Below are 72,089 nucleotides of genomic sequence, written 5' to 3'. Positions count from 1 at the left end.
AAAAAAAAAGAAAGAAAGGAAAGAAAATTAAGGAGATTTTCTCTATTAAAAAATTTCTTTGCTGTTAGAGAAAGATTTATCACACTGAATCTTTTAATCTAGAAAATCATTCAGACTAAGATTATTTCTGATGCAGTATTCTTTGCTGCATTCAACAACATTTTTAATTCTTTTAGCTTTTAACTCACTCAATGGGTATAAATATTATTTGGATTAAAACCTGCTGTCTAAAATTCCTTCAAAAATAATTTTTTAACCATTGAAACTAGGAGGAAATTTTGAAGTCCAGACTGCCTCTCTTATTATATGAATAAGGGAACCTACTATGCTAAAATTTGACTTGCCCGCATTTTTGATAATCCAAGACTTGAAACTGAACCTTTTTTCTATTTAACTCTGTCATCAGTTATCTTCACAGGGGTCTTTGTGGACTTTGAATGTAAGGTTGACTAGATAGAATGTTTCCATCTGCTCCTCTCACCATCCTAGGCTGCAAATCTCTAGGATCTTTCCTTGCTCATTTGGGACCACAAAGATCATCTGATTCAACTGGTCCTTTTGCAGATGGGGAAGCAAGCACTCATGTTATTTACCCAAGGTCACTGCTCCTGGCAGAACTAAAGCTGGGTCCTGATTCTATAGTACCAGTTCCTCCAGCCATAGTTTGTGGGGGCTTGACCACTTAGACCAGCGTGTTATTTCAGTACAAGACAAATACCCACTAAGATGTCCAGTTTATTCCATTAGTGAGTCATTAAGATACCCGGTTGTCACTTTTACATCAGAACTTATACACAGGTTTTGCTTTAATCATACATGCATAACAATTGTTAAGACCTCCTTTCTTCCTATATATATTAACCTACAGGCAATTTTTTGTTTTCTTAATTGTTATTATTTTTTTCCATATTCTTTAGTTTGGGATTGACTGTCACCCAAATAAATGCTTTTAAAAATAGACTTTGCTGAATGGTACTTTGCTTCATCAATTAAAAAGAAAAAAAAAAAAGTTGAGAAGATCCATTTACCCTACATTAATACCTTCTAAGACACACAATTGAATAACAGATTATCATTATTTTATAATCCAAATTTTCTGGTGAAAAGCCCTCTGGATTATGAGTACAGTTAACTAAAGCAGAGCTAAGAGTTTATGTACTGGTAAACATGTGTTTTCTCCTTAAGTATAAACCTTGTGATGATTGATAAAAATACAATGCACTCACTAAAACTGGGCTTCCTTCTAGAGTATTTTTATTTCTATATCAAATCCTATAACCAACCCTTGTGGCATGACATTAATAAATGGATAACAATTATTGCCATAATTATAATCTCAACAAATTTTAACAGATATCTTCTCAATAAATATTTTAGACACTCTGCTATGAGGTAGTATATCTGAGCTCCCTAGGTTGAAATGACTTTCTGGACACTGAATTAAAGCTAGAGCTTGTGTTACATTGTATGGATTGAACTAGATCTGTGTCTCCAGAGAGCCGGCTGGGTGACTGCCCCTGGGCTCTGCAGTCAAGAGTGGCATGAAGGAATGCCTGTTCTCAGCTCTGGGTTTGGATGTGTTCCAACTCTTTGCTCTGTCCTTGCCCCTTACCCACACTTAGAATATGGAAGCCACCTTAGAGACCGTCTGAGGTGACATGCTGAATCCCCCCAAACCAGTACAGTCCTTTCGAGGCCTGGATTGTCCAACTGACAAGAGCAAGCCATCCTAATAGTTCTCACAAGCAGAGCAAGAGGCAGCTGAGTGTGCTTCCTAGGTTCAGACCATCTCCACAAAGAAGACCTGGAAATTTCCCCAGATGCCAGACGAAGAGTCCAAAGTTTCAGAAATGTGAAAATTGCCACAAGCCACAGGCCAGCTACTATCTAACCCTGTATCCTTACCAATACCTGCATACCATTCAGACTGACACCTCCCCGCAGGTGTCTGTGTCAGAAGAATGCCACATTAACTCATTTTCTATCCCTGCAGATCTAATTAGTCAGGAGAGTTAGAGCTTTGTAGTGTTTCAAACTCCTTGCTTCAAAGGAACTGAACAATCTTATTAGGGCTCTTTTTCATGTTGCAACCAAGCTTCCTGGCTGCCTTTTCTGTCCTTTCTAAGACATGGGATGCAGTGCAGCCTAGGAGCCAATGAATGTGAAATGGGCCCCAGGCTGCCCACTGTGACCACAACTTCCCACCCACCATGCCTCCAGAAGACTAGAAACTTCATGGCTTTGCTCTATTGTATAGGGCTGCAGAGGGGTACTGAATGGTCACCTGACACATGATGCCTTCCACCCACCACAAGGAATGGAAACAGCTCTCTCTCATTTCCACACCTGAATTTTCCAAATTCCCATTTTTTTATAATATTCATATGCTTTGTTTCCACATAATATTGATGGCAACACAAAAATCACTCAAATTTGAGTGCATTTTCCCTATATGAAGTCTCCATCATGACTTCCACACAATTTAGGATAAAGTATTACCTTTTAACTACTTTTACACATTTCCCAGAATTTCTAATTTCTTCAGAGTGGAGAAGAAAAACTGGCAATGGTATTTGGACACATTCCTGAACTTATGCTATCCATGTGGCAGTGTAGCCTTTGTGAGGCATGAGAACCTGGCTTCCTTTTGAAGAAATCTCCTAGCTTCCCACCTTGGAACTGACAGTACATTTCAAGAGTCTCAAACTATCCATGATGTGATCAGAAATTTACAAAACTGTTAAGACAACATTAATGTTCATTAATTTAAAACTAATTAAGCTTTTATAACAGCTGCTTCAGAAGGAGAAACATATGTCACAAAATCAAAGAACAATACAATGTCAGAACGAGAGACTAGATGAAAAATATGGCTTTTAATAAATATTTTGTCTGTGGCAGATTTGAAATGTGAATAGAAGGCAAACTTCAATTTTAAAATTATTATATTGTATTTTTAAATTGGTGCTGCTGAAAACACTTTGGTAGGTAGTTGCCTTAGAAATTCAATAGCTACTTCAGTGGCTATTTCTAATTTTTTTGTTTAAATTAGACATCACTATTATTTTTTAAGCTCACACAAACATGCATATGCAAAGAAATCCTGAAGTTGAAAAGTAAGTATTTTACAGCTTTCCTATTCACTGTACAAAAGATTAATAATAGGAGGCCTTAAAGAACTAGTTCTTCTAATATATAATAAAACAAAGTTCAATTTGTAAAAATTTAAATTCAGAACACTTTCAGGATCACAACTATTTCCTGGAGCAAGGGATACCAGTATCTATCTCAGACTCAGTGAATAAGTATATGATGGTTAATATTTAATTCATTTTCAGAATTATATTAAAATTGACCTTAAAATTAATCCTAGCCTTCTATTAACACCTGTTCACAAGAGTTGGCTATAAAATTTGTTGTTAGAAATAAAAACACAAAATGAATTTGAAAATGGAGTTCAGCATATCTCATTTGACTTTTTCATGCTAATAATGGTTATTGAATAACTAATATGCTCAAGTGATCCTCTAGGTACTATTTTAAAAAGCTTTGAAGGTTTGTTCAATGCATTACAGCTGCGTGATAGCTTCCCTGATATCTTTGACACTGAATATCTAACACAGAACTACATTCGCACACAATGTTTTCCAATGAGTACAATGCTTTTTTCAGAATTAACGTGCTTAAAATAAAAATTAGCAACAACTAAGCTGCACAGCAAGATTGTACACATAATTGGGGCTCCCAGATTCAGTTCTGTATGACTAAGCATTTTAAAGTGTGTTTATTGCTCACTCACTCAGATTTCTCCATGAAAATGTCACGGTTAAAAGACCATTCACAAATTGAGCAACTCGTGTGCAAACACTGCTCACAAGTACAGTCTCCAAAGTGTCTGGTGTGTCCAACAATCAACCATCAACAATTGAATTTTAATTAACTCTTAAATGGTCATCATCATCAAATGAAGTTTCATTTCTTCATAATAAAGATTTTTGTCTCTCTCTCTCTTTTTTTACAAGTATTAGTATGTACACATAAAGTAAGTTTGCAGGGAGAGAGAATATGTTAGCAACAAAACAATCACATGAGATCAATCTGTCCCTCGACAAATACTTTCTGAGCACCTACTATGAATGTGGCATCATAGAGCAGAGCTTTCCTAACTGGTGTGCCAAGACACACTTCCAGGCCACCAGAGGTTCCAGGGGCTGAGGTATTCATCCCCTCATTTCTCGAGGTAGCAAAGTAGACCCCAGGGCTGGAATTCCACCTGTATATCTCTCTCTCCTAGTATGTCCCCAGGAACTTCCAAAGTTGGGGAAATAAAAAAAAATAAACATTTGAAAAGTGAAATAAAAATTTATGCATAAATAACATCAACAGACATGAATATACTTTCTATCATGATAAAGGATATATCTGTTAAATTAGTGGTATAGAGAAATATTCTTTGAGAAGGGGAAAAGAAAAAGGTACTGGTTGGCTATTTGGCTTGGGATAGTTTCATGGAATAAGTGGAAATCTAGCAGAATTACTGAGAGTATGCAAAGAGGAGAAGAATAATTTGCTACATGCAATAAAATGCTCGAGGACAGGAAGAAATGTTCAGAGGAGCAGTAAACATCAATGTTTGGAATATGATTTCATATCAGGGAGCACCCAAAGGTACAGCCTGGGGAGGTTATGGAACACCTAAAGGCTGGGCTCCGGAGAGCACATCATGTCCCCTTCATTCAGCTTTCACACACTCAACAGAGGTTCTTGGGGGTCCTACTATGTATTAGACACTATTCTACATGTTGGAAAAACACCAGTAAAAAAAAAAAAAAACACTGGGGGGGGGCTGGGTTGTGGCTCCACAGTAGAGCGCTTGCCTAGCACATGTGAGACGCTGGGTTCGATCCTTACCAATATATACAAATAAAGTTATTGTGTTTGACTACAACAACAACAATAAATAAATAAAGAAAGAAAGAAACCAGAAACCTCTGCCCCCCAGGAGTTTACAATTAATGGGGGATGGAGGAGACAGACAATAAGCAAGATAAATAAGTAAAACGTTAGTCTATTGGAGGATAAGGGCAGTAGAGAAAAACCAAGCAAATAAAAGGAGAGCTGGAAGGCCAAGGTGGAAATGGGGACTTGCATTTTAAATAAAGTGGTCAGAGGAGGTCTCACTCATCAGGTGACATTTGACTGAAGAATGGTACGGTGGTGCCCTTTGCTGGCAATTTGAATTTCAGTCCTTGAATTGTCAGAGAGAGATGGAAACGGGGCTGGAGGTCACAGGCTCCTAACCATGGGGTGTGTGGAGATCTCCACTGGGGGTAGTGAGGAGCCAGTGCAGATTTTTGACCAAAATAGAAACATGTTCTTAAAAGGTGGTTTAGAAAGATTAAGCTGGTAGGAATTTATCAAATGGAAGGGAGAAGAGGCCAACTGAAAGATTTTTGAAGCAGTTCAGGTATGAGCTGAACGTTTTAGTTAAAAAAAAAAAAAGAAAGAAGATACATAGGGCAGATAAACTTTGAAGGAAGAATCCAGAGAATTTGAAGATTCATTGAATATATAGCATAAGATGGAAAAACAAACTAGAGATGGCTGATTTTCAAATTCAGATGCTAAAAGGTAAAAATAAGGGGCTGTGGCTATAGCTCAGTGGTAGAGCACTTGTCTAGCCTGCGTGAGGCACTGGGTTTGACCCTTAGCACCACATAAAAATAAATAAATGAAAGTATTGTGTCCATCTACAACTAAAAAACAATAAAAACAATTATAATGAAAATTAGCAAAATCAGAAGAATATCTGGTGTGTTATTTTTCCTTAAGCTGGGAGGCTTAAGAAACAGAATAAAGAACTGCTTTTTTCTTTTCTTTAATTGGGGGCATGAATGATGGATTGTATGGCTTCTTAACAGGTGGAGGGAAACTAAGGGATCAGTCAGGGTCCATGGTGTCTACATAGCACCCCCCAAGTTCCCAAGGGTTTTTCTTGGAATTTAGAGGGATGCTGCTGGGCTGAAGTGAGACCCTCTGGGCTTGTTAGAGCTGCTCTGCTTCCACCTCTTCACACATTCAACTTCCAGTTAAGACTCCCTTCACCCTTGGGATAATGCATTGTTGATAAATGACCAACACTGCAACTCACAAGTTTCCCAGGCAGCCCAAGAGAGCCTTTAAATTTTCAGTGTCTAATCCCTAGATTATTCTTCCTTATATTTGGTCTTTGTCTTATGTTGAAAGTTGTTCTCTGTTTGTTTTTTGGGTTTTTTGTTTTTGTTTTTGTTTGTTTGTTTAATACTACAAAATGAGCCTCATCCATTTTTCCACAAAACACTTATCATGTTTCCCACATAGTGGAACCAAGAGTAGACCAAACTGTCTTTTGAAATGGTGACAATGACTCAAAGCTTACAACTGGGCCTTGAACTTTTCCCGGTATCTCCAGTACCCCTAAAGAGAGGAAGAACGAGAGCAAGGTCCCCTTGTATTAGAGTCATTAGAAACATAGAGCAGCCATCCCTGAATAGAAACTAGAGACATATCCAAATACAGACATGTGTTGTGAAAGGAAATAAAGTTATAGCAGACATTACAACCCCCTGCAGTGTACAAGCCAGCATACTTGGTACTACAAATCAAATCAGGCAACCATGCTTGGTTTCTTGAAACAGTTACATGCTTTGAGTTCTGAGACTATTTCAACTTGAGAGTTCAGAAAACATCTGTTAACACAGTTCAAAGTATTTACAGGAGACCAAAGTTTGATCTGAAATGCCCCTTGTTACATGTTCTGTCCTCAGAGTTTAAGAGGTGAACTTTCACCAAGCAGGTAGCACCAAGACAACAGATTTGGATTTTGTCCTAAATCTTGTTTGCTGGCTTTACTTCTCAACTTGCAGTCATTACAATGGTTCACTTTCAAGAGGTCAAGATGATTCCCCCATTCTAAGAAAAAGATGTTATAAAACAAATATAAAACAAGATAGATGGTGTATGTCTTTAAGAATTTTAAATCACTTTGGTTACTAGGCAGGTGTGGTGACACATGTCTGTAATCCCAGCAATTCAGGACACTGAGGCAGAGGAGCACACCTTCAAAAGCAGCCTCAGCAACTTAGTGAGCTCTTATCCCAAAACAATAAAAGGACTGGGGATGTGGCTCTGTGGTTAAGCACCTCTGGGTTCAATCCCTGGCACCAAAAAATAAATAGAATTTTATTTTTTACCAAAGTTATTTTAACTTTGGTAAAAATCTGCTTTTCAAATTGTTTGAGAATATAATTCCTTGCAATTTACTCTGCCTCCAAAACCTTACTTTTAGCATATAAACCTTGAGATACACACACACACACACACCCCTACATCCTTCTCACAAAAGAATAGTACACAAATTAGGTATGCAGTTGTGTTGAATGAATGTACAATGAGAATTTTTCAGTAGTTATGGAGGCACATATTTCCGAATTGCAATTAATAAAATACAGAGCATATTCCCTCATCTAGTAATATTTCTTATGTATGGAAGTTTAATCCATTCTCATCTGAAGAAGGAAGCGGGTAACTTCTGCTTCAAATTCTGTTCCGTGCAGGCCAATATTTATGTTCTAAGTATAGCAACCATGGGGAAGGAGGGCATGTTGACCACATCCAGCACAATGCTAGGCACTATGTATGTTTTTCACTTGATTCTCAAAATAATTCTCTAGATTTGCTGTTGTTGATGCGAATCAAACAGATATAAAACACAGCAAAACATAAAACTCTGGAAAGTTAGGTCATTTGACCAAGACCATACAATTATTAGGTGACCAAAGCAAAATTGAAACACACACTTCTCTAACTTGGAAATCCATGCTCTTTTACCTCAACTGGCTGCTCCTGCAATCAAAAAGAGATGGGCAATAAATGACCCTTTCATAGTCCCTCACTCTGTAAGGGGCTATGTACACTGTACGATGCATAAAAACCAACTGGTCCTCACCAGTTGAGTATATTTTTAATGTAGAAACTGTAAGTAGTGAATAAAATTTCATAAAAGATGAACATACTTGATATGTGCATTGTAGTAGCATATGAAAAAGTACACCGATTCAGGAAGTACCCTGCCAGATTGGCTTCAACCACAGAGACTGCTCAGATGCCAGCAAAACTGCTGGTTCCTTTCTCTGTTAGTGGTGCCAGCAACCTTACTTCCCCTTTCTTAATGGAAATATTAAAAAACACTAATGCCTACTGAGTCCACTTGTATAATGCCCTGACACCTGAACACCCTTTTCCAGCCCTACTTCTACAAGTCAAGGTTAAGCCTACGTTAAGTTCTGCTTGGAGCTACTGCAGGAGATTTCCTAAGCTTCCCACTCCCAGCTCACACCTCACCTAGACATTTACTGGATACTCTTACCAAAGTATTTTTCAGGTGATGTCGCTCTGTGATTTAATTTTGACCATATTATTTCTATGGTCTACTAACTGATGAGCAAGGACCTTAGCTGAGACATCTTAAGAGTGTTCCTGGCAGGAAGTGCTAAGTCAACCATCACAGAGAGACAGCATTTGAGCCAAGGAGGTAGGATTTTCACAATTAAAGATATGAATTTAGATTGTAAATGCAACACACAAAAAGGAAATGGGAAAATACAATTGAAAAGTAGGGAACAGAAAAGAAGGCTATTTGGCTTAAAAGTGGAGGTCCTATGGAGATAGACAGAAGATATGGAGGAAGAACTGGTTTGTTAATGCAGTCAATAATTTATTTTATATTTTGAGAGTCCTACACACACACACACACACACACACACACACACACACACACACCAGGTAAATATGCAAAGACTTTCAAGGCTATTATGAAAATATGTCATGTGCATGTATAGCAACAGGCTAAGACATATGTGTTCCATAAAAGTGACATCTTATAGGACTTCAGAGAAGAGAGAGTGATATCTTTCAAGGTACCCTTTTACTGAAATACAGATATAACTACCATTTAAGATGATAAATGATCAGTATTTAAAAATAGTCCAGAGTATTTTGACAATTCAGAGAAAGAATTCTCTTCTCCTGGGGTGATAAAACATCTTTGTGGAAAAGATAATTTTAGAACAGGGCTTTAAAAACAAGAATATAATTTCCACAGGTGTAGAGTAGAGAAGGACTTTTTTAGGCAAAGAAAAAGATACAATCCAAGTCACAGAAGAGGAAAGCATAGAGCATATTTGAGAAAGATCAAATAGTTTGACTGAAACAGATGGCCCATGAAGAGTAGTAAGGACATAACATGACAAAACTATAAAAATCAAAGTCAACGCCTACCAAAGGTTTGAGTGTCAGTCCTTTCACAGACAATTCTAGTTTCTGAACAGCTATGAATGTTAGAAATGTGATGGTGTTTACAGTTTGCTAGGAAGACACACAGTTTAACAGGTACAGACAATAAATTGGGATAAGTAATACTGAAATGGAAATGAAAGGTAATTTGCAACCCAGAACAGGGCCAGGAAAAGCTCCCTAGGAGATGGAATTCCAAATGAGACCCATGGGATTATTGAGAGTTAGCCAGGCAAAGGAAACAGGGGTGGTTCCCACCAAGAGACCAGCATGTGCAAAGATCTGAAGCCAGAGGGCAAGATTTGTTCCAGGGACTGAAAAAATGTCAAGCTGAGCTGGAACTTAGACTGAAAGAAAAGTGCCAAGAGAATAAAAGAAAGAGGTAGGGAGCAGGCCTTGAAATGCTTCATAAACCACGTTCAAGCATTTGTATTTTTAAGGAATAAAGTTCCAGGAATCACTAGGAAGCCACTGAGGAGTTTAAAGTAGTGACCTAATGGTGTTCCTGTTTTAAAGAACCATTCTGGCTGCCCCAGGTAGGAGTTTAAAAGTGGGATGAGACCTAAAAGAGACAGAACAGTAAGCAACAAGGCACAGTTCTAGGTCCCAGGAGTAGTAACTAGGAAGAAGGTAGAAAGACTCTGGAGAGAGCTGAAAAGTGTCATGGTGGGATTGCGGCCTGGTCTGGGCTTAGGCATAGATATAACTGAAGTCATGGGAGGTATCATCCAGAGAATATGTGAATCTGTTGAACAGAAAGAAGTTCTGAGACTTGAACACAGAGGAAGAGCAACATTAGATCGAAGGACAGAGGATATGGTTTTTTAAAAAAATGACTTCATAAAAGAGAACTGGAAAGAAAGCCATAGAAGTGAGTGGTATCAGAAGTCAAAGAAAGAGAAGAGTTCAATGGAGAGTGGCCACAATATTGTCAAATGCTACTCAGAGAATGAACTACCCATTAGAATTAGCAACAGGAAGTTCCTCCGCATCTTGGCAAGACCAGTGGAGACAGAGGGCAGACTGCCTGGAAGAGTAAGGGGTAGGGTATAGGTGCTGCTCTTCCAGGGAAGATGGTGATGGAGGAAAGAAGAGAAAGAGCCTCCTATTGCAAGAGAAAATGGGGTCTCAGGAGAGTGTATATTTGTTATGTCTAAGGCAGGAGAGACTTGATGGTATTTAAATGCAAATAAGGAGGAATCACTAGTGAGGTAAAGACTGAAAATGCAGTCAACAAGTAGGGTATTAAAATAATAAAAACAGTAGGATCCATGGCATAATTAGTCTTCAATAGAAGGTACAAGGTACACATATTTTATTGGGAATACATGCAAGTAAATTTCTAAGTTACATCGCAGGATAATTAATAAGAGCTCTATTGGGTTCTGTTTTCCTCAAGTTGGAGAAGCAAATCACTGGTGGAGGAAATGGTCAACAATTTTAGAAGAATAAAGAAAGGGAGGACTACCTAGAGCGACATCCCTAGAGCAGCTCAGTAGGACTGCTGTATAGTTGGAGGGCTCACTGAAGCTGGAGGCCATAACCTTAGCATGGCCAGATATATACAAGTTGAAATTTTTTTCACCCACCCCCAGCAGCTTCTATTTAAAGACAGAGTTGGGTTTAACAAAGAGTTGTAGATTTAGCATAATATGAAAAATAAAAAAAGAGTAACTAAAGTGGGTACTAAACAAAAATTATTTTAATGTGGTGTCTCAAATGGTATATGAAGTACAGAGGCCATATCAGTGTAAATGACACTATCTGCTATTTTAAAATGTGTCGTCCTGTCCTTCAGCAAATATCAGTGGCTTAATCTAGTATATTATTTTTTCATCTACATAAACATAAAGACAGAGGGTCAGCTTCCACTTAGTGATTCAGAACCTGGTTCTTTTATCTAGTGGCTCTGTTATGCCCTAGGATTTTTTGGTCCTCTGTTGGATTTTTTTGCATTCAACTATCAGATAAGGTAGGGGGATTATAGAAGAAAACATAGAGGATTGCAGTGTTTTTAATGAACCAGACCTAAAACTAACACACATCCCTTCCACTCACAGGCTATTGGCTTCTCATGCGGCCCTATCAAAACAGTTTTGATAAGCATCTGCCAAGACATAAAGACCTGTTAGGAAGATTTGTGACAGTCTACACATAAAGAAACAGGTTAATTAAGACAATAACAATAGAAATAGAAACAAAAGCACATTCGCAGAAAACAGAATTGGTGATTGCTTGGATGAAAGATGATAAACAGGTTCTGTTTAAAGCACAGCATTAAATAGACTCATCATATCAAAATTCAAGGTGTGAGCCCTGCTCTGTCTTGCCCATTTAAATTCAAGACACTTCCCAAACATGAGCCATTTCCTTTTACATGGCTCAATTCTTTTTCATAACACATTACCTTCTACTACATCATTTCGTTACTTATTATTGTCTTTCTCCTTCCACCATAATATAAGCAAATTGTGTGTGGTGGTGGGGGTGTCACTGTTTTGTTCTTTACTCTTTGCTTAATGCTTAAAACAGTGTCTCAGTGTCTGATCTATGAAGATGTTTATTGTTGTTGTTATTATTATTACTATATTATTTTGATACTGGGGCTTTAATCTAGGGGCATTTACCACTGAGCTCATCCCCAGCCCTTTATTATTTTTTTTATTTTGTGACAAGGTTTCACTAAGTTGCTTAGGCTGCTCTCAAACTTGCAATTCTCCTGCCTCAGCCTCCCCAAAGTCCCAGAAATTACAGGTAAATGTCACCACACCCTGAAAAGGTCATTAATTACTATTTTTGAATTATCAAATTTCATGATTGATTAACAAGGTCCATCATGATGAGGTCAAGTTCAAGTTCAAGTTCAAGAGGAACACATATGTGTATTTATTAATGCTGGTTTGGCTATAGCAAACAAAGACTAAAACATGATGGCAGAGACTCAGGGTAGGATATCCAAAGGAACACAGACTCAGAAAACATTTTGTATGTGGAGTGAAAATGAAATATCATTAGAAATATCATTTTAGAATGAAAGTAAATATCATTTTTGAATGAAAGTAAAATATCCAGGTGAATATACCAAGCAGGATGTTGAAATGTGAAACCAGGGTCTAGGCAAAACATTGAGTATTACAGTCTCAGGACAAGAAGACAATAAGAGTCTTGGTTCTCAGCACATATCAATGATAAGTATGTGAAATAAAGGATAAGCTTATTAGCTTGATTTAATTATATATATATATATATATGTCATAATGTCACACTATGTACCTTATAATTTTTCATTTGCCAGTTATATATTAATAAACCTAGAAGAAAAACTAATGACAATCTCAGATAATAAGATGGAAGGCTACTCCATGAGCAGTGAAATATTGAGAAATGAACTTGGATGAGCAAAGACTGGTTCAAGGAGAAGTCATCTAGTGGCCTCCTATCATGCAAAATAACAGTATCACAACTCAATTCCATAGAAATTTCCTCATAAGGAAAAATCTCTGCTGCATCCTTTAGTTAGTATTAGTGTATTGCCAGAAAGTGTATCACATATACAATAGGAACCCAAAATTGGGTTTCTCACAGTTCTGCTAAAAATGTTCCCAAATAAGCCCTCTTGTGGTGGTTCTATGTAGTGTCAGTACATCCCAGGCTTCTGAACCGAGCAAATATAACAAAGATAACAAATTATCTTTTTACTATACTGTGTACAGTTGCAGAATAGACACTGTCTTTGGGGAAACAGAGAAAAAAATATATCTCTTCATAATCTATCTTTTCTTAATATCTGCCCTGTCCCCAATAGCTAAAATATGTGGCTAATATTAACACTGGCAAAATCAACTAACAAGTACAACCCAAACTATTTTATAATTCAAATTTTCAGTAAATAACCATGTAAATTATTCTAATTGCCATGCTAAATATTTGCATTTTAAAATTTTATCTAAATTTTAAATTTGGCTACTACTAAATATAAAAGTAAATAAGTAGATGCTGGTGTGATGGTGCATGTCTGAATTCCAGCGACTCAGAAGGCTGAGGCAAGAGGATCACAAGTTCAAAGACAGCCACTTAGCAAGGCTCTGAGAAATAGCCACTTTGCAAGGCCCTAAGAAACTCAATGAGATCCTGTCTCAAAATAAAAAATTAATAAATAAAAAGGGCTTGGGATGTAACTCAGTAGTTAATAGCCCTGGGTTTAATCCCTGGTACCAAAAAAGAAAAAAGTCAACAAGTAAAAGTGATATACCATATCTACATATAAAAATACTTAGAAATATGGAACATAATGTCCAAGCTCCATACCAATTACTAGTTAGATATTTCTCAATAAAGCAATTGTTAATATTCCAGTTATGAATTCAATTCATAGAGTAATAGACTAATATTGACCTAACACTTTCTAATGCCTAACACACCAAAAGGTTATTTAGCTAGCTACCCCAAGATAATCTTGATCAAAATTGATTTTACAATCCAGCGTGCAGCACACGAGCGTACACACATACACAAATACATTCTTATATTTTGGATGTCATATTTTTCAAATTTTTTCTTTAGAAAGCATTGATGATGGAAATTATAATAAAATATCCCTTAGATGGTCCCATATTTTTCTATGCCCCTTAAAATAATGAGATATATTGTATATTTTTGAATTTTGAAAAAAAAGTTAAGATCAACTTATGAGTAGTTTGGGGAGCATTTATATAAAACTTAAATATTCACAGATGCCCTAAAATTGATAGAGTATGAATTTAAGAAGTATCTGAAGCTCCAGAGAGAATTTTAGCAAATTCCAAACATTTTAACAAATATTTTAAAAAAAACTGAGCAGTTTCTCCGTGTGTAGTCAAAACATAAATGGTGATTTCCCTTAATTATTCTTTAAAGTACACTACAATAAAATGAGCATGAATAAATCAATATAACTATCTACAATGATTACTCAGAATATAAAATACAAAACAAGGTAAAATAAAGGCAGCCTCCACGTTACGAAAACTTCACTTCCAGAAGTTCATTTACAAGTCATTTATTCTAAACACAGAATATCTTTCCATAGGGGGAACAGGGAATAGGTAATGGTTCTACTTAGGTTAGCCCTCAAAACATCTTCTTTAACCATAAAGCTGTTTAAAAGCTTTTAATAAAATTTTTCAAAATGTTTGTGTACAAGGGGAAAAGACAATAATATGAAAGAGCATAGATTTTTATATATTTTTAAAATACTGATATCCTGGAAAATAGATTTAGTGTCACCATCAAAATCATGGAGTTTAAAGGTCAGGATTCAAATTTAGCATTCATCATCCGTGTTTGCCCAGGCAAGTACTGAATGTCTCTGTTTCATTTTCGTTATCTATCAAATGGAATAATATTGAAAAAAATTGAAATCACTTAACACAGTTCCTTATACACAGAAGTCTCAAAATAATGTTATAATGATTTTTCTGTTAAATTTAACTTGAGAATGAAAGACAGATGCTGCAAGAGTATAAAATAAACTAAAACCTAACATTATCCTTTCAAGGTAATTCTGAAAATCTTTCTTGAGAGATGTGCAGAAATGAAAATACAGGCATTAGTCATCTTATTATGTAGCAATTTTGTACAATCTTGTAAAGTTATGATATAAAGTTTTAAAATTAAGATATTTCAATTTTAGACGTGTAAATGTATTCTAAAAATGTATAAATTGTATTCCTTACTGTACTTAAAAGCACATTTTTAAATATGCGCCTTGTCTACAGGGTCAAAATTGTTCTTCTGATTGTGTACTGGAACATGTTTTATCTTAAATATCTCCAGAGCTTTAAGAATTCAAAGAATTTGCCACAACATTGTAAAATGATCACATCCAAAAGCTAGTTGAGGGCTGGGATGTAGCTCAGTGGTAAAGCACTTGCCTAGTATGTGCAAGGCCCTGGGTTAGATCTCCAGTACTGCAAAAGAAAAAGAAAAACAAACAAACCAAAAAAAATGCCAGTTAAAAATTAGTGAGGCAAGTCTGTCTATAGAAATTCTAAAAAATTAGCACTAAAATTATAGACTAAAAAGACTATTTTCTGTCAAAAGACTACTAACTAAAGTTTTATTTTTTAAGGTTTATCTACTAAAAACGTTATTTTTTCAAATTAAAATAGAAAAAGAGATAGAGCCAGTCCTTGGTACAATGGACCTTTAATGTTGACTAAAGTAATGACAAGAAACAGTGAGGCTTCACTGAGAGAGTTCCTTCTTTTCCTTTCTTCAGAGAAAATATTTAATTTCTGCGGGTCATTTTGTACCTCGCTGCTGTCTTTTGTAAAGCCAGATGGTGGCACTGTGGTACCGTTTGTTGCGATTTTAGCTTTAAGTTCTATTTTTTATAAGAGAGCGTTTTGTGAAAAGCCTCTTAGGCCCTCTTTTGAAAAATAAATCACTTTAAGTGTATTTTATTCTTCTCTCTAGTAATAGGTAAGCCCATCATTTAAGTCCTTCAGGTAGTTTTAATGCTTACTTCTTTATAAGAAATGTACCTAAAACTTGTAAATACAGGCGATTTACAGAGTGTTAACAGATCTAGTAGGTAGTGGCATTTTGTGGTATTGTTGTTTTCTTAGTCAGTGACAATAAAAATGAAAAGAAACAAATATATTTTGTCCATATTATTTTTATATACCTTGAATTTATAAATAAGATCTTATAATACCTCCAAACCCCTGCCCACTGCCAGAATCTTTAGGGAAAAAAATACTGTTGTCAGCAAGAATGAACTCAATTTTAATTCCACTTCTTTCTCTAACCTTTCCAGTGTTTTGTATGAGAATGCTTTTTCCTTCTGAAAGGGATGTTACAGGGTTAGTTTGGTGACACACACATTTCTGCTTCTGACAGTCCCCATACCTTGCCTTCTCTTATGTACTCTGTTCATATTATTAAACCACTTTCTTCTTAAAATTCTAGATTTAATCTGACTTATATCTCAAAAGCAAAAAAAAAAAAAGCGAGTCGATTGATTATTAATTGGGCCATTTTCTTCCCCATATACATTGCTTTCAATATTCTCCTTTTATCTTTAGCCAACCCAGGACAAAGCTCATGCTGCACAACCCTGCCCTGTGTTAAATTCTGAATAAAATGAATGCAAGGACAACACAAATGAATGCAGCTATTGGAACACCATATCCAAGTAAACATTGCCAATTTTGAACATAAGTAACATCAGGGGTCATGTGCGGGACTCAGGCTCTACACCACAGGGTATTTTATGACCCAGGGTACAGCCTCAGTCCCACCCAGTTTCTCTGGATGGCAGACAGAGGAGAGGAAGGACAGTTTCATGATCATTTATAGGCTCCTCAGCAGAGGAACCAACTGTCTCTCTGTCCATATCTGCTGCTCCAGGTAAGCCCTTCAAAACACAGGACATTGGGTTCCATAGACAGCCCACTTCTGGGTCAATTGTGAAGTCATATGCAGTTTAACCACAGCCCTCTGTAACTACTCTTCTAACCTTTTTTTCCAACGGAAAACTTGGTTCTTTTCTAAAGAAATCCTTGTGCTGGTTCTCACTATGCCAAACAAAGCAGTATTTTAATCACAAGTTTATTTCATGATTTAAAATTTATGAGATTTATTTATTAAGAGGCAACAAATGAGAAAAGTGAATGAGTATCCTAGACCAAAGCCTGAGCCTTCAATTCCTGTGTTTTGATGGGCATAGTATACAACAGGAAATTTGAGAGAAACAATTTTAAGGCTGCTTTGATAGAGACCTACCACCCCACGAGACAATAAATAGATAAATAACACTTGGCATGATTAAATAGATAAATAACAATGAACATAGCAACACTAATCTATAACAGTTTTACAACCATGTTTTTAAGAATCACATCCTGACGTTGTGTGTGTGTGTGCACGTGCATACATTTGTTAGGCAACTTGCAATTTCTACTATGTGTGAAGTTGATCTTAAATAAAAAATAATATTGTCCAACTTGGCTGTATGGGAATTCCATAATTTAGCACTTCTCTGTCTCTTTTTATTATCTTAATTCTAATTGTCTTCCAAAATTATATTGAGATATACTTAAAAGCAGGAGACTTGAGAGATGCTATTCCAAATTCCATAATGCTACTTGGTACTTTCGTAAATAGAAGATATAAGAAAGAAAAGACAGAGTCTCCAAGCTCCCAAAGCTCCTGGGGTATGAAAAAACAAAGAGGAAACAGGAACATCTTTTCCTCTCCGCATACGCTTTTCTCATCCAGACTTTACAGCTTAGTGTTGTCGTCTGGATTCATTAAAGTCAAAAGGAAAAATGAGGGGGAAAGAGGAGAAATGGCCAGAATCATACCATTAGTCAGTTAACCAGTTCTGGGTTATAATCCTAAACTATCATGGAATTCTCCATAAAAGACAAATATTTTTTATTTCTCCCAACTGCAGGGGGAAAACAAAAGTCATAGTATTGACCTGACTGCAGATGAGATGAGAGAATGTAATAGTTTCCATCGCAAGTGCTCTCCAAACTATAAAGTCAAACTCCTAGCAGCAGTTCTATCAGGGTGTCCCTCATCTTGAGCATAAATGATAGGTTCCTTTTAGATGGCAGGGATACGTCTGTGGAGTTTTATTTCCAGGGAGACAGGGCAGGATTTGCTGCTATGCAGACTGAATAATGTTGGAAGCCAACATCATGTCACATTTTGTGTGCACTTTCCAAAGATTAATCCAAGCGTTACAAATGGGACACAGACTGCCATTGTCCCAGGGACACTTTAATAACCCACACCTACAATATTCAACCTGTTGTTTGCATAGGGACAACTTTGGGACACAAAAACCCACCAGAACGACTCAGGGAAAGGAGCCGTGCAGAGGCAGAGACCCAGGCGCCAGGGCACCCCCGCATCTCACCCTGCATGGCAGAGGGGTCTGTTAGGACTTTATTTATGCCTGAGCTTGGGGGTCGTCGTGTGCTTTCTTCAAAGCTACTCTCAGGCAATATGTGACTCTGCAGTGTGCTAACACGGTCTCTTCCTTAGGCTGCCCTTTGCCAGCGTTGGCCACGTTGCAGATAATTTTTGTTTGTTTTGCATCATGCAGCTCAAATTAAGTCACATTATTCCCCTCGGGAATAAATCGTGCCTGGCCAGTTTCTTTCTTTCTCCCCCTACTTTTTTCCTCTCCTCCCCCTCCCTTCCCTACAATCCCTTGCATCTGTTGTTCTACTAAGATACTCTTCACAAATGGGAGACTCAGGAGAAAGCTTAATTCCCAGGCTCATCATCTATCTCTAAGTGCTCCTAGGACTCCTCTTTTGTACAACTTCACGAACTTTAGAAAACACACGGGAATGGTCTGGTGGATCCCAGTGGTGTCCACGTTCCATGTGGAGTTGAGTTCAGTAACCTCTTTTTCATATAAGAAGCTATCTTTAGCATCAAGAGAAATATTTAAAAGATATAATGAACAGAATCATAGTCATGACATTTAATTTTAGATATCTTGAATAATATCATTAAAATAACTTTTTTTTCTTTTCCTAATACATTTTTATCATAGTATATGATAATATAACTAAAAGGTGGAAAAAATCAAATCTGAGAAAAAAAATAAGAAAAACACCTGGGAAATTACAATACAGCTAAAATACTTACAGAAACATCATGAAGGAAAGGACTATGTATATATATATATATTATAAAAGAAGCTTATGCAAATAATCTCCTCTTGATTGATTTGTACTGAGGATTTAACCCAAGGATGCTTTAAACTAAGCTACATCCCCAGTCCTTTTTTTTCAGGAGATAGAGGGGCAGTGTCTCACTAAATTGCTGAAGATCTTGCTAAATTGTTAAGGCTGCGATTCTTCCACCTCAGCCTCCCAAGTCATTGGTATTATAGGTGTGAGCTACTGTACCCAGCTCAATTCCCATTGTAATAACAGATATTGAATATGTGAAAAATTGAGACAGAAGACCTAAACTGAAAGTTAACAGTATACATTTTGCTAAAAGATATACACCTACAATTTAAATTTGAGTTTGGTACTTATTTAAATAAGTATCAATAAATCATTCATAATATAACATTTGAAGTTTAATTTTAGTTCTTGGTTGAAAAAATTTTAAATTGGAGTTAAGGTTTGTATTTCTCTACTATAATATCTTTCTTTTTGTTGCCACTCTTATAACCAGGGGATTGTTGACTTCTATAAACACAGTTGACCTTGAGACAAGAAAACAGTATGATTCACACATAAAGATGCCTATGATTCAATCAGTCAAGAGTCTTAAATGCAAGTATACTAATAGCAAGTAGGGCATGTGAAAATCACATGCAGACTGCTTTGGCTTCATATACTTAGTATGAAGTAACAGTGTAGTTCAACTAGTGAGGAAACGTTGAGGGAAGGAGTGGAGGGATCCAAGTTTGCTCTACTCAAAGTGTCAGTTGTAGTACATTCCTATCAGCCTACAGTGCTCTTCGAAGTTCACAGAGTTGTTGGAAGTGTTCAGTTCCTTGCCTCTGTGCTCTTGCTGGTTATTTGTTAGGTGCCACTTAAAACCCTTAAAGATGCCCACAATTCCTTTCCAGATGGCCATTTCCATAGAATCATCCAGGCTTCTGGAAGGGCCTGGGTCACCTGACTAGGTCAGGCCCATCATATAATCTGACTTCTGGCTGACTGATCACAAGAATGATATCTCATAATATTCATAGGCAGTATCTACCCCTCAAGGGAAGAGAATTATACAGAACTAGTTCACCAGAGTGTGGGTATTTTGAAGTCATCTTAGAATTCTGCCTATCACTAAAGCTAATAACAGATAGTGAAAGAGTTTTAAGGGGAAAAGTAAGAGATAGGGAAGGGAGATAACCTATTTAAAATGTTTGAAAAAGACCTGTCTGAACCTTGATCTGAAGTGGATAGGGCACAAAATGAACACCTCTAAAGGGTGTTTGACTATTCAGATTTAATGTATTATTATGTTAGCTTGTATTAGTCCATTTCCATTGCTATGAGATACCAAGGCTGAGTAACTTATAAAGAAAGGAGGTTTATCCAGCTTATAGTTTTGGAGGCTAGAAATCCAAACAGCATTCAACTAGCTCTTGTTACAACCCCTTGGCTGTGTCCCATCATGGAGAATTATGTGATGGCGGAAGCACCTGTGGGAAGCAGAGATCACATGGTGAGGGAAAAAGCCAGACTTGCACTTTTACAATGACCCCTCTTTAGGGAACTCACTGGGGCCCCACAAGAACCATGTTAATGTTATTCGCTTCCAAGGGGGGTACCTCCAGGGACCCAACCACACCTTACCAGGCTGACTCTTAAAGGTCCCACCACTCTTTCACACTGCCAAATTGGAGACCAAGCTTCCCACATATGAACCCTTGGGGGACACACTCAAACCACATCTAAACCATAACACTTAAAATAAAATTCTATTTATATATTAGTGTAGACAACTGATTTTTTTGAGGTTTAACAACATGGAAATTCCTACTTCTAATGTACATTTTAAAATAAAATTTATTTTTATCAAAGCACTAATTTTAGTCCATCTAGGGCAGAGAACTTGTGATGTGTTTGAGCAAGTAACTACGAGTTGCTTCTCTAGAAGTAGAACTGCTCTTTTGTTAGTTATTGACAATGTGGACTAAGTTTTGCTAGTTTGAAGCATTTCTATACCTTAGAGATTTCAATCTTTCTCTACCTTCTCAATCACCACTTCCTACCCTTAGAATGCAGAACAGTGAAGAGATGGACCAGAAAGCTGGAGCCCAGGGTTTATTCATGTGGCAATAATAGTTTGTTGACTGCTTTTATTATGTGAGCCTACAGGGTTAAAGATAACAGACTCCAGTTCCTGCCTTTTACATTCCAAGAGCACAAAAAGTTGAGAGACAGAAGCAGAAGAGTAGAGAATAGGCAGAGTGACCTGGTGGTTACTCACCAAAGCTCAGAAAACAGAAGGTTAAATCTCAGCTCTTCCCTGCTTAGCTGTCCGGCCTTGGGCAAACCATTTTAAAGATCTTCAGCTTCACTTCTACTTATGAGCTAGTTTCTACAATTAAGTGGATCTGTTAACAATTTACTGTCTCATATCACTTCTTTTATAAAATGAGAGATTTTGAGTAGATCATCCCCAGAGTCTCTCAAAATGTCATGAACTCAAAGAGAAACTGTACAGAACACCAGTTTGTTGCTTTTATTTTTATTTTTCAACAAAAATCATTAGATTACATCCACTAGATACAGGTGGGTTGAAGAGGAAGGAATAGCAATGAAAGAACAGACAATATTAAATTGAGCCAAGTGACTATTTTCAAAATAAATAGAAATAAAACTTTTGGAAGGTAGCTACTAACTAAAATTTTGAACAATTGAATTAGGGTACAATTCTAGACATTGAAATAGAGACTGTGGGTTTACCCAGTAAATTTAATCAATAAAGGTAAGCAAATCTGCATTATTTAGCTAGACGTGGTATCTTAAGCATATCCTTCGACTCCTTATGTAATAAAAAGTTTAACTTAAAAACCAATTGAATTCAGCCAACTAATTTATAATCCAATTGCTATGATGTTTTGTTTATTGTTTAAAAAGAAAAAAAATATCTGAATCAATTTTCTAATTATCTGTTTTCTCTGATTTCTGTAAACATGGCTAAAGTTCTGAGTTCAGTGGAACTCTGAGGAAATTATATTTTAATCACTGGTTAAATAAATGGAAACATTGCTAAGTCTAGCTCTCACCAATCTATTTCAAAAAAACTGAATTTCTCTTAAATTTTACATTTCTAAAATTAAAAACACTGTGTTTCCTGGGTTGGGGTTAACACGTAGAACAGTTATTAAGTCTGATACCTGACTCTATGTAATTGTATAGGTCAAAAATAACACCTCCATAGAAAATAAGAGGAAGAAAACAATTATAAGCATAGCAAGACAGGTTTCTAGTACAATTAAAATACATGACATGACAGTCAATAGTGTAAACTGGAAGACCCTGTGGATCACTCTTTCAGGAACATGACCTTCACAGGCACCCATAAACATGGATGGGAAAATTATATGAACTTTTGTGGTCAGCCACTATCAAAAAACTGAAAAATATTGCAAAATCTGACATGTGCCTGTGTGTCTTATCAAATTTAGGCTCAATTTAGAAAACTTCCAATTTTAGAAATGTTATGTAACTTGAGGAAAGAAAGAGAATTAGTTAATGATTCATCCGAGAGACAAAAAATAAACTTGTGGACTCCTAGGTGCATTTGTATTATATTAAAGTTTTAGTTTGTGTTTAAGTACAGTGACCTTCATTAAAAACTTTTCAAATGACAGTGAATTTTGTGTATTTCCAACTTTCGTTGTTATCAGGGAAATTTTTCATGTCATTTACAGGTATTTGCACTAATATTCATATATAGTAACTCAGTTACATGTTGAGGGAATTCAAAACATATTGTAGTAACAAAGGTTATTTTATAATTACTGCATGTTTATTAAAATTATCCTTCTATGATATTGTTAAAAATGTGTATTTTACCAATATTTGAGTAATTGAATCATTTTCCCACTTTCCTTTAAAGCTGAGGCCATAGATATCAGATTTGTTACTTAATCATAAAGTAAGTTGAAAAATGCTGAATTAATTCAGTGATACCACTAATTATTTCCTTAATAGCTAATGTAAATTGATGTAAATTAAGTACACTAATAGTGATGTAATTAGCACAAATATACAATAAGTGTTCAACAGACTTCATAAACTGAATCAAATCTTGTTGTAAATAATCAATTGTTTGCAGGTCAAAGTTCTATTTTTTTTATTCAGCTAATAAAAAACAATTTTTTTCAGTAAGTTTGGCCATGAGAGTGAACTCAATTATTTAGACAATAGTAAATAATGTCTAATTTATATAGTTAGCTTTCTAAGTCAATCAGATGTGATAATTACCAAATTTCTAGTTAAGTTTACTTTTCCCATTGTTTTGGTTTTAAAAATAAAAAGTTTTTTTAAAGACCTGGGCGAAATTGAGTTTTTTTAATTAATTAATTAATTAATTTTAATTAGGTATATACGGCAGCAGAATGCATTTTGATTCATTGTACACAAATGCAAAAATTAAGTTTATTACTTAAAATCTGGTTTTGATTGAAAAGTTTTAAGGTGAATAATTTATGCATGTATTTTATAAACTTAAACTGCACTGTTTTCCTTATTTTCTGTTGTTGTTTTTTTAATTTTCAGTTTCAAGTTCTAATTCAATGACATAGTCCTGACAGATTTGTCACATAAAGTATTATATGTGAGTAAACAAAGATTTTTAAATAAAATATAACTCATTAAATTTTTTTAATTCATGAAACTAGACATACTGATAATTGGGTATAAAATAATTAACTCCTCTTTCTGTCTAGGCTTTATCTTAATAATATAGATAGTAACTCTAACAATGGCTTTTCATGCTAGTATTTCTTTAAATTTGATAAAAATAAAGAGTTAAAGCATTGCACTTTATCACAATTTTTAATGGAAATAATGATGAGAAATAGGATTGCTGAGGACCAGGTACTACCAAGAATCTTAGATGTGTTAACTCTGTAACAGCAGTTAAAAAAAACTAATTTATTATTACAGGGAAAATGTGGTTAAATTAATGAATTTATAAATGTATAAATGCAAATAGACATATCTCAGGTTAAATTACTATTATGGGCTCAACCCAGATTAAAAGACTCACCAAAGGCCTATTTCACAATTAAATTGTAAAGGGCATATCCCTTTAAAATCATGCATGTAGAATATTTTGCATGTTTGCCCCCTCCTAAGTGATTTGATGTTTTGGAGAGGGGCAACCTCTAGCCCCTGAGCCGGGAGCTTTCTGCTATTGTACAGTAGCCGTTTCAGACCTGTGTGCTTATGTTTCCGATTCCTGGGAAGTTCTCTTTGCTGCAGGGCGTGCCCTGAAACACATCAAAAGAACCAAGTTCTATAAAAGAAAAAAGAAACTCAAGTAGGCTTGAACATACAAAGAGAGGGAGAAAGAGATGAGAAAGGGGGCAGGCAGTGTTGAATACAAAATGAGTTCACCCAACCCCAGGAGCTCTTCATCACTTACATTTATCTTATTCTAGGACAGGGGTGTCAAACCCAGCCCTGACATAAACCACCCACCGCCATTGACTTTGACTCTATGCCTGAGTGTGTGTGTGTGTGTGTGTGTGTGTGTGTGATGTGCATGGTACATTTAAAAAAAAAAAAAAACAGATTTCTTGAAGTATCACTATTACCTCAAAAGAATTAAAAGGAAAACATTTAAAAAACACTAACGTCCCAAGTAAATAAATTTAGCATAGTTTTCATTTAATTAATGTATAGTGTTTATGTCAAAATCTTCTAATTGTGCATTGCTTTAACATCTTTACTGCAGTATTTATACTGAACCTTCTACACTGACAAAGCATGTGAGATTTTCAATTTCTACTTGTGATGTTTTATGCATGTTTAATATATTTCAAGACAAAACTCGTGGCTAAATTTCTACAACAAATTAGATTCTGTACGATAAATTTAAAAAATGTAATTATAATGTAAATAGTCCAAATAACTAAAGGAATAAAAGAAACATTTCCTAAATCTATGCTAATTCCATCTTTGAAAGTGATGCCCACAAAATCTCACTTATGTGTTCTTTAAAAATATATTCAAACTGATAAATCCCTCTGACAAATTGTATTGTCCCACTGGGATTAAAGTCCTAAATGTCTGCACAAACTTTCTAGAGACAAAAAGGATAATGTCAAACCTGACCCTAATATAGTCCTGCATTGGATTTTCCTTTAAATTGTTGTTTGGAGGTAAGTAAAATAGTGATGAACGGGAAGAGATGAACTTGAAGAGAGAAAGAAAAAAGCTATAAAATAGAGTTTTCTTGTTGGATTTAGAAACATTATATAAAAGCACATTTAGAACTTCAATGCAAGTTTTTGTTATCAGGAATTATTATCATTAAAAAGTAGGTTAAATTTTTTTCTAGTGCATAAGAAGTTGTAATCTAATGTGCTAATATTGATTTCCTAACAAAACAAATTAATAGTAGTATGTGTATATAGTATTATATGTACTATATATAAAGCATTATATACAATATATAGTGTATATATATGCATTACATGTAATGCTTATATAATGCATTATACACAAACACTGTGCTTTTTTAAGCTTAGTGATTTGTTTTTGTGTGTGTGTGTTTTGTTTTGTTTTTTAGTACTGGGGATTAAAACCACAGGCACTTTAAAACTGAGCTAGATTCACAGTCCTTTTTATTTTTATTTTTTATTTCAAGACAGCATTTTGCTAAGTTGCAGAGGGTCTCACTAAGTTGCATAGGCTGGCGTAAAGCTTGCAACCCTCCTATTTCAGCCTCCCTGATCACTAGGATTACAGGCAGTGTCATCATCATACCTGCCTTATTTTCATATTTGATTACCTCAGACCTTCACCTTTTTGCTTTACTGTAATTGTTTTGTTTTTACCTCTTGAGATTACTGGTATGCATTCATTAGTTTCATGTTACTTTCGTTAACTGGCATTCAATATAAAAATTAAACTTAGGAATTATGCGAAAGGTCATCAGTACATGTCTGGGAGCATGTCAACTTTTCTTGGTAGACTGTGCCAAGCACTGCTCCCCTGGCCTTGCAGAACAAAGTGCTCTATTCAGCCAGAGACTGCTGTGAAAGGTGGAATCCCAGGTCCTGCTTAGGTGCAGAGGGATTTTGCAGTGTTGAGGAACTATAGTGATCTTTAAGCACATTTATATGCTTTCCCTCTATTTTTGTTTTCTTCCATTTTCTTAAGCATAAAATAACAATTTTAAACAATTTCAAATTTGGAGGAAAACACATTCACCTCTGATATACCATGGCATATCAATAATGGAAAAATAAAATTATATCTTTTCACTATTATTTCTACAATGTATTATCCCAAAACCTGCCTTGAGAGAGAGAGACAGAAAGAGAGAGAGAGGGAAGGAGGGAGGGAAGGAGGGAGGGAGGGAGGGAGGGAGAGAGAGAGAGAGAGAGAGAGAGAGAGGAGAGAGAGAGGTGATGAAGAAAATTCAAGAATGTGTAATTATTCTGAATGCTGATAGTCCTGGTCCAGTTCTTCTCTTCCTTCAAAGCTAGTTCTTTTTTAAATATGCCATGCAAATTCATTGTATGCTTTTATTTGGTTGTGTTTTTCTTTATTTTTTAAATGCTTTTTTTTCTGACTAGCATTTAAACTACCACAAAGTGTGAATGTAACAGTGGGAAACATAGACAAAGTCTTTTTTTAAAGGTTAAAAACCAAAACAACCATTACCGTGCATCCAATTTGCACAGGTGGGTGTGTTGTTTCCAGGCCCCCCCAGCTCCTCTGTCCTCAGTGAGTCAGGGAGAAAGAAAAAACACATCACAGACTTTGCAGGCTTGCAAGCCCAAGGTCAGTCTCCTCTACCAAGGTGCTCTGGAGTGTTCTGACGATCTCAGCAGGCAGCATCTTGCCCTGGTCCCTGGTGTCCACCTGGACCCTGGTCAGGGGTGTGCTCTCAATAGGCATTTCCTGGCTTCCCACCAAGTGCTAACTTAACAGACACTGGTGTGGCTATAATTTTAAGTAACACATCACTGGACTTTTGGAAAAGCTAATCATTTCCTACACCAGACTCCCATCAATTGGAGAGATGATGCTCATCTTTCCAATGAGTTATTTCATTCTCTTGGAATTCAGATATCCAAAACCAACTCTTCCTCTAATGTTTCTATCTATCAAAAAAACAAACATACAATTCTGTCTCTAGGGGCTAACTGTGATTAAGAACATAGTCTCTGAATTTGGATCAAGTTAGTTCCAATCCTGACTGCTGCTTCCTATAGGTGAGACTTGTAGCACATTTCTGAACCTCTAGCCTACTTCCTTATCACTGAAATGGAGCTGATAATCATGATCATCCCTAGAATTGTGGAGAATAAATGAGATTAAATGAGAGACTAAACCAAAGAATGGGATGCAACTTGTAATACTCATTCAATGAATTTTAGCTATTATCATTAAACTTAAAATAATCCTCAACTCATACTTCTCCTTGATCATTTATAATCAACCAGATGTAGAGACCAATCCACCTGGCATTCTTAGTGCCCCAAACTTGGTTCTAGAACCTCGTCTCCTTGCAATGAGATCTATAATACTTTCAATTGATCCCTGACCCAGCTTTACTTCAAGTCAACCTATGCACATCACTGCCAGCTTGATTTTTTCATAATTAGGACTTTCAGCAGTTCTTTTTAAAGCTTTCAAAAATCTTCACTGATTTCCTCTTTCCTACTCTTCAATCTAGTTTAAAGAGCCTACACATTCTAATTCTGCCCAATCCATGCATTATTTCCTGATGTAAAATCCACTTTGGTGTACACAATTTTCTTCTTTACATTATTTTTCATTGATTGTCACATAATCAACAATAATACTTATTGAGGGACTACGATGGCCTAGATGCTATGGATGCAAAGATACTAGTTTCCAAGGATGTGAAAAGAAATAAAATATTTTCCTTGCCATCAACAAGGCTATCACAGACAACAGATAAAGAAACACAACTCATTATAATACACCAAGTAGGAAGAACTCTAGTAGAAGTATAGGACAAACAAAAGAGAATCATATTTCTGTAACATTCTGATTTTGGCTTTGAAGGTCTCAAAAGATATATTAGTATTAAATGATTGCAACATACCAAAGTGCTGTTTGTCACCTGACTTCCTGCTCCTAGGAGACATAGGGCTGGAAAACTGTGTATATTGTTGTCCTCAATTAAAAATTCACTCAAACTTTTCAAAATTCTAACCACCCCACAAAAAAACAGTCCTACCTCACCCATGATTTGACCTTTCATTTTTCCAGCATTTGCTCTTCCTCTCTGCAAGTACTGTATCTATTAGCCTGCATTATTTAGCTTCGTACTTGAAAAGAGGATATCAGGGAAGATTAAATTAAACTTACTTATGTTTTATATTGTTATGTATGATAGCAGTATTCCATAACTAGATTATGAGCCTATCAAGGGGAGAAGTCAGGTCTTACACAAGTGCATTTCCTATTTTCCAAAGTACCTAGCTTAACTCTGACAACGGTAATAATAAATAATTAATAATCACTTAACTAATAAAGTTTTTTTTAGAATTTTTTAAAGTTGTAGGTGGACACAATATTTTATTTATTTATTTATTTATTATGTGGTGCTGAGGATCAAACCCAGTGCCTCATACATGCTAGGCGAGCACTCTACCATTGAGCCACAACCCCAGCCCCACGTTTTATTTTATGAATTCTGAAAATATAATGAATAAGTCACAGTCCTCGCCCCAAGAAGTTTACATTCCAAGAGGGAAATTCACTGAAGAAAACATGTCAAATTTTTAAATGAGTATTTCTCCACATTACTTGCTAGTCCAGAATTCTTAAAACTTGTTCAATGCAGCACCAGTTTTATAAGATGCTAACCAATACATGGAAATGCTGGGGACATATTGAGTTAGATAAGATTACTTAATTCAGGACTTCTCAGAAACTTTAAAAATTGTATAATTTAAATCTTCATGAGAGGTAGATGTTACTCAGTATTTCCTAAATCTACTTAATGACTAAATCCAGTTTTTGGAATTAGGGATTACAGAGCTCACCAGGAAATGCTGACACCCTCTAAGGTCTTTAGAGCTGATTTCTACGTTTAGCTCAATCAAATCATTAACACTGCTAAATTAACGGGATACCTAAATCAATTAACTGGTAAGTGCTCAGTCCACTAACACTATTAGAAACACTGAGTCTTTTCTAAATTTTATAGCAATAACAAAGATTTTGATAAGCATGAAATCTAGGCACAAACTCCCCTAACAAGGACACAGGTAAGAACCACACTGATCCCATCTGAGGCTGGCCAGACTTAAAATTTACACCCATGCCCAAGATTACTATTGCTGATCTAAAGTCTCATGATTTTGTTACTTAACAGCTGAAGTAAGGGCAAATAGAAATGGGTAGTCAAAAATACACTTAACAATATCCAATTTGATTGATAACTTTGGTAAGATTTATATTTATATTTATTATTAGTGTTTTAATAAATTAGTGATAATAAATTTAATAATAAATATTTATATTTATTATTAGTGTTTTAAAGTTTATTCAGGGGCTTGAACCATTTACTAAAATCAAGATCAGAGAGGCAAGATCTAAGAAAACAGGCTCCAGGATTTTGTGGGTAACTTTAAATCAAGACCAACTATGAGAGAGCACTCTATGGACTCTCCATGTGAACAGGTAAAGGTATCTAAGGCTTTCAGGCATCTAATCCTGACCTAGATGAACTCCAAAGTCCTCTCTCAGACAGATTCTAGAGAACCAGCAGCCAATATGCTCTGCTTTCTGATGGCTGTCTGGGCTCCACAAAACCTATGAAGGTCTAATTGGGAAGATTGAAACAGCTGGCCCCATGCTCCACCTGGCTCACAGTGGATATTTAAGGTGAAGCTAGTATCTTATAAGTAGTGACAGCTTTATATGGAAAGCTGTCTACAGTCAGTCCTGAAGTGACTTTATGCTTTATTTTCTCACAGGCTTCATCCCTGCAGAATGAAACTACAATATCTGAAAGAAGGAATGCTTGGCCCCTAAAGCCATGTTTGAAACTTGGCAGCAATACCTGGAGAAGCCAGGCATCCAGCCACGGCTTGCATCAATCAGCACAACGAGGAGGACCTCTGGATGACCCATAACCTCCACAAGCACCAGAGCTGCTGAACTCTTTCCCACCTTTGACTTCAGGACCCATTAGATCCTGAGTACCCCCAACTGGTGAGCTGATACACTATCTCCTAAATTAAAAACTCTTCTTCAGTTCAAGGGAGCTGGACTCACCAGGTTGTGACACCCAGAAATCCTTGTTACAATTCACTCAGAAGAGTACAGTGGGAACTGCTGCTTTCAGAAATAGGTCATGGGCCTTGCCTTAGCCATCCCATTAGCCTGAGAGGGATACTGTGCAGCAGACTTTTGGCCTGTGCATCCTGTTCAAGAAAACTCACACCGAAGTCCAAGTTGGCACCACGGTAGTTCTGTCCTCAGCTTCTACCTGTTCAAGATTCGCCACAATCTCAAGTCTGGGTCTTGGGGCTTCTGATGGCTTAAGGATCCAGGGAATGTGGAGGACCAAGGAGAATGTGCCTTGGTAGAACTTAATCAGAAAAAGAGAGGCCTCTTTCAATGCTTGTGGAATCAATTGTGATTGTGTTCAGTCATTTTTGGAGATTTTCGTCACAGAGTTCTCTATATTACTAAAACAATATTATCTTCATATTTGTCAAAATGGTCCACCTCCCTCCATGCCGAGGGACATTGCCTTCACCCCCCAGTGCTCACCAAACACGTACATATTGCATGGATTCTTGGCTAATGTGGAGCCTTCAGTTTGAACCCACACCTAGCCGATTTGTCACTGTATACAAGATCATTTGGATGATGTTATTACACCCTGGAACTGCAGTGCCTGTGTATCCTACCCACCACCAAGATAACTGAGTCTTCCCTATGCCCACTCCCACATTCACCTGAATACTTGTTCCCTACAAATAATTGCTTACAAATAAAATAGGGAAGCATCACATGGAACATCCAAATCTCTCGTGAACTCCAATTTTTATTGAAGACCTACTATGTGCCCAGAACCGTATTAAATTCTGGAAATATAATGAATAAGTCGAAGTCCTCGCCCTAAGAAGTTTACATTCCAAGGGGGATGTCAAATGATTCAACAACCTAATGAGCGCAGTGTGATGTCTGCCATGGGAATTCCCTCCTCTCTGCCCCTCGACCACCCAGGGAGCCTGGGCTGACTCACAAATGATCTTCTAATATGCCAAAGCAACCCACAAGATTAAAGCCAACAAGCAACAGTCCCTGGCAGAGCCCCTGCCAGTGGTGATCCAATGGATTCTGTGTTACTTCTAAACCTCCTGACTTTTAAACTAGTTAGATGTTCACTTCCAAGCGCCTTCCCCAATGTGTCATCAAACTGGTCACCTTCACATTGTAGCTCCTGGGCGAAAATCAGGCTGTGAAGCCAGAAGACAGGACTTTGAGTTTGGGTCCTGGCACTTCTTACGTTTATGGGCAAATCATTGAAACTCTCTGGTCTTGGGTGTCTGTCTTTGCAAAATGAAAATTAAAAACATTATATATTGAACCTACCTCACAGGGTTGTTGTGAGAATCAAGTGGAAATGTATGTGAAAGCGCTTTGTAAACTGTCATTTTTAGTCACCCATCTTCCACTGTCCTTCATTCTCCCTCTCAAATTCAATAGGATAATTTGCCAGAAGGATACTTACCCACCCCCACCCCGTGTAAGAAGGCCAAGTGCATGCCCTCTTGGCTCTCTGGCTTCAGTACAGGGATATCGATGCTTCACAGAATGACAAGGATATGATAAGAGGACCAAAGCTGGGGCCATACTGCCATACAGACATTGTACCATTCATGGACCAAGTGACTAGACTTGGACACCAGCCAGCCTTCTTCATAGTAGATTGTCCCCAAGTCCGATCATAGCAAACTCATTCTTGGCCCCAGAGAACTAATCAGACTGTGAAGATTTAAGGAGTCACCTGGGCTCCAGCTGCCAGAGGACTTACCAGTCATTCCAGTTGAGCACATGCCCCCCCAGAATAGAGAGAGACTGTCTTAAGGAGTTAGTGACCCAATTTTAAAAATGCAAGCTATCGCTGACTGCCTAACGTCTTATAGTTGGGCTACCAAGAGAAATCCTAGACATTCATTTAAAGCAAGGATTTGGTGACACGTTTCTTCTTTTAGCAGTTTATCCCTCAGACCAACCTGGCTCTTGCCACTCTTATTTTGATATGTCTACTCCTGGTCTGTTCAACAGACCCATGATAAGATGTGCTCCTGGATTACAAGCATTATATATGTCCCTCTAACACACACACACATACACACACACACACAGCAGTGGAACAGGAAAGAATGCCACTAATTTTTCTTATCTACCCACAAGGCCAAGCCCTGACCTGGATTTCCATTTGTGATGATTCAGTATGGGTTCTGGGTTGGTTGAACTAAGCTGAGTTCAGTCTGTTTGGCACAGTCCTATCCAGCCTGGCTTGAAACTCTTAACTCCATTTCAGTCCTGTGCAGAAGCTTCAATAGACTGCCAGGGGAGCTAATGATACCAGCAGTCCTTTAAGGAAAGCAAAGTCTTTCTTCTTAAAATCCACCAGCTTCTCCAAAACTAAAAGCATATATGCCTGTGCCTCTAGGAATAGCATAAAATTTCTATAAAAGTTCTCCCAAGTGAATAGTGATGATTTTGTACTAAAGATATGATAGAGCTGTCATCCCAGTAGCTCCCAAATAAGGCTGTAAGCCTAAAAGAGAAAATTTCCACTGTAATCCATTCCTCAAGTTCCTAGAGCAAAGAAAAGGGAATATAGAAAAAATTTTCATTCAATGCTGGTATCAGTTTACAAAATATTTTTACATGGGATGGACAATAATTTACACTCTCCTCCTGATGTAACTGATGAAAGACAGCACTTCAGTGAACTGAGAAATACCCAAAGCTTTTCCTAAGACTATAATATTAAAATTTTGTTTTAATTCCTAAAATAAACTTAAACATGTTTAAACAGTGTCTTCTATTGTAGTTTACAGTCACCACTTGATGTGGGAAGGGAGCCAGAGAGACTCAGAGTACCACCACCCAAGGTCAGAGGCACTGAGCCAAAGGATCCAGCACAGAGCAGGCCCAAGCCAGGAAGGAAAGCTGTTGCTGAAATGACAGACCACGCATATGAAACAGGATGATCTCCAGGTCATGGTGGCTGAGAAAGAAGAATAGACAGATCCAAGTTGGGAAACAAATTAAGATGTTAGAACAGGTATTGTGGTGAATGAGATTGGGCAGGAGATGGAGTCACCCACCCCCATATGACATTTGTCTTACAGTAGCCTTTCTTGTGACTTGCAATATTACATCCTAGTTACTTTTTGAGAAGTAAAATCCTCAGTATTAATGATGTTGCTTAACGTAGCCAATGGAAAAATTTAAAAAACCCTTCCTTACCCATGGATGTGCTTTTTACTCTCTTGGTTGGTATAATTTTTCTTTTTTAGAGATTTTTAATTTGTTCATAAATCTTTGATAAATTATTTTATCAATAAAATTTTGTCAGTAAATAATTTCCCTGGTTGAAGTCCAATTCCTTCTTTGGCGATTAAAAATTGGTAATAAAAACAAAGTACTTTGATTAATTGTTTGCACTTGCATTCCCAAGGCTATGTGAAAGGGAGAGGACACTCTAAAAGAGATGACATATAGGCAAGCCTGAGACAATTATAGCAAAACACCAGGAATGGGTAGCCATAGGGACATTTGATGGTGACACGCAGTGACCGTTCCTGGTTGGCCTCAATTTTACAAAATTAGAGGCAATCAACTCTCCCACTGCCACATCAGGATGCAGCGATTGCCCAGTGAGAAGCAGACACATGGGATAAAAAAGAGTAATGCAGCCAGCCTTTTTCAGGAAGAGGTAACTGAACAAGAGCCCATGGCTGGCGGGAGTGCCACGCTTTTCAGAGAACTCACTTTAGAAGTTCCAGCCACAGATGGAACCCAGCCAGTAGACACAATGGTGGGGAGAGTAGGGACATTTCTGTAATTAAAGCCTGAACTCTGCACACTTTCAAACAGACTAAGAGCTCTCCACTATTGGCAACCAAGACTGTTGTGTGTTTTTTTTTTTTTTAAGTGATTGTTCTAAGTGAACCCGGTATGGCATGAATCAGTGTGGGACATAAAAGAAGTCAGTGGATTACAGCCCTTGGGTTAAAAATGAAGAAAATCTGAAGAGCACCAGGAGAGACAGAGCCACAGTCTCCCTCGTATGAGAGACTGAAAGTGGCTAACAGAGGAATATTGCTCTATGTCCTATGTCCTTTCCAATATGCTGTATATACAGTTATGCTTAAGTTGACTGCTGAGTAAATTTCAATTGGTTTTTAATGTTTCGTGTGAGTTCAATTCTTCTCTATTAAATCCTTTCATGGTTTTTATAAGTCCAGAATTTATATAGAACTTTTCAATGTTAACAGAGAATCTGTTAGTATCTAAACCACTAGATTCTGACACTTACCATCTATATTTTAGGAAGGTCAAATCAAGTGGTCTGCAATTATTTATTGAATGCAATTTATTTCAAACTGAATATACTTGTACAGGTCTGCAAATTATATTAGCAAGATACAATCTCATCTCTATTATAGTAGTCTCTAGTGTAAAAATACTTGCAAATTTTCCATTTTTTTTCCTCTCAAAGCTAAATTTTTCTATGCTGAAAATCAAAAGAGTTTTTTGCTTTGTTTTACTAGATCAAACTTTGGTGACAAGTAAGCTATTCTTTTAACTAACAAAACAAAGTTAAACTCCTTGAAGGCATTTTTTTTCTTTGAACTTATGTTCGTTGAGTGCCAACCATGCCCTAGACACCCATTACATCACAGAGCGTGAAATCACAGAGTTCACACTCTGGGGTCAGAGAAAGGCATTGAACAATCATATCTACAAATATTTCATTAACTGAGGCAAATCCTGAGGAAAAGAATAAACTTCAATGTGAGTATATGACAAAGAAAACTGAACTAGTTTTGAGGACTTACTAAAAGAAGAAAAGCTTGAGCTAAACTAAGAACAACAAGGAGAAGTTTGGGGAATAGAAGTGGAGAGTATAGGACGTTTTAGACAGAGGGACAACCAAAACTCATCTGAGAACCGAGATGTTTATGTGGCTACAACAACTAAAAGTAGATCCTATGCGTCCAAGGTGCATAGGAACTGACGTTTACAGTCTTTGGCCTAACAGACTTGGGAAACTGCTGCAAGTTTAGCAAGAGTCAAGTCTGAAATTTGTTTGGTTGTATTATGCTGTATACATGGAGAGTGCTCAATATACATACATTTAATGAATCTGCAAAACTCTTTTTTTTTAAAAAAGAGAGAGTGAGAGAGAATTTTAATATTTATTTATTTTTTTAGTTTTCGACGGACACAACATCTTTATTTGTATGTGGTGCTGAGGATCGAACCCGGGCTGCACGCATGCCAGGTGAGCGCGCTACCGCTTGAGCCACATCCCCAGCCCATGCAAAACTCTTTATAAAAGCTATCTGGGAGAACTATTATTATATTTTTCTAAATTGAATTGATTATCAGAATCATTACTTAGAAACTTTCACTTAAATAATTATTCTATGGCCAGGCACAGTGGTGCACACCTGTAATCCCAGCTGTTTGGAAGGCTGAGGCAGGTGTATCGTGAGTTCAAATCCAGCCTCAGCAACTTAGGGAAACCCTGTCTCTAAATGAAATATAAAAAAAGGGCTGGAATGTGGCTCAGTTATTAAGTGCCTCTCGGTTCAATCCTCAGTACCAAAAGAAGAAGGAGGAGGAGGAGGAGGAGGAGGAGGAGAGGAAGCATTATTATTCTATGATGTTCATTCATGTGACACCAAGAATGTAACTTTTGGAGTCTTATAATGGGCATAGCATGTATACTGTAGAGAGTCTGTCTGTAAAACAGAGTTTAAACATTGTCCCAATAACGGCAATATAAATGAAAATATTTTGGAAGCTTTGGTGAGAGTAAATGAAAGAATCATTACCATTTATTATCTACAGGAACAGAGGTTCAATTTAGAATGGAGAGCGATAAGAAAGGAGACTTAGAAATACAAAGATGCCCCAATTTGCAACCACACCAATAACAATACTAGGTTGCCATCTGTCCTCCATCAACGGTTCCCTTGCCCCCACCTTCAGATATAACTGGTGCAGCCAGTGCTAAACACCTTCAGGGTACGAAGGCAGGAAATGATCTTGTCCTTAGCTTTCCCTGCAAAGTGTAGTCATTTGCAGGTAAATGGATGGAGTTGGAGTATATCATCCTAAACGAAGTAAACCAATCCCAAATAACCAAAGGCCTGGTGTTCTGATAAGTGAATGCTGATCCATAATGGGTGTGTATGTGTGGGGGAGAGTGATGGAGGAATTTTGATTGAGCAAAGAGGAAGCAGAAGAAAGGAGGGACCATGGGGGCAGGAAAGATGGTGGAATGAGATGGACATCATTACCCTAGGTACACATATGACTGCACATATGTTGCAATGCTACATCATGTACAACCAGAAAAATGAAAAGTTGTGTTCCATTTGTGTACAATAAATCAAAGTGCATCCTACTGTCATATATACCTAACTAGAATAAGTAAATAATTTTTTAAAGTGTTGGCTTTCACAATTTTACCAAGTCAATTACCACTTGGCCACCTGGTTTCGATTTTATAAAAATTTGTTGACATCTTTCATTTGTTATTTTCTCTTTAACCCATTTTCTTTGTCTTGCAAATTTTTGCCTTTTGTGTCCTTTTTCTATCATTTAAGTGATATTTAAGGGGGGCACCTGTGTATTCAATCTGAAACTTTCTTATAGTTTTCATTTGAATTTCCTAGTTGAATTTTCTTTTCATCTTTATGGATCATTTTTACTGTTTCTTCATGACCTACCTGTTCTTATGCTTGTCTGTTTTTTCAGGACTAGTCACTTTCTTATCAAATTTAATTGCTCTTTTTGTATAAAGTATATTATCTCATAATATTTAAAAATTGTTTGCTGAGAGCCACAGCCGAGTCGGAATGGCCCCTGGCATTTTGCCAGAAGTAATGGTTGAAAGGCGAGCCATTAAGATGATGATAATTAAGTTAAGCTGTCTATAATTGCTGTGACTGGATGATGCTGGATTGAAACAGGCTGTGTATTCAATTGTATATAGACCCCTGCTGTCCGCCTCGGGCACCCGCTACTTTGGAGTTCTCCTGGGGATTCCTGGGGAGTTCAGTTGGTTGGTGAAGTTCTGGTGGAGGGAATTCCGGTTGGTGTGTGGTGTCTGGAAGGGCTGCGTGGGTGGCGTACTGGGGAGTTCGGAAATAAAGTTTGTTCCTGCTTGAGTGGCTCGTGATTTGTGCCCAGCCAGACTGCGGCAATTATTGTATTTTTCCAGCGTGTCATTTACATGATTATTTTTATTTTTTGGTACTCGGATCGAACCCAGAGGCATTTCTCCACTGAGCCACATTCCCAGCCTTTTTTGTTTATTTATTTATCTTTTGAGATAAGTGTTATGCTCGAATTTGGGACCCCCAAAAGACCACCAGAGACCAAGATCGATGTAAACAGCAAAGAGGTGTTTATTGCAAGCTAGCTCGGTCCTCCGCACGCGCACACACAGCAACTGGTGACACTGAGAGGCCCCGAGCCCAGGGTTTGCAGCAGTTTTATACAATCTTTGGAGAAGGCAGGGAACCCCACATACATCATAGTATCTCTTAGCAAATCATCACACACTGCAGGAAAATCAAATAACAACGCTAAAACATGATTAGCACATTCACTGGCAGGAACAAGTTGGGTAGGGGTGATTGGTCAGTACAAAAGGGGTATTCATTTGAACTGATTGGTTTAAGCCAAGAGGGGTGTTCTTGGTGAACTACATGGTTTCCCAACATGTTATCAACCACCATAAACTACTGGGAGGGTCATCTGACATCCCAGGTATTTCCCTGTCTCATGCTGATTGGTGGCTGCTAGGGGGTTGCTATGGATCTCCACCTAGCCTGACTGAGTCAGGGACACCTGGCGCAGCAGATCTCTCCTACTATTTGTAGATAAACAACTTAGCAGGGTGGGTATGTGCCTAGGAGTGCTCTGTGGGTTTTTCCAAGGACAAAGGTGATATTCCTTCCTTGGACAGGCTTTGCTCTGAGGTAGAGGCTGGTTTTTCAATAAGGTGTCAATAAGTTGTTGGAGTTGGCCTTGCACTTGTGAGCTACTATGACCAACTGGTCCAATTTGCCATGACTTTAAATTTTTATGATTTTTATGCATGAAAACATTTTTTTCACCATGCATGTACTATAGTTTATAAATGTTTTTATTATAAACAAGTATTATTAATATTATGTTCATTTTATTGATTATTGATTGTTTGATTTTTGTGATACTGGGGATTGAACCAGAACTCTATTATTGTGCTACATCCCTAGTTCTTTTAATTTCTTATTTTGAGATGGGGTCTTGCTATGTTGTCCAGGTTGGTCTTGAACCTGTGATGCTCCTGCCTCACTCCCCATATCACTGGGATCATAGGCATTTACCACTGCACCCAGCTTAATACTACATTTTTGATTACTTAATTAATCATTAAATCTTTCAGTAACTTTATGCCTACAATGCCCTTATTTAATCTGATATCACTTAAAGTCTCTTACTCACTTGACTATTTAGTCTTCGATCCATCCAGAATATATTTTGTTCACATTGTATAAAGGGAGATTTTGAAATATTTTTAAAATTGTTAGTGTATGTATATCATCAAACACTTAAGTATAAACACATCATAGTCTATAGCTTAATAAATAATTTAAAAGCAAACACACATTCTACCACAACCTGAATCCTTGTTTAAGGGTAGACTTTTGAGAATATCCAAACTAAACTAACTTATATTAGAAGTGGTCCAGAATGCTTACCCTGAGATGAATTTCTGGGCTGAACCATGCGTTGACTGAAAAACCAGCCTCTACTTCAGAGCAAAGCATATCCAAGGAAGGGGCATCACCTTTGTCCTTGGAAAGACCCACAGAGCACTCCTAGGCACATTCCCACCCTGCTAAGTTGTTTATCTACAAATAACAGGAGAGATCTGCTGCGCCAGGTGTCCCTGACTCAGTCAGGCTAGGTGGAGATCCATAGCAACCCCCTAGCAGCCACCAATCAGCATGAGACAGGGAAATACCTGGGATGTCAGATGACCCTCCCAGTAGTTTATGGTGGTTGATAACATGTTGGGAAACCATGTAGTTCACCAAGAACACCCCTCTTGGCTTAAACCAATCAGTTCAAATGAATACCCCTTTTGTACTGACCAATCACCCCTACCCAACTTGTTCCTGCCAGTGAATGTGCTAATCATGTTTTAGCGTTGTTATTTGATTTTCCTGCAGTGTGTGATGATTTGCTAAGAGATACTATGATGTATGTGGGGTTCCCTGCCTTCTCCAAAGATTGTATAAAACTGCTGCAAACCCTGGGCTCGGGGCCTCTCAGTGTCACCAGTTGCTGTGTGTGCGCGTGCGGAGGACCGAGCTAGCTTGCAATAAACACCTCTTTGCTGTTTACATCGATCTTGGTCTCTGGTGGTCTTTTGGGGGTCCCAAATTCGAGCATAACAGACCATATAGCAACAAAGGCTGCATTATTAATGGGAAGTGGGTTGTGATAATCCCTGGCCTGCTGCAGGGTCACTATTACTAAGAATTTCATCTGTGGTGAATTGGGACAGGAGGAAGACAGGGGACAGTATAGTGAATTTGTATGCCATATTTTTATGGCAGTGGTTATCATAAAACCTGTGGAGATGAATGGTTGCTCTTAAGTACCATTTGTGGGTTTTTTTGGTGGACCCAAGTCAGCCAACAATCAACCCAAGACACATGTAAACTTAAGAAAATCTCTATCACACCTGTGTGTACTATAGCCAGAGGGCAGTGCAGGCTGGAAACCAGGTCTGATTGTGCCAGTAATAGAATTGCTGAGAAGGTTTTATTACACAGCTCTAGAAAATCCATGAAATTTAGATCCAAAACCCTAAAAAGAGAACAAATGGGAATCTGACTGCTGAAATGAAGATGCATTATGGGTGTGCTTAGATCTTCCTAATCTGCTGAACCATCTAGAATTGATTCACTCTCCATCATTCAAGAGTAGTCAATTCCTTCACCTCAACACCATGCAGAGAACTCATAGGAACAAAATGCCTCATAAGTTGACATTTGCTTTTGCTAAGGTTCACTTGGTGATTCTCAATAGTTTGTAGACATGAAGCTAGGGTCAAATCTCAATCTGGCTCATGGGGGCGGGATTATTCTTATTTTAGAAGCAAGGAAATTATTCCCTAAAATTCTGCAACATTCTGTACATATACCTACAGGAACCTAAAGTTTATGCTGTAGGGATCTTGAGGGGTGAACTGAGGAAGGGTATCAGTGAAAGTTGGAAAAGGCATGTTAGTGATATAGGGGAACTTACCAAAAATTTAGGTGTCCTATGAGTCCTAATATTATGCTGGGGTGGATTTCTTAAATTTAAGAGAACTGACCAATGTTAAATGGGTGGAAATGTGAAACTTTCAATTTTGATCCAGTGAATCTGATTTGAATGCTCTAACCTCCAGAACTCCAAGGTAATAAATTTGTGTGTAATTTTAAGAAACTATGTTTATAGTAATCTGTTATGATAGTTTTATGTATCAACAAAGCATTAAGATTATTGATGCCAGGGAGGCACCAGGGCATAAATCACGGAAGGATAGATTAACTCTGATATGTGGCCATACTGTGAGGCAATGGGAACAATCATATATAAAGGATTCAGTACTTCCTATGGTTTCAGGCATCTATTGGGGTCTTGGTATACATCTATCATGGAAAAGGGGAACTACTATATTAAAATTTTCCTTTGGAATGTTTCCCTGGATACTCTGATTGAAACATTTGTTATAGTACCAGTAGGAAACAAATATAGATAGCTAAAAAGGGTATTGATAAATCTATATGACCAAAAAAGACCAAGAGTAGATAGGATAGCCATCACACACACACACACACACACACACACACAGAGCAAAACACTTCACTAATCTTTTCCTAGTTTCTATACTTCAGCAAGTTTGAGCTAATTAATGGTAAGGGGTATCAGGACTCCTTGAGAATTCCTCCAATTCTTTTGTAAATTGACCTATAAATAGTTACCACAATATATCTGGGAGATAATAATATGCAACTTTAAAGCATTTTCTAAATATAGGGCATGAACTGACAGCAATGCCAGGAAAACCAAAATGCTATCACAAATCTTTCCTTACAGTGAAAGCATGTGAAGGCCACATAATCAATAGAATCCCAACCAAGTTTATCTAATGGGGTTGCCTGTGCGCAAAGACTAGGGTCATTTTTCCACTCCCTGTGTGCATTGGTTAGATGGCACCATGGTTTAGACATGGTTCGTGTCCCAAGAGTTCATGGGTTAGGAACTTGGTCTTCAGTGTGGAAACCTTAAGAGGAAGTGGGGCATTTAAGAGATGGGGCCTAGTGAGAGGTCTTTCAGTCATTGAAGTTGTGCCCTCAGAAGATATTAAGGTAATTCTTCTGAGATCTAAGTTACTTCTTACCAGAGTGATTTGCTTTAAAAGAGCCTTTCCCCGCTCTCTGGCTTACTGTGTGATCTTTTTCTCTTGCATGCACTCCCACTTTTGTAACACTATATACCATGAGGTCTTCACTAGAGCCAAGCCAATGTCCACTCTATGCCACTGAACCATCAAAACCATGAGCTAAATAAAGTACTTTTCTTTATAAAGTATTCAACCTTGAGCATTTCATTATATAACAGAAAACTTACTAATATGGATGGATATATTTAGGAGTTAACAGAAACCTCATATTTGCTCCTAACCTTTGGATTCTGGAAGTGCATCCCCTCTGAGATGGTAAATTATAAAAATGTCACATACTGTAGGGAAGTACAGAGACTAAGTATTATTTTCAGAAATGCAAACCACTAAAGGATGCAGGAAGAGTGGTCTCCATCATGTGCCCATGTAATTTGCCACCTTGACACCTACAAAAATTAGATGTACCATGGCGGACGACAGTAGACTATTGGAAACTTAGGCAAATGATGGCTTCAAACTCAGCTGCTAGATTACTGCTACACTTATATGCAGCTATCGGACTGGTAAATTTATCAGGAAGAATAACAAGAAGCAGTTCACATTCACCTGGAATAAACAACAGTACACGTTCATGATTCTGACCAAACATCATTGTCTTAACATTATTTCAAAATATAGTTCTGTGATAAGGGAACCTTGACCATCTGAACCTTATGCAGAACACTCTCTCTCTCTCTCTCTCTCTCTCTCTCTCTCTCTCTCTCTCTCTCTCTCTCTCTCTCTCACACACACACACACACACACACACACACACACACACTGTGTTAATGTTTGTAGCCAACCCCCCCCCTTTTTTTTTCCAGTAATAGAGATTGAACCCAGGGTCACTTTACCATTGAGCCATATCCCCAGCCTTTTTAAATTTTTTTTTTGAGACATGAGACAGGGTCTCACTAAGTTTCTGAGGTTGGTCTTTGAATTTGTGATCCTCCTGCCACTGGGATTATAGGCATGTACCACTGTGCTCAGCTTACCTTAAAATTTTGACAGTATGATCTATATATTCACATTTCACCAATCGTCTTTTTTTAAATATTTATTTTTTAGTTTTTTTAGGTGAACACAATATCTTTATTTTGTTTGTATGTGGTGCCGAGAATCGAGCCCAGTGCCTCCTGCATGCCAGGCGAGCGCGCTACCACTTGAGCCACATCCCCAACCCCACCAATCGTCTTTTTTAAAAAGCTCTTTTATTGTTTGTTTGAATCCAAATCCAAACAAGGCTCACATATTGTGTTTCATGGTTTAAGATTTTCTTAATCCAGGGCATCAGCTTCTCATTTCCCTCCTTTCTCCTTCATGTTGCAGACTTGTTTGAAACTGAATGGTGTTCTGTAGAATATTATAAAATGTGAGTTTACTCTTTGCATTCTTGTGTGACCATTTAGTATAGGATCCCCTGTACATCATGTAAATAGATTATCTCTGAGGCTTAATTACAATCAAATTTATCTTTTTCTTTTTAAAAAATACTTCAAAAAAGTCTTTGTACTGTATAATGCATGAAACCAAGACACATAACATCGGGGTCTTTTACTCTAAATGATGCTAAGATTAATCAGTAATTCCAATGAGACCGGCTGACCCCTCCATTGTAATGTTCCCCAATGAAATTTCATCTGTTTCATTCATTGTCTTTTTAAGTGCAATATCAATCTTTATTATGAAAATAAACAGCCGTCTTCAATAGGGAAAACAGAATAACTGGCCCTTTGGAAGGCTATGTTACCTAGCCTACAAGTTAACTTTGGCTTCTTAGTCAGCCAGAGCTCCAACACATCATGAACATGGCTTAAGACAGAGAAACAATGATGTGGAATGAAGTGGAAGTGATGTGGATGAAGTGATGTGGATGAAGAGGAAGACGGCACTCAAGGACTCCTTTCATGGTATCTGTTTGAAGGCTTCCTCTGGGATCTTGCCCTCAGTCTGGAGCATAATGAAGACTGACAGCTCTAGTATAGTTCCACTTGTCCTCATGGCATTCTGAGACCATTCAAGTTTCATCACAGACCATGTAGAGAAAACCTGCCTGGGAGAGTGCAGACATGGAGGTGGAGCACAGTGCAGGCATTGGGATGGAGAAAGAGCTCTGGATCTCCTCAGGGTTGGCATTCCTCCCAATCAGCTCATCATTAATGATGCATATACTGGGATAGTTGGTAGGGATAACAAGGAAGGTCTGGGTGAAGACATGGACACGTCCTTGAGGATTTCCTTCTTCTCCCTTGAACACCCCATTCACAGAGAAGCAGAGCATTATTTCCATCTAGAACCACATATCTACCAGAAGGCAACTGAAGTCATGCTCAGTTTTGGTAACACACTGCGGTAGTCCACAATGTCATGTTTTGTGTGTTTCAGCAGCTGTCTCTGCATGTTGGACTCCTTGGGCTTCTTCATATTTCTACTGTATTTGAAGTACCTGCACAAGCTATTTGGGGCTGGGTCCGTGAGATTGAAGGGAATGGTCAGAGAGATGCAGGCCTCATCATGGTAAGCACTGAGTAGACCCTGTCAATCTCCATAGTCATAGATCAAGTAATACTCCTATAGGAATTACAGAACTAGATTTTTTAATGTCTCAGATCCTTTATAGCTTTCTGTGCAGGATTTTATTAGCTTGGGAGCATCAGGATATGCTGATGTAATTGTATGGATCACTCCTGGCCATCCAGGTGTAACAACTTGGGAAAACAATCCTGGATGGCACTTACTACATGTGCAGACTGGTCTGGGAAGGCACTACACAAAGGGTTCCCTTTTAGCACAGCTTCAGCCATTTCAGCTTATCCAACTCCTTGGAGGTACTCAGCTCATTTTTGGAAAGGTTCAGGATCTTGACTTTGAGGGTCTTCTCTATAAAGTCAGACAGGCCATCCAACTGGTAGAGTTTATTGTTTTCCAAGTTCAAAGACAACCACTCAGGGAAATCCTTTCAATGATCTTCAGGGTGGCAAACGCAGTTTCTTCAATTCAGGATAATGAATTGAAGTCTGAGTCAAAATAGAGATTCTGGAGGCTGAGAACTTGCTAGGAGATATCATATCATTTGCTTATAGACAGCTTTAGCTGCTCCACTTGTTCTGGCGTGAACTTATTTTCATGGATTCAGGCACAGATGTCTTTCAGTTATCCTCATCACAAATCTTGTAGCTGATATCCTTCAATGCAGAAGCAGTTTTAATATCCTGGAGAAAGCACTGGGTCTGATTTCTGATGTAGTGGGAATCAACCGGGGTGAAGGGAACTCTGCAGTGGCTCTGGAATGTATTCATTAGCCATGCCTCGTCATACTTTCTCCCATATGGAATTGTGACCTTGAACCAGTTCCACATGGCTTTTCCTTGTGTATCCTCTCTTCTCTCTCTTCCGGATTTGTATCTTTCCACATGGTAATATGGATTTGTTCTTCATTATGCCATTTCCCTCTCTTCTTGTTACTGTGGGTGACTTGAGTGGGTCACATTTTGATCACCCTCCTGGAGTTTTGAAGGAAGCAGTTCATACCCAGTATGCTCATAATGAAGATTCCTCCTGCCAAGATTACCCTAGGAAGATTTCCCATCTTTCTTTCTTCCTTGAACAGCACTGCTATCATCACTGTTTTCTGAAACTTCATTTCTGTTTGTGCCACATTTCTCCAATGTTTGATCACATTTTTGTTGATGCTGTCTCAAGGTTTTGCAGAATAACCTTGGAAGTGCTGACTGCCAGGCATTGTCTGAAGAGGGTCGCATGATGGAGAGATCTGAGCTACCTCAGGGATCAGTGTTAATCAGCAAATGTTTTCATTTAAGAATGGCAAAATGTTTATTTTTCTAAATCTTTTATTTCTTCTACCTTTATTATATTAATTATTTTTTAAAAGACATTTTCATCAAGTCAGGCCCTTTGATTACTCTGAAATACAGTTCAGATAGGAATTATAGAATAAATGTTTAATTCTTAAGCATAATTGCCAACTGATAAGACTATGCCCAATAGTAAAAAAACAATACTTCTTTGTTATTTGTTTGTTAATGTTTGTGACCTCATTAGACACTGGGTAGAATTGATCATGACTTGGAAATTCTTATTTAAAATAACCCATAAGACAATGCATTTCAAATTAATATTCAAGTTTTGCACCTCTTGAATAATATATAATAATTATTCATTAAAAGCTGAGAATTCCCAGACCCATTGGATACATACTTTACTGTGGCCGAGCAGAGCAAAATTTAATGTAAGGTGTCTGCAATGACTACAGGCCTCAACACCCTGGGTAAAATTCTTGGATTGACTTGAGTTAGTACCTTTAGACATAATGAACAAACTAAATTTGGCTGTTTCATTTGCCTGTTGCATTGCTTATTCTTTATTTTGAGGCAATCTTGAAGTTACAGAAAGGTTGAACATATAGTGCAAATATCTTTTAACAAAACCATCAACCTGCCCCTTTATCCTTGAATACCTTAGTGACTATTGCCTAAAAAAATGAGACATTCTCTTAAATAACCAGTTATAACCATCAAAATCAGGAAATCAATTTTATCATTTATTTCGCGGACACTATACAACTTTGACAATTGTTCCAATTATATTCTTTATTAGCAAAGGACCCTGTTTAGAATCAGGCATCAGATTTATCATGTTTCCTTAGTCTTCTCTAGCTGGGAATCCTGAGGTTTTGTTTGCCTTTTATAATCCTGACACTTTGAAAGATGATAAACTAGTTATTTTCTAGAATGTCTCTGAGTTTGAATTGGGTTAATGTTTTATCTTGACTAATCAAGGAAAAGGGTAGGCATCTTTGACAGGAATATCAGGCTGTGTCCTCTGCATTCTAATAAGTGGCACATAAATTCATTTTGTCTAAAAGCTGGTGATGTTAACTTTGATCATTTGATTAAGTGGATGTTTGTCATACACTTCCATTGAGTGTCAGTCTTCTTTCATTTGTAATCAATATGTATTTTGTAACCAATATATATTTATCAAAATCATTGTATTTATTTATTCTATTTATATTAATAAGATTCCTTTATTTCAAATGGGAAGAAATCTGTCACTATTGATATTTATTTGGGAATCTACATTATCTGTATCTTGTTGGTGGAAAGGGCTTCAAGCAGGCTTCTGTGGTCTTTTGACACGTCTCCTTCATCCTTTGAGCACTTCATATTTCTGACATACTAAGATGTTTCAGGCGCATCTTGTGCTTTTTTTTCTCTTCCATTCTGGACTCAACCCATTTTTGAAAGGGCCTTGATTCCTTTTGGTCAAGAATTTTGTTTGGAAACTGAAATCTTGGAATTAGACATGCTCATTGTTGATGTCAAGCTCTGAGAATGAAGAGGACATCTATAGGTACACACTTATGCACACACCACATATTTGTGTTTGTTCCTATGTAGTAAAATCATAATTTCATATCAAAATCTCCAATTTTAACCCAACACTACAGTTTCTTCCCTTCTCTGATAGTGAGTAACCAATTCTCATTATCCTCAAATATATACTTTTTTCAACAACTCTTTTGTAGTAACTAATGGCTGCCCCCACACAAAGAACCCCTCAGGCTGCACTGCTGTTGCCACCATCCAGCCCCCTTGGATGCTCACTCTACTTGCATCCCTTTTTACAATCTGCCTTAGGGCTTACATTACTCAAGTTCTGATATTATGCACAGGGCCCTGTGTCCCCTTCTCCATCTTCGATGCTTAGCTTCCTCAGCTCAATCTGACAGAAGAGAAGGAAGAGAAAAGGAGGAGGTGAGGCAGACAGCTCCCTATTTATTTTAAGGGCAAAAGAAATGCATGTCACCACAAACTGTGGAAACTCCTACAGTCCCACATATCACTGGGGCACTCTAAATTACTCACCTAGAAATTGAGATTGGCTTCAAAAAAGAAATAATGCTAATTAACTATAAAGCTGCCAATTAGGATCAGTATTCTATGTATTCAGTAAATATTGGGCTGAAACCCATAAATCTGAGCTCAAAGGAAAACGAATATTTTGCAGTTACACAGTCATTTAATGTACAGATAGAAAGTTTGGAAGATGAAAGCTCAAGGAACATTTGAACATCCCACACCTTTGGTAGTGATAGTGTATGAAAGAATTGCAGCAGTACCTTTCAGCAGATCCAGTTGAGGAAAGTCAGTGTATGAGGTATAAAATGCAATATAGATGACTTGGTATTTCTGGGCTCTAACTGTTACACTGCCATATATATACAAATAATGACTAATCATTTTTTCCAAAAGTTTAATTTTGGCACCTACAGCTACTAGAAATTATTTTTAAGTGGCACATTTTACATATTAACATTAATTGTGGTAAGAGCACCATTCGTTGATTTCAATACTACCCAGTCCACTCACTCACTCAAATATTGGAGAATTTTGTCTCCAAAAAATACACATAATGACCTTTTATTATTATTCTCATAGATGGTTTTCAACTAGGTTTAGGCTTTTTGGTTTTTCTGGGTTTTATTTAACATATTTATTCCAACAAAGCCTAAACACTCAACAAGTCCAGCTCCGACTTTTCTGGTTCTTTAGGTCAGAAGGCCTGGACGATTTCTGCACGCCAGCATATGGACGAGGATGAGTAAAAAACAGACGAAGATGTATTAAGCATCATTTACACACTCTGTTCTCTTTCCACACTTATGATATAATCCAACACTGATATATATATATATATATATATATATATATATATAAAATCACCAATCCAACACTACAGTTTGGAATATATATGTATCACCAATCCAATCCAGTAGCCGAAATTCTTCTGTCCAAGGAATACTAGAGACAACACCTCTCAGTTGCCTCTGAACCCAGCAAAGACCTGTTCCAGGATACTCTGCTGGCTCTCCATTTCACTACCTTTCCGGGAGGAAGAAACTGCTTGCGGGATGACAGCCACCTCAAAAGTCAAAAGCCGCAGCAGCACCAACTGGTTGCAACCCACTCCAGCGCCCCAGGGTCCCTGCAGGAAGCGCCTGGAGCTGGGGCGCGCAGGACGCAAGTAACAGCGTGCCCGAGCCCTGGAGCTTCTGATTGGCTCTTTGCTGTGACTAGACCAGGCAGAAGCTAAAGCGGTGAGAGGAGAGTGCTCACCTGAGAGTTGGCGTCCCAACCTCGCCATGGACCTCCCGGGTTTTTGCACTAGGGGAATACACACCCTAACTAAACTAAACATGGGGAGAAGTGGGTTAGGCTGTGGTTTCTGGGTAATTGCAGAAGAAGCCACGAGCTGTAGTAAAGCCAGGGCTCCTGAGGCAGATTACTTTGGTTCCGTAGTTTGAAAGTGTTCAGAATTGCAGGAAAGGCAGGCACCTTTCTTTTTAATTTGGGCACTCTCTTTTGGCTCTGTTAAGGAGTCCTGCTGTGTGTGTGTGCCTGTGCGTAAACTCTATGCATAATACTGTACATACGATATCTCTGCCCTAAAATTATACTGCGCAGAGAGTTTTCTGAAGAACACAATCCCAACTGGCCGCAAGGGTGCTGGGGAACCGGCTCGGAGAGCATTGAAGGAGTGGAATTTGGTGTACCCTAACAGTACACAGCTTTACTTTTCATTAAGAAAAAGATTGCATAACACAGACGAACTAGCTCTGGAGCAAGACACGAAAAAGCGTAGTAAAATTAAGAAACGTTCCGAGACATTAATGTCTTCTCCTTCTTTTAGTCTAAGTAATTTTAAATGAGAGCCATCATTTAGTAGTTTTTCATCTATGAGCACACAAATGAGATATTTATACACAAATTTTATACATACACATACCATATTATATCTGAGAGATTAAAAATGTTTGGGCGATGGGAGTTGTGATCCTAGCTCGGAGGCAGCACGGGACGGGCCAGCTCTCAGCTGTGAGTGCCCTCCCGGCGCCAGGCGCGTCCAACCTTTCCCCGAGCCGCCCGTGGCGGCGCACGTCTGACCTAGGACGGCTGGGGCACCAGCTGAAAGCCAGGTCTGCACCAGCTCACGCACTCCGCGGTTTGGGCGGTGACACACGCGAGAGTCGAATTACAAGCCCGCAGTCAGCAAATGAATTTCAGGAACTTAAAAGGGGGAAGAAGGGGGAAAAGAGAAAGAAAGAAATGAGCGGGCGCCCAAGTTCTCTGCACACTGGAACTTTTCTCTGGGTGTAAAAACTCTTTGATTGGCTGCTCGCACGCGCCTGCCCGCGCCCTTCATTGGCTGAGCAGACACGCGACTGGCGCGAGGAGGGGGTTGGGAGAGGAGCGGGGGGAGACACACTGGCGCGTGCCGCTTTTTAAAGGGGCGCAGCGCCTTCAGCAACCGGAGAAGCTTCGTTGCACGCGACCTGGTGTGTGATCTCCGAGTGAGTGGGGGAGGGTCGAAGAGAAGGAAAAAGAATAAGAAGTTGCAGAAGAGACCCAGGCAGGGTTTTGGGGGGTTTTGTTATTGTTTTTGGTTTTGGTTGAGCTGGGTTACCAGTGCCGCCTCCGAAACTGCACCTCTCCGAGCCTTTGCAGTGCAATGTCCCGCCTGCTACATGCTGAAGAGTGGGCTGAAGTGAAGGAGTTGGGGGACCACCATCGCCATCCTCAGCCGCACCACCTAGCGCAACCGCCGCCACAGCCACCTGCCACCCTACAGGCGAGAGAGCATCCAGTCTACCCGGCGGAGCTGTCCCTCCTGGACAGCACAGACCCACGCGCCTGGCTGGCTCCCACTTTGCAGGGCATCTGTACGGCACGCGCCGCCCAGTATTTGCTGCATTCTCCTGAGCTGGGTGCCTCGGAGGCCGCTGCGCCCCAAGACGAGGCGGACGGCCGGGGGGATCTGGTAAGGAGAAGCACCAGCGACGGCAACGTCAGCAAAAGTCCAGGACCGGTGAAAGTGCGGGAACAGTTGTGCAAGCTGAAAGGAGGGGTGGTGGTGGATGAGTTGGGCTGCAGCCGCCAGAGAGCCCCTTCCAGCAAACAGGTGAATGGAGTGCAGAAGCAAAGACGGTTGGCGGCCAACGCCAGGGAGCGGCGCAGGATGCACGGGCTGAACCATGCCTTTGACCAGCTGCGCAATGTTATCCCGTCTTTCAACAACGACAAGAAGCTATCCAAATATGAGACCCTGCAGATGGCCCAGATCTACATCAACGCCCTGTCGGAGCTGCTACAAACCCCCAGCGGCGGGGAGCAGCCATCGCCGCCTCCAGCTTCCTGCAAAAGTGACCACCACCACCTTCGTGCTGCAGCCTCCTACGAAGGCGGTTCGGGCACAGCCACAGCATCTGGGGCTCAACCAGCTTCCGGAGGGGGCCAGCGACCGACCCCACCCGGGAGTTGTCGGACACGCTTTTCCGCCCCGACCTCCGCAGGAGGTTACTCGGTGCAGCTAGACGCTTTGCACTTCTCGACTTTCGAGGACAGCGCCCTGACAGCGATGATGGCGCAAAAAAACTTGTCGCCTTCGCTGCCTGGGGGCATCCTGCAGCCAGTGCAGGAGGATAGTAGCAAAACTTCCCCCCGGTCCCACAGAAGCGACGGGGAGTTTTCTCCCCATTCCCATTACAGTGACTCGGATGAGGCAAGTTAGAAAGGTGACAAACCCCTGAAAACGGAGACAGAAACAAAATTGCCCTTTCCCAGTGCGCGGGGAGCCCCGCGGTTAAATATCCCCGCACCCTTTAATTTTTGCTTTGCAATGGTCGTTGTTTAGCAACGACTTGGCTTCAGATGGCAGCTACATTTGATGGTTTGCAAAAGCCGCCGCTATTCCAAACTTCCTATGGCTCATATTGTTTGATGAAAGCTTTGCCGGTCCTTCCACCTTCTGCTTTCCCCTGTAGATAGATATGGTATAATTATATGTACCCAGATGTGGCATCATTATTATAGTCCCTTCTGCCAACACGCTGCTAAAACGTCGCATCTTTTCTGTCACTGGTTTGGGTTTAATTTATTTTATGCCCTGGGCGTCCATTCCTGTGTGTTGCGCGCACTCGTGTGGGAGAGTTAAGTCTTCTGAAGTTGTTTCCCCAAATGCATTATGAATCGCATAGTCAATGCTTACAAAGTGAACAACTTTTGACTATGGAATTGTTAGAAAACGGGGACCTTTGCGGGTTTATATATTGTATAAACATACCCAGTATGTGTATCCGATCGCCAGAACGTTGGCGTCCTTTAGGAAACTTGGCGCACGCACTTTATCAGTCGCTGCTATTGCGGCTCCAGGAGAAATTCAACTGCCAATTGCAGACCAGTTTTTTTTAAACACGGCCACTTATAATCTCTAAGCTCTTTGCAAATGTTTGTTTAAAAAAATGAAAATAAAAACATATCTAGTAGTGTCAAAAGCATTTGGTCAATTTTATTTTGCTTTGTTATTGTTAGAAAACTTATTTATTATTGAGTGTTTGCTACCATTTCTACTTATCTTGATTCATTTTTTTACATTTTCTACTCGAGATAATTTTATTTTAATTTAGTAAAGCCAACTGCCATTGTTTTATGTATTTACATTTGCAAATGATAACAATAAACTTGAAAAGGAACTTTTATTTGTCACTTACTTATTCCATCCCATTATACTATTGAAAATGATTTCTAAATAGCCTGGAAGACTTTAAGGAAGTAGTCTATCAAATCCAAATTCATAGGACCTAATATTTTAAAAGAAGAATGTTGTAAACTTAGTGCCTTTGGGTAGCATCTATACATAGAAAAGCACTTGAGTCAATAATTTAAATTGTGGGATAAAACTCTCCAAATTTGCAGCAATTTTGCCTTTTGAATAGCCAGAATTTCCAGTCTTACTCCTAGTGTTAATAGTATTTGTGAGGGGAGCCATGGTCTTTTAGGTCTTCTAGGATCTAGTTAGTAGTTAAAGTTATCAGGGTGAGCTATTTTCACTTACAAAAACTAGATAAGCCCAAAACTTTTCAAGTAGGTCAAATACACAGCACCAGCTAACTCTCCCCCCTTTTTCTCCCCACCCCCTCTTCCTCCATACCCCCCCCTTCTTTCCAGGGAGAGGGTTTCTAAGAAGGAAGGAGGATTGAGGAGGCGGGGAATAAGGGAAATTGGTGATCATTGATTCAAAAATTAGAAGTGTGCTGGTTGCTGTAGGAAATTATTAACTTCTGTTCAGTTTTTCTTTTCAAACAATTCTTCTTCCAATATAGAAACTAATGTTTTTCTTATTTTATCCTTCTGAATTGGTTTCTTTGCAGAATACATTCAACTACATTTAAAGTCAGTTGAAGAAACTTAAGGGTGTTACCACTGTCACCTCAGGTGTCCTCACTAAAGAAAATTCTATTTGAGATTTCAAGATCATAGATTCTAAAGACAATACTCGGGGTGTGTGTGCGTGTGCATGTGGGTGTGTGTTTAGAAAGTGGGATTTTAAAATATATATGTTTGGCAAACATAGGAGAACTAGGATATCACGACATTCCACTAGATAAACATCGCTGAACTTGAGAGGTTGGTTTTAAGCAAAATAATTTATGTTGTGTGTTTTCATTGGGATTTTTAAAAAATGCAGGATATGAAAGGAAGGAAGGAGAAAGAAAAAAGCTAGCAGAGGTGAGTTTGCAAGCTCCTGTATTCTCCTATCTCAGCACCTTTAGAAGGGGAGAGCACCACAAGAAAATTGACAGGCTCCAAAACCTGGGTTTGTAGAAAATGTAATGCGCTAGGAAGTACAGGTTCTGACCAACCATAGAGAATCACGGAACTTTCGACTGACCACCTGAGTATCCTTGGCTTTCAGGTGAAGCGGATCAAGCAGAGCCAAGAGCCTCACAAGCTCTCTGGGTGAGGTGAATGATAGCTGGTGACACTTTCCAGGGACAGAAACAATGCACCTGTCCTTTAGATAACCTTTTGCACCCACCGAGTGCAAACATCAGGAATAAAACAAGTGATAAACATCAGGAATCTTTGGGCTGTTGAATAAATCAAGCGATTGCTTATAACACACTTCCATCTCACTCTCAATAAACAAGCCAAACAGGCATGGCTATAGAGCAACCTTGTAGAATGAGAAAACACATATTTTAATAGCTACTTTGTTCGATGTGTTTTGCTGTATGTGTAGAGACAGAGAGAGAAGAGGACCTAAAATCTTCTACCTGTTAGTGGTAAGGACCGGAAGAAGAAAAAATGTGACTATTTTTCTCAAAGTAAAAAATTGTATTTCATTTTACAAAACCATTTATGCTCATTTTGTATCAACCACAGAAGGAAAACATCTCATCAAAATCATTACTTTTAATGGATTCAGAAATTGCAAAGCAGAGAGGACATCAGGAACATCTTCCTTCACACCTTTCATAAATGAGGAAATTTCTGCCCATAATTTGTCCTCAAATCACAAAGCCAGAAAGGGTCAATATCCAAAACTAGATCTTAGTATTCCTGTTCACCAGATCGATGCTCCCACAGAACGTTTCTCTAAGAACATCAATGGACAGGAGCTACAGCTATCTACATGCTGCAGTGGGGACTGTGTCATCATAAGCAAGTATTTATACTTTTAAATGCTAGTGGAATTATATAGGGGATAACCCCGTTTTCACTTAAGGAAGTTCTTTATATTTCTTCTCAAGAGAAAAACAACCATATCAGACTGGAAGTTCTATATCACACTGATTAAAGGCTTAACATGAATGCTTCTAACCCATCCAGACATGAACAAAAAGTCAAACTACTTTGTGGTAAATTGAGTGCTCAAAGTTCAAATGAGAACTTTAACCTCTTTTTTTCCCTTTTATTTATTTATTTTTTTATGCTGGCATTTCTTTGAAAAAGATGTACAATCACATTTCCATTTTAAGGTTCTGTTATGGAGTTTGCATAACAAACGTTTGGCAGCTCGCTCTCTTACACTCCATTAACAAGCTGTAACATATAGCTGCAGGTTGCTATAATCTCATTAATATTTTGGAAACTTGAATATTGAGTATTTCTGAGCGCTCATTCCCCATATGCCAGACCACTCCTGCCATGCTGACTGGTTCCTTTCTCTCCATTATTAGCAATTAGCTTCTACCTTCCAAAGTCAGATCCAAGTATCCAAGATACTAGCAAAGGAATCAACTATGTGTGCAAGTTAAGCATGCTTAATATCACCCAAACAAACAAAGAGGCAGCATTTCTTAAAGTAATGAAGATAGATAAATCGGGTTAGTCCTTTGCCACACTGCTGGTGTTTTCTTGAATTTTCTATACTTTAAGTAGCTTGCTTTATATTCTGCCTTTGCCTTCCAACCCATCACTGCCTTATTTGTGGAGGGTTTTGGCTGGCCACACTTTTGGAAACTTATTTGATTTCACGGAGAGCTGACGGAAGATTATTTTTGGCAACTGGCAAGTTTAACACCTTCTTTATGGGATATTGCCAACTGGGGTCTAGATGGGAGAGAGGGGAGGGGGGGGGAGAGAGAGAGAGAGAGAGAGAGAGAGAGAGAGAGAGAGAGAGAGAGACTAATTTCCTTAATCTTAACTTAATCTTAACCAATGCAGGACCAATACTTTCATGAGGCCTTTCTATTGACTTTAGAAATTTAAACCTGAACCAAGTAAGCAGTCTTTTGTTAAAGCATATCTTGTAATATTTCTCTCCTGTGTCCAGTTGAAAAATTGAAGAAAAAGATTATCAACTTTATCCGACCTGCCCCAAACCCCAAAAAGAACAGGAAAGGGAAAGCAGAGGACCCACTTGTCAATGACAAACTTGTCAACTGCAATCTAGAAGGAAAGAAAAAAAAATATAACAGTTAAGTTCTGGTGAGAGTTAAATATGACCGGTAGTAGCTGAAATGTTTGCAATTATTTTGTGAGAGGGGGTGGGACCCCAGGCAGGGGAGATAAAATAGAGGTATGCGTTTTCCAACCGCCCTGGCCACTAGGCCAAGCAGAACCCACACCATAGAAGTTTCCCGTCCTTTCTTCTAGGCCCCTAACAAGAAAAGGCAAAGGGAGTGGAGAACGGGTTAAATCCTTGGACGCAGGGGAGAGGCAGGGGAGGAGAGAAGTCGGAGGAAGATAAAGAAAAGGACAGGAACCCAGAAGCGTGGGGGTAGTTTGCCGTAATGTGAGTGTTTCTTAATTAGAGAACGGTTGACAATAGAGGGGCTGGCAGAGGCTCCTGGCCGCGGTGCGGAGCGTCTGGAGCCGAGCACGCGCTGTCAGCTGGTGAGCGCACTCTCCTTTCAGGCAGCTCCCCGGGGAGCTGCGCGGCCACATTTAACACCATCATCACCCCTCCCCGGCCTCCTCAACCTCGGCCTCCTCCCAGTCGACAGCCTTCCTCGACCCCCCACCGGCAGAGCTTACAGAAGCCAGCGCCTCTCGCCGCCTCCCGCACTGCGCCGGGGCCCCTCTCCTCCCCCAGCCTCGCAGCGGGAGCCGCCACTGCCCACTGCACCTCCCAGCAACCAGCCCGGCAAGAAAAGAAGCTGCGCAAAGTTAAAGCCAAGCAATGCCAAGGGGAGGGGAAGCTGGAGGCGGCGGTGGCGGCGGGAGAGCTGTGGGGTTGTCCAGGAAAAGTGGGGCCGGGGGCTGAGGCACCTGAAGCAGTGAACCAAGACTGGGGAGCAAGTGCATCCTCCCGCGCAAGGCTCCCCACGAACCCGGGAGACTACCGGGCCCAGAGCAAGAAGTTGAAGATCCAGTTCCCTCTTCTAACCAAATATTTATTGTCTTGGGCCCTCTGTTATTCTAAAGAGAAAAAAATTTATGCTGTTAAAATTCTCAGAGTTTAAACGTTAATCGAGAAGACGTCGCTGCACAGACCTTGTCTTCCACATGTCAATCCACAGGGCCCTCGCTTCCTTTGACTCCTTAGGAAGAGCTAAGAATTTCAGTACAAAGATTTTAGGCCTTTCTACATCCCAGGGTTCCTTTCCCTGTTTCAGCTCTGCTTTCTCTGGTCCCAAACAAGCAAATTATGAGGCTTATGTTGCCAAATCGACAGAGAGGCCTGGCCCATTTTACCAAGTTCATACTTTTTTCCCAGGAAAATCAGAAGGTTCCTCCACAGGATGAAAACAAAATGCTATCCAGTGCAAGCATTATTATTACTTTTTAAAAAAAATCTGATTGGAGAATCAAAAGATCTGATGAAAGAAATGGTATCCTAATGGCCAGCTGTTTCACCAGGCTCCAGAGCCCAGCTACTGTCCCCATAATGAAGAACAGTATCAGCTGGGATCTGGGGCACATCTTGGGATTTTTCAGGCCAATTGATGTGGAAGTCAATTCTCTTTTGGATGCTCTTTTGGACCACTGGACACTTATTTGTCTCTTCTGGAAACAGATCTCAGCAATCCCACCCATCTTTGGGCCTCTTAGCTGCAGTGTTGGAGAGGGAGAGGCTAGGATTAGAAGGGATCCTTAATTACCTAGGGTCCCATGTGAGATGGCAATTGAAGAAAGACCAGGCATGTTCTTTCTATCTTAGAGGCCACAAAACTAGGTGAAGTACCTGGGCCCCTGGTAAACCTGGAAGGGGGGAGGCTAGGTCTTTTTATTTTCCATAATAGCATTTGCTCCTGGAAAAACCTAGCTTTGGTGTATGGGATTTTTTTTTTAATTGTCTTTTAGCCCAAGGGATGTTGACTCCATAGTTTGAGGGGAGTTAAAAAAAAATCCCAGGAATCTGCATTCGGGATTCCTAGGTGAATCTGTACAAGTGGGATGGATGGAAGATTCCTGAAGCATGAACCTAAAGAACTTTCTATTAGACTTTTTCTTAAAGTTTCATATTTAAATAGTTACTGCCCAATAATTTACTTTTTCCTCCTTTTACAATATTCAGTGATTTTTTCCCCCTGAAAAGAAGCAGACAACTTAGCTTCTCTCATCCCAAGACCTGACTTTGTTGCTTTCAAGCAGTAGGGCCTAGGAAAATGTGTTCCAGGCCTATAAACTTTCGACTCCAAAGTGATGCCAGCTGTCTTTGGAGGAAGAGGAGTAACAGTACAAGATGTATAAGACATTCGTCCCTGACTGTCCAACATAAGAGGCTCAGTGGGAGATGCCAAATCATGTCCATGAGTACTTGCAGGGAGAAAGAGTTTGCTCAGGTTAAACAAACTCAGAGAATTAGGAAGACAGGATAGGGCTATCAGGAAGTCCTTGGTTGAACTTAGGTGGACAAAGTCACGTGACTGCAAAATCCCAGCCTGAATTTAGAGGATCATCAATGTTAGTGGAGGAGTCAGCCACCTATAATTCACCTGAAGTAGCTGGTTCTTCATGTTGCTAATGGTCATCAGAAAATACAGAGAAAACCAATTTTATGATTTAGGAGGCAGTCATCTCATGAAACAGAGAAACTTGCTTTGGTGACTAAATTCTTTTATTTCTCCCAAGTTCTTGCACTTATATCTCTCATTCCCAACTCTGCCTTTCTTCTCATCAATAAATAGGCACTTACTGGATACCAATGTATAGCAAAAGGGGTAACCGCAACCAGAAATGCACAAAAATAAAGTAGACCTTTTTTCTGTCTCTTGGTGGGGATCTCAGAACAAACAGGGAAAAGAAGGTTTCTTCCCCAGATGATAGTGGCATTCTTACTGCAAATGGGCTACAGCATTGCAGTCTTCTGTCTGCCATCAGATTATTTCATTTGCAGTTCCAGGTGTATCTTTGTACATAGCCTTCATTTTTTCCTCAAAATTACTACAGATTTTTTGTGGTCTGATTTCTTTAAAAAAAAAAAAATCAGGCTAAAGAACATTATATGAAAGAGTGTCTAGAAGACTAATGGCCCCAAAGCAAGTCAATTACCAGTTTGTTTTTTAGTTGTAGTTGGACATAATATCTTTATTTTATTTATTTATTTTTATGTGGTGCTGAGGATCAAACCAAGGACCTCACACGTGCTAGGCAAGCGCTCTGCTGCTGAGCCACAACCCCAGCCCTAGTGGTTTGAACCACTCTTAACCACTAATCAAAAACCACAGTCCCAATCTCTTTCTTTTGAGTTCAGGAAAAATTTTGGTTCTTACGAAGTTTTTATTGGAATACAGTAGTAATTTCATATCAGGAAAAACAAAAGATTAAATAAAGATACTGGAAGACAGTGAATGACCTGCTGAAGGTGACATAACCTCTTAGATTCACCATCACAGAAACCCAAATGTGCTCTGGATCCAGGGTCATCATTCTTTCCAGCACACTTACCTGCCTCAGGTGATTGTTTTGAACCAGCCACCTCATGCCTGCTCTTCCCATTGTAGTTCAAATGTGGAGGTGACAGAGATCCCTGGATTCTTCCATTTTACATTTGTTCCAGAGGGAAATAGTTTAAGATATTTCTTTAAAAATGGCAATGGAATAGGATCCTTTCCTCTGTGACAGAGTTAAGGGACATGCTAGTTAGAGTAATTTTCATTTAAAATATAGTTTTGCTTCTCTGATTTGACTGATACTGAACATGATTGCCTCATACTCTATATTAAAATTCGTTTTTAACACATTTAGAAAAATCCATTCAAATACTAAATATGAATTAGCACGTAAGTTTAGAGAATCAGGCTAAAGAACATTATATGAAAGTGTCTGGAAGACTAATGGCCCCAAAGTCAATTACCAGAACTATTGTCTCATTTATGCTTAAAAGGATACTAGGGAAAAGGGCTATAATCTTTGTTGTTTCTCTTTTTTTACCTGCTACATCTGTACCAGTGGGTTCATTCAGTGATAAAATACATTTTTTTTTTAATTCACCTGGTCTTCTGAGCTCTTGGCTTTTTCCTCTAAACCTCCCTCCAAGTAAACATTTACCACTGCCCTGGTATTTCCTTGTTTTGAAAAGTTCTGTTCATTACCTGCCATGAGTCAGTACTCCATTTTATACCACCATGTCCCATTTGTTATGGGCAATCTCTTTAGTATTGCTTATGACTTAAATGCTTTCAACTTCCCAAAGAATGAAGTGTACAGTGGGTATGATTGAAAAGGAGAATATATTTCTAATCCAAAGGGGAAAGAAAGTTTGCAAGCAGCAAGAGACTAGATGGATCAAGAGATAAATTCTACACTTGCCTGGATGTTTTTCATGGGCTGGTTACCCTGGCATTGCTCTATCTCCTCACCTGCATGACTGGATATCTCCTAAGGATTTACTTCAGATGGTTCTGGTTTTGTTTTCTTTTGTTTTTACTGAGAGCTAAACCTGCATACTCTAACATTTCCTATATATGGTACCATGCAACTCACGTGGCCAACCACCCCCCTCCATATATTCAATTGGGGTTTCCCCATGGTTCCTATTTCTAGAAAAGGGGGATGAAGCTCTTTTCTATTTAACTTTAGTCTAAAAACAATCCAAAAGAGTTTGTTCTAGGCTAGGACACTACTTTCTCAATAATATTTTGAATGTATCTTTCCTTGCTTCTCCACCACATCAATTTTGCTATAGAGAGTTGTTGATTTACCCAGACCAAGACTGTTGACTGTGAGCCAATGTTTTCTTATGCATTTTGCACCCTATCTTGGCCAATTGGCCAAGATAGGGTGCAAAATGCATAAGGACTAGAGGGGTGGAGAGAGGGAAACATAGTTACTCAGCCTAGAACAGTATTTGTAAGAGAGCCTAGGGCTTCTCAGGGTCTGTAGAAGAGGAATAACATAGGAGGGTTCATTTGGAAGACTCTCTGGAGTAGGTTTCCAGGTTCCAGGTATTTCATATGTATCATCCCCCCTTTTCCCCTTGGGTAAGTCTTTCTATCCTCATGCTACTGGAGAATACATAGAAAAATAATTCCTCTGGAGCTCACCAGCTTTAGGGTGCCTCCTCGACCTCCAAGTTCTGGTGAAGATTTGTTCATTTTTTCTTTTCTTATGGGATCCCACAAAAACCTGTCATACTCCACTAGCATGGTTGATTATGGAGGGCCGGTACTGGGGACTGAAACCAAGGGCATTCTACTACTGAGATACTCCCCCGCCCAGCCCTTTTTATTTTTTTTATTTTGAGATGGGGTCTTGCTAATTGCTTAGGGCCTTGCTAAGTTGTTGAGGCTGGGCTTAAACTAATCCTCCTGCCTCAGCTTCCTAAGCTGTTAACAATAAATATTGATTTATTTTTAATGAGCCAGAACTTTGAGGTCAGGAACCCCTGTCTAATTTGATCTTGCCATTGGCCCAAAAGCAGGCAGATAATACCAAAGAAAGACATATGTGAGAACTGATATCACTCAGACCTGGGCATGTTTTGGCTAGCCATAGAATTCCTTGTCTTGCTTTCTCTTTAGATTAGATAGACTTTTTCTTCCCAGAACTGGGGATCGAATCCAGGATTGTTCTACTGCTGATTGACAAACCCAGACCTTGGTCTTGCTAAATTGCTGAGTCTGGCCTTGAATTTAGGATTCTCCTTCCTTGGCCTTCCTAGAGGCTGAAATTACAGGCATACATCACCATGCCCAACTTAGATAGGCTTTTTAAGTTGATTATAACCAAAACTGAAATCATGTTCTCTGTCCTGAAAATACCTACAAAAGCCCCAACAGCTTTTTGCCTCCATTCTTTAAACTAATCTTAACCCTTGAAACCTCAGGCAGGGGAAAGTACTCTCTCTTCTGTGCTCCGACGGTCCTTTTCAACAAGTGACATTATAACTATTTTTGAAAGTGCATTTATGTGCCCTCAAATCAGGGCAAGGTCACATACACCTTTGCATTCCAGTCCACAGAGACTCCCAATATGCCCTTCCAGTGTTGTGCTGGACAGATAGGCCAATGCCCTCAGGCCAGTCTTGGGCAGTTTGCTTTCCTTGCAGGGCCCATACTGAGAATGAGCCTAGGAAGGGAGAGATCCAAATATAGCCTCACTTCTTCCATTTTCTTGCTACCTTATAACACCTGACTGCATTTTTCTAGCACATTATTCCCTTTGGCACCATCATGACATTCCCTTTATACCTTTTCACATGCTTCTTACTCACTCTCTTCTAGCAATTTCCAATTCATTATTATTATTTTCCCTAAGTCTTTGTTACCTCAGTCCAATTGCCCCACTTTCTTTCCCCACTCCCTAGATTTTTATTTCCCTGGTCCTCCTTGTCAGTAGGTCCTCCTTTTGTGTCTTTGCTCCTTTACTAACAATACCCCAGAGGTCTCAATTTCTTGGGTCTTTGCATCCCTTTCACCGCTCACTTCCTACACACGAAGCAAGACCTGGGCAGCATTTCTTCCTCGCTGGCAAGCAAGGTGCCCCACTTCCTCCAGCAGCTGGGGCGGCAGCTGCCAAGAGTTGAAGTTTTGCAAGGACCAAACTGCAGCGCCTCCCCTAGGAGCAGCTGCGGGCGTTGCCCCTTGAACGGGCGGGGGAACAGGGCAGAGCGGCGAGGTGCGGGTGGGCGCCCGGGAGCCCGAGAAGCTAACCGGATCCTGTCGATGAGAACTAAAGTCTCGTCCGTTCTTTTTCTTTTTCTTTTTCTTCTTTTTTTCCCTCTCTCTCTACCTCCTCTGACAATGATACCCAGCAGTGTTTCGCAGGCTGTACTGTCGTCGTTCGTCTCCTAATCTCCGTTAATCAACTCGGGATCATTGATGCAGGTCAGCATCAGCCCATCTGTTTGATCAAGAGTCAGAGATCTTTATTTCTTTGCGGTCAGAATTCTTCCCCGGGGCAGGCACCCTGCTATAGTAACCTTCATTTAATACTCCCATTACCGTTAGCATCAGAGCTCATCAACACTGCCTTCTCCCGAAGGATCCCAGCGCCAGCCTACACAGTCTGCAGGGCTTCAAGGAGGACATTTTCCAGTTCACCTTGACTGCCAGCCAGAGGATATGCTGCTGCTCTCAGTTACTGAGCAAAAGACTTTTCAGGATACGTGCTCTCTAAAATAATACTCAGTGCTTTCTGTTTCTTTTCATGGTGTACCCTCCACCCATCTAGGGAATAAGCAAAATGTCCCCCAAAGATGCTCTCTTCATACAATGGGAACAAGTTTGGTCCAACATGCTTGTAAACGGGTTGGCAGGACATTTACAAAGAACAATAAAGGAAATGAAATAACCCATTCAGAACTCTGCCCTGTAGTTTACCAAGGTAATTGATCCTTCCACTGGGCCCTTCTGAATTTTTCAACAGTGAACTAGCTCATGTCCAATAGTTTCAACATTATTATATGTTTCACAGACAGCAGCAGCTTTAAATTATTTCAACATTTACTCCATAAATGTAACAAGTAAATAAGGCATTTGATTAAATTAAAAATACTTGTAGAGATGGGGGGGTGGAGAGAGAGAGAGAGAGAGAGAGAGAGAGAGAGAGAGAGAGAGAGAGAGAGATTGCTAGTGCAAAATCTGCAGAAGAGATTTGCACCTGTACAATATTGTGGTTACTCAATGTCTGCTCAAGTCTAGAGGTATTCACCAGGACAGCTGGCAAATAGGGGGTTAATCATTACAGAAAATAATGCATCATATCTTTTCAGTTTGGTTTATACTGAAGGGCAGTAAAGATTTATGCTTCAGGAGGATAGAACTGTTATTTTCAGAGTATAGTTGGCTCCTTTGAAAGTTTAATTTCTGAGGAAATGTAGATACAGATAGTCTACATTATAGAATATCCCTACCTCCCTCCAAAAGAACTTCAGTCCTAGTACTTTTATCACCTGCATCACCTTAAACTATATAAAAAAATTCTTAGTTTTCTAAAAGGTTTTAAGGTTTAAGGCTTATCAGAATATATGACTATAGCAATAATTTCCAAAGAGAAAATTCCTTGTTAAATTGGGTAATACCATTTGGCTAAATTAGTTTCCACTTTCTTGTACTGTTTTTCAAAAAGAACATTTAATCCTCTGAAATTTCTAACTCCTGCTAATCATATTTTAATTTAGAAAAATTTAGTGAACTGGCACCCTCAACCCCCCTAGACGGGCTGCTTATTTCTTCTGTCTTATATTTGTGCAAAATTAGTTCATGGATATAGATAAGATAGGTGTATCTTATTACTATATATCTCTCTGGCATTGTATTTTCCTATTCCAGGAAAGCCAGGTTGAAAGAGCTTTCTGTCACCAGCTAGTTATTAACAAAAACAGCATTCATTGCCATTCTGGTCTTAGGCAGCATCTGAAGCTCCCTGCAGTTCGATTCTGTGATTATTAACTCACTTCCCACCAGTATCTTATGTAGGCCCATTATCTACTGTCAATATTTTTACAGCCTATGAGGAGAAGTCCCGTTTACTTCCTGATAGAAGGGAGGTAACAGGGATCTACAAATATGTTTGATGGAGGAGGTAAGAAGGGAGGGGAAGGGGAGCCTAGCATCTGCTGTCTCAGAGTCATTGTGTGGTTAATAATTGCTCTAGAATAGTTTTACAGGGTGTAGGCTTTCTAAAACAAGGATCACTGAAAGATCCAGGTCTGAAAACTTGTTTCACTTCTATATAGACACTAAATCCTAGACATTAGGTACAGATGGGGTTATTGTTGTTGTTCTAACCAACTTATTTTTAGGTAAATGCTTTTGATTCTTTGACCTTGAGAAATCTCTGAAAGAAAGTTTTCTGAAAAAGATGAATTGGTATATAGCCTCCATGTTCAAGAACATGGAGCTTCATGACATAGGACTGTCACAGGGCTTTATTATGAATTTAGTGTTTGTGTTATTGAGACTCTGCTTGTATGACTAAACACCATTTTAAAAAGCTGATGCAAATCAAACATAGCCTTTAGAACAAAATGTACATACACTTTGTTTTTCTTTTTTTGGTGGTACTGGGGATTGAACTCAGGGACTTGGGCATGCTAGGCAAGGCCTCTACTACTAAACTACATTCACAGTCTCTTTTATTTTGTTTTGATATAGGGCCCTACATTGCCCAGACTGATCTCAAATTTTTGATCCACCTGCCTGAGGCTCCTGAGTAGCTGGTATTACAGGCATGCACCAATGCACCTGGCTATATGTTTTTGTTTGTTTGTTTGTTCGTTTGTTGCCAGGGATTGAACCCAGGGGCACTTAGCTACTGAGCAACATCTCCAGCCCTTTTTATATAATTTATTTTGATACAGGGTCTCACTAAGTTGCTTAGGGCCTCACTAAATTGCTGAGGCTGCCCTTGAACTTGCAATCCTCCTGCATCAGCATCCTGAGCCTCCGAGATTACAGCTGTGTGCCACAACACCCAGATGGCTATGTATACTTTTAAAAGTAACTTTTACCACCTTTCTTGAATTCCCTCTCTCTCTCTCTCATGGTTATTCTGATCAAATAAATCATAAAAACAAACTGTAGATTTGGGGTAACACAAAATATTATGGTGAATCACAGTGTTTTAAAATATAATAATGATGCATTGCATTCAAATTTGGACATTTCAAACTGAAAACCCTTATGTCAAGAATTAGAAGTTCTGTGTCTACAGTTACATCTTTTAAAAGAGTGGTAGGGCTGGGGCTCAGTGTTAGAATGTGTGCTTAGCATGTGTGAAGCCCTGGGTCCAACCCCAGAACCAAATAAACAAATAAATAAATAATAACAGAGAAACAGATACAAAATCAATAATTCTAAGATTTATTCCCACTTTTCTCACTTATTAATTCTGTTTTTCTAGGGCAACATATTTAGCTCTTTTAAGCCTCAGTTTCATTATCTATAAAAGAGAGAAGAACAATTAAATCCAAGCCTTCTACTTTAGAGCACTGTTGTGAAGATCATATTCGTGTACATATGTATATATGCAATATGTATATGTGTATGTATATGTATATTTGTATATATTATATACACACCTAAAATGAAAATACATGTATCAGTCAGGTTAGGCCAAGTTTTGCTGGGGTAATAAGCAGACAAAAAAAAATCAGTAACCTAAGAAACAAAGTTTTATTTCTTATTCACGATTCAAAACAATTACAGATCAACTGGGATTTAGCTATGATCATTTAGAGACCCAGAATGACAGAGCAACCACCATCTTAAACATTGCTAGTTACAATATGCAGAACAAGCTAAGGGTCTGGAAGCAATTATATCATCTGCTTGGAATTAATATATATCACTTAGGCTTGAAATAGTGGCCTATTTTTAAGGCCTCATTTAAACACAAAGAAGTCAAAAACAACAATCCTATCATGAAAGAAATTAAGTGCTATAAATAGTATTAATGACCACCACAATTTGTGGTATGGAATTTCAAATAACAAACAAAATGCTTTATAGATAAAGAGGTTTCCACCAAAAATATACAGGATATTTCTGGAAATTATGAAGACATGAATTGAGCCAAAACCATAGTGTCCTTTTGTGATTTAACTCTCTAAAAAAAAAAACTGACTTCAAAGTCTTTAAATTAAATGTATGGATATATTTCTTTGGAGCTAGAAAAATGCTGACCCAGTGATTCCTAAAATGAAGCTTGTGATTTTACTTGACTCCAAGACAGATCACAGTTTTCCTAGCATAGAGATACTTAAACATTTATTAAAATATAATTTAAACTACAATAAACAACACATAGATCTTGATACAACAATATTTCTTTCTATGCTCTTTAACAAACAAAAATAGTGATAAATAGCTGCTGTCTTTGTCATTTATGAATAAGTCAGTCGTATCTAGGATAAGTCAATAACAATCAGTCTGAGACTTATAGAGATATTATATGGAAAAAGAGGTTCTCTTTCATCAGATTTGGGAAATCGTGAGATGTATCCCTGGAGTTAGGAGCTGTTCTCTCTATCACTGTATGACCAGAACTTACCTAAGATTATCAATCCAGCAGAAAGCAGAGCAGTAAAGGAGAGAGAGAAAAGTGTGTGTGTGTGTGTGTGTGTGTGTGTGGTGTTCCAATCTCATCATTTGAAGCCTATAAATTCAATATGCTAGTTATGTTTCCTTTTCCAAATTTCTGGGGCTATAGGTCCCTCTCTCCTCATTTTTTTTCTTTAAGCTAGTTTGAATTGTGTTTCTGTCACTTAAATCTAAATGTGTTCTGATTAATACAGAAAGTGTATTTACTATTGTACTAGACTCAATCAAACCACTAAAAGAAGAAGAATCTCAAATTACATCCTAAGAATAAAATTAAATTAGAATCAGAATATATGCCTTATTAATGATACATTATTTAGGTCCTGTATTTTCTCTACTATTTGGATCACTTTGATTAAAAAAAAAAAAGTTTGGTTCAATTATTACTTTTGGCCTGGGCTAAGTCAAGGTGGCTATTTGGAAAATGGGCTGATCTAACAAAAGTGGTAAACAGGATTCTGCACCTAATTAACCTTATCACAAGGGCAATTATTTTTCCATAAGAAAAAAATAATTTAAAATATTTTATACATGTCTACCAGTCATGTTGGAGCATGCCTATAATCTCTGTGACCTGGGAGACTAAGGCATGAGAATTACAAGTTTGAGGCCAGCCTCACCATCTTAGCAAGAATCTTGTCCCCAAAATATAAAGTAAAAAGGATTGGGGGTCTAATTCAGTGTTAAAGCACCCTTGGTTTAATTCCCAGTACCAAAAACAAACGAACAAAAAAGGCTTTATACAATGTTTGCACTTGATTATCAGTTTATCTAACAATATTTTTTTCGATTTTTGAATACTTTCTAAGAATAGCATTGCATACCTAAATTATAAAAGATTTGTGGGTGAGGGTAGGGTTGAATTTGTGGGTGAGGGTAGGTCATTTCCTAGTGCTTTAAGAAGAGAAATCATTACCTGTGTGTATTTGTATCCTATGAGGAGAACGTAACAAAATAAGTAAACAAAGTAGATATTGATTTAGATAATAGTAATCATTAAGGGGAAAAAATTAGAGCTGTGTAGGATTGAGGAAGAAGTTGAGTGGCCAAGGCAAAACTTGCTGAGAAAGTGCTTTTAGGAAAATAACCAAAAAAAGTAATGAAACTAAGCTTCCTTTCTGGATGTCACATGGGAAATAGTTTAGGTAGGCAACAGCAAGTGCTGAGATGCTGAGATGGGAGTGTGCCTGATGTGTCCAAGGGCCAGCCAGGTAGGAGTCCAGTATGGCTGATGTAAGCAAGAAGAGAGAGAGTAAGACAGAGAAGTAAAAGGGGGTTACATCTCCTATGGCCTTGTAGGTTAAGAGGAATGTGGCTTTTTCTCTGATTGAAATTAGAAGCCATCTCAGGGTTTTGAACAGAGGACTGACCGGATTTGCTCTTAAACATCCCTCTCTGGGTGTTTTATTGAGAATACAGTGTGGAAGGATGAGGGTAGAAGCAGTTAATCCATGAGACAAATCATAGTAGGTAATTACTATGAATGGTGAGAACTTGTCAAATCCTGGATATAATTTAAATGTATACACAACATTTCTAGTGATAGCCTAATACACTAGAAGTTAAGATATGAGAGAAAGAAAGCAGACAGGATCACACCAACATTTTTGATCTGAGCAACTGGAAGAAAGGAGTTGCCAGTAACTGAGCTGGTGCAAACAGGGAAAGAAACAGCTTGGGCGTGCTGGGAGGGAGACTGTTTTGGACATGGTAAGTCTTCTTTAAAGAACTCCTAGAGACTTTTCAGTTAAGTATCAAGAAGGATGAATGTATTTGATCAAAAAGAGAATGAAGTTTAACTTCAAAGAAGTAGTAGTGGCAAATACCACTAGGTAACTTGGATTCTAATCCCTTTCTATTTAACCATCTTGGCTCTAGGGTCAGACTGCTTGGGTTCAAACTCTGTCTTCATCACTTTCCATCTGCTATGACTTTGGATAAGTTAGTTAACCTCTCCAGAGTCTTTGTTTCATTTATCCAACTGGATGTAATAATTTTACTTTGCTTCATATGTTCATTCATATTAAGGTGTTAATATAGTACATTATGCTTAGTAATCAGACAATAAATACAGATGGTCTCTAACTTATGAAGGCTCAGTTCTACATGGTGTGAAAATGATGTGCATACTTACAATTTTGAATTTTGTTGTTTTGTTTTTCCTGGATAGTGATGTGTATTATGACATGCTCACAACCCTGGGCAATGGTAGGAAGGTACAACGATCAGTCAACCACAGGCCCATAAGGGTAAACAATTGATGCCGTGTACTATGCAGGTAAGTTATCATGTTTGGTAGGTTGAGTATATAAAATTCATTTTTAACTCAAGATACTTTCAACTTACAGTGGATTTATCCAGGTGTAACTCCATCATCAGTTGAGAAGCATCTGTATTGATAACAGGATTTGTCTCTTTTGGTGGACTGAGAGCTCATTAAATACAGGCTCTACCTCATTTTTATTTATTTGCTATCTTTAGCAAAACATTTAGAATATAGTAATTTTAAATTCCTAAGAGCCCACAGCTGAGCAGAATTTACAAAGACTCAAATACTACTTGCCCTTCCATAACCTTGACAATGTAGTCATCATGCTAGCTAAATCCAGGTGTTAACGATGGGAACAGTTTCATACGCATAGTAAAAAATGTTTAGATCTTTGACTATAGGGTTGCAAGGTAGGTTATGTCAGATGACAGGAAGAATAGAAATGAAAAGATGAATTATCTGTCCAGATTCCTTAGCATTCAATAAAATCTCTATTATGGCCCCATAATGCTTATTAGTATTATTACACTAGATTAGCACCATCAAGATGGGTATCTGAAAGTGAACTAATTGAAGTAATCTAAAAGGAGACTGCGGTATGAAGAACTCATCTTGGATTGAAAACAAAACAAAACAAGAATCATACTTCTATGCATTTTTCTGCTAAGAATTAAAAAGTGAGTATAGACCCCTTAAACTCAGTTCCTACATTTATCCAAAAAAACTTACAAATTTACTGTGAGAATAAATTGAGAACACACACTAAAAGTTTATTAATAATTGTTCAAATCTATTTATAAATGTCAAAGAACTACTAACATATAATGGAAATCCCAAAAATTAAGCAATCAATTGTGGGCTAAGAGGACCTAAAGAAGTTTGCAGTTCTAGGAAGGTGGAACAGGCACACTCCATCCTATGTCCCCCACTGAATGTAAGTACAAATGCTGAACAACTAATTGAAGATACTGAAAAGTGAATTTCAAAAGGAAGATTAGAGAAAGAGACTATAATCTGAAGTTACACCAAACCAGTAATGAGTTTCCCATTACCCCACCTACTCCCCGCCCCGTCCCCCCCAAGCAATCACCGGACATAAGTTCAAGGGAGTCTTTAAATCCAAAAGTACAGATGGCTGAAGAAAAGATTAGGTGAATGGGGAATCCCATTGATCAGAGAGAGGAAGCTCTCTGTTTTTATAAATTGTTGCTCTTCCCTCCTGCTCTAGGCCCCAGTCAAAACCATGATGGTGGAACTTGCCAGGAAGGGCCCTCAAAATCTAAGGATCTAAAATTATAATTAGAAATGTCAATATTTCCTCTCTGTAATTGACACAGTAAGTTCATAGAAAATATAAAGAATAGGGCTGGGATTGTGGCTCAGTGGTAGAGTGCTCCCCTAGCACGGGCAGGACCCGGGTTCGATCCTCAGCACCACATAAAAATAAAGGCATTGTGTTATGTCCATCTACACCTAAAAATAAATATTTTAAAAAATATAAAGAATATACAAGTACTGAACAGCACTATTAACAAAGTTGACCTAAATAACATTTATAGAGCAGGCAACTCAATGAAAGCTCACCTATTCTATTCTTATTAAATGTAAAAGGAATATTTATAGACAGACCATATCCAACACTATCTTGAAGCCTAAACCAGGCAAAGACAATACTAGAAAATAAAACTACAAACTAATATCCCTTAGAATTTAGACCAAAAAAAAAATCAAGAAAATTGCCAACAAATAAAACTCACAAACATATAAAAAAGAATGTATATATGTACACACACACACACACACACACTATAGCCAAGACAAGTGTGTCCTGAGAATTCAAGGTTGATTAATTATTTGAAAATCAATCAAAATAATCCACCATGTTAACAGACAAAAGAAAAAAAACATAGGATTGTATCAAATGATGCAGAAGAAAATATTTGCACAAAGTCATAATCCCTTCATAATAAAGAAATACATAGTGAACTGAAATAGAGGGGAACTTCTCTAATCTGGGAATATATATAATATATAAAAATATTTATAATATATATTTATATATACATTATATATATAAAGCCTATAGCTAACATCATATTTCATGCTAAAAGAATGAATGCTGGTCTGGGTTGTGGCTCAGTGCTAGAGCACTTGCCTAGAGTGAGGCACTGGGTTTGATTTGCAGCAACACACATAAATAAATAAAATAAAGATCTACTGACAACTGAAAAATATTAAAAAAAAAAAGAATGAGCGCTTTCTGCCCTGAGAATAAAGCAAGATTATTCATTCTCAGTTTTCATACCCAACATTGTACTGGAAGTCGGCTTAGCCAGTGCAATAAGGCAAGAAAAATGGATTGGAAAGTAAGAACTGATATGTCTCTACTTACATATGACATGCTTGAATATGCAGAAAATCTCACAGGATTAAAAAAACTCTTAGAATCAGTAAGTGAATTTAACAAAGTTGTACAAGTTCAATAAACAAAAATCAATCATATTTGTATATATTAATGCAAACAGTTAAAACCCCAAAATTTTTAAATATAGTATTTATAATATTTCCAAAAATATATTTAGGAATAAATCTAACAGCTACAAAATAATGATTAAAGAACTCAAAGAAAAACCTAAATAAATAGATATAGCCTGTTCATGGAATTGCAAACTTAATATGATGACATGTAACTTTGATTAAATTAATCTAGAAATTTAACACAACATCAATCAAAATCCAAGCAGGAACATTTGTGGATATAGACAAATGATTCTAAAATTTATAATGATAGGAATGGGAACTGAGATAGCCCAAAAAAAATTTTTTAAGAAGAATAAAAGAAGAAGACATATACCTTCTCAATTTTAAGAACTGTTATAAAGCCACATTAACCAACAAATTCTCATTTTGGCAAGAGAATGAATAGTCATGTTTATCAATAAAAAAATAAGAGTATCCACAAATAGGTCCATACAGTTAAGGTCAATTGATTCCCCCCACCCCCCACCCCCTAGTGCTAAGGATCAAACCCAGGGCCTTGTACATGCTAGGCCATTAAGCTATAGCCCATGCCTGAGGTCAACTGATTTTTGACAAAGGTACAAAAGTAACTGACTGGATAAAGATGGTATTTTCAGCAAATCATGTTGGAATAATTGGAAACTTGTGTGTTTTAAAGAATGAACCTCAACCTAAACTTTACATCTGACATCAAAATTGACTCACGGTCAA

General features: G+C 38.4%; 1 protein-coding gene and 1 pseudogene across 1 annotated transcript; one reads left to right on the top strand and one right to left on the bottom strand.

Moving 5' to 3' along the window:
• Positions 1-43,810: 43,810 nt before the first annotated feature.
• Positions 43,811-48,960, bottom strand: LOC124102704 (nuclear RNA export factor 2-like; annotated as a pseudogene).
• A 1,365-nt stretch (positions 48,961-50,325) lies between these two features.
• Atoh1 (atonal bHLH transcription factor 1) lies at positions 50,326-51,384 on the top strand. The gene has a single exon (XM_046458792.1). The coding sequence runs from the start codon at positions 50,326-50,328 to the stop codon at positions 51,382-51,384; it is 1,059 nt and encodes a 352-aa protein (XP_046314748.1).
• Positions 51,385-72,089: the final 20,705 nt, after the last annotated feature.

Source organism: Marmota monax, unplaced genomic scaffold (genome assembly GCF_021218885.2).
Source record: "Marmota monax isolate L192 unplaced genomic scaffold, Marmota_monax_Labrador192_F-V1.1 WCK01_AAM20220418_F8-fsc00002, whole genome shotgun sequence".
Lineage (NCBI taxonomy): Eukaryota > Metazoa > Chordata > Mammalia > Rodentia > Sciuridae > Marmota > Marmota monax.
This window is presented reverse-complemented; position numbering and strand designations above follow the sequence as displayed.

Coding starts and splice junctions, on each gene's coding strand:
- Atoh1 (XM_046458792.1), top strand. CDS start 50,326: ATGTCCCGCCTGCTACATGCTGAAGAGTGGGCTGAAGTGAAGGAGTTG.